We start from the raw sequence: 60,948 nt of genomic DNA, 5'->3' as shown, positions 1-60,948 counted from the left end.
ATTACGAAATGGCTATTTATTATTGGTGTGTATGTTACAGTCATAGTACTTTTTTTTAAGATCTCTTTTATGCTTGCTAGTTTCAATTGTCCGACATTTTTTTCCTTAGATTTTTGTTGAGCTGAAGGTGTTCCGTTTCGCACTTTGTACTTTACGAACCAGAAGTATATTAAAACTCGATGTTTTGTGTAGTCATAAAATGGATGAAATTTCTCTTCTTCCACATTAACACAAAAATTTTTTGTAGTTCAAATATATACTCTGTTTGTTTAACTTCCCAAATTTTCACTCAGAAATATATATTTATGGCGTAAATCATGCTTATTAATATCATCAAAGTAAGAAACTCTACTCAAAAGCCATTCTCAAAACATTATTCCACAACCATAACATTATTCCATTTTTATTACAGTTGCCATTCGGAACTTACAAAATATTAAAAAACAAAGATAATAATCAAGTAGAGCATCAACGTGACATCCTCCCACCTAAGTTAATTTTTATCTTAAAATTTAACTTACAACAAATTATAGTAACTATTACAATAACAAAATTATATAAAGAGTTCACAAGTCCAGTTTATGAGGCATTTTAATGATACGACCACTTCTCGTTTTCCTTTCCTCCTCCGAAGGTTCAATATTGCAGTCCACTGAATGACTAATTATTGGTTGCTCACTTAATTTTGCACTTGGCAATTTCTCTCGAATTAGAACTGACTCTGTTGCTGACACTTCCAAAGGGTATAGGCGTTGTACCGGTCGAAGCAATTTCCATCTTGAAGTTTTCAGTTTTACAAGTCTTGTAATACCATCTTTCCCTGGCATTACCTCTATTATTTTGCCAAGTGGCCAACTGATGCGTTTCGTATTGTCATTTCCAATTAATACAACATCACCCACTGCTACAGCAGAAGCTGTTTTACGTTCTGGTCTTTGAAGCAGAGCTCCCAAATATTCCGACCGAAATCTGTTTCTTAAGGTTTTCTGTAAATTTTGCCGATACTTGACACGTTGATTAAGACTCTGGTGATCAGCTTTATCACAATCAGCACAATCAGGAACGCCACTCACTTTGATATCCTGCAGGAACATTGACGGAGTCAATGGAACCAACTCTGCATCATTATCCGTGACATACGTCATCGGTCGTGAATTGATTATGGCTTCGCTATGACATAACACCGTCGTCATTTGTTCATATGTTAAAGAAGATCGACCTAAGACTCTTTTTAATAATCTTTTAAGAATACCGATCAGTCGCTCCCACCATCCACCCCACCAAGAGGCAGTCGGTGGGTTAAACTTTCACTTAATAGGATGAAGAGCAGTGTCACTTACAATAATGCTCCAATCCAGCTTACTCAGCAGATTAGAAGCACCCACAAAATTAGAGCCATTGTCACAATAGATAATGCTGCATCGTCCCCTACGGGCTATGAATCTGCGCAAAGCCAGTAAAAATGATTGCGTGGATAAAGAAGTCACTAATTCGATGTGTACAGCCCTATAGACAGCACAGGTGAAGAGACATGCCCAAGACTTCTTAGTATCTCTGAGAAATAGTGGCACAGCCAGGTAAATGCCACAGATCTCAAACACAGCAGCTTCTCGGATTCGGTCCTCCGGAAGAGTTGCAGTAAGAATATCAAGCTTCTTTGCAGAATGTCTCTTACAGACAACACATTTTGATAAGATGGATCTCACTGTCTTTCTACCATGTAGAATCCAAAATCGCTCTCTCAAAATGTTAAGCAACATTTGAGTACCGGCATGAGCGTTTTTTACGTGATAATATATCACTATACGTTTTACAAGCTCATTTTTTGATGGTAAAATTGCAGGCGTCTTAAAGTCCTCGCTATCTGGTAGATATAAAATCTTTGTTTTCAACCGGATGATGTCGTTTCCATCTTTGAAAGATCTCAGAGTTTTCAACTTTTCATCTTCTTCATTAACGAAGCTTTCCTTCTGTATTATTCTGATAACTGCATATTCAGCTACAGAAATTTCCTCGGAATCAAGGATTCCATATTTTCGATCATCCCTAGAAATACGACTGTTATTAATAAATCGAAGTATCCAGGCAACGATTCTTACAGTCTTGTGATAGTTCGAAAAAACTTGTAAATAAAGGAATTGTCAGTTTTTTGAAGGCTCACCATAGATGATACTATTTCCTTTCTCTTTTCCTTCAACACTTCTTCATTTACGGAGAATTCAGATCTAGGCCATTTATCAGATAGGTAATAGAGCCAAAGAGGACCATGCCACCACTCTGTCTCCGAGAGCTGTCGAACGGAACAACCTTTGGATGGTAGATCCGCCGGATTGATCGATCCAGGTACATAATGCCAATTTTCGGGTTTACTCGCCAATCTAATTTCTCGTATCCTGTTATATACAAATGGTGTCCAGTTTTCGCTACCTTTTATCCAACACAAGGAGGTACTGGAGTCAGTCCAAAAGAAAATTGGAATATTTTCTAATTTTAAATCTTCAATAACTCTTTGCACCAGTCTTATGCTAACAGCTCTAGCCTAGGAATTGTAATAGCTTTCAGTGGAGCTACCTTACTCCGTTCTTGAACCAACTGACATGAAGTCAAGTTCTTAATTTCACTTCTTAAATATATGCAGGTAGCATAAGCTGTTTTGCTTGCGTCACAAAACACGTGTATACTTAAACTGCCAGCATTATTAGGATCTTTTATTAAACATCTAGGGATATCAATTTTCCTAAGTAGACTCAACTGATTTCTCCACCTTTTGAACTTCTTAGAGATTTCTGTTGGCAATTCGGAATCCCAATTTGTTTTCATTTGCCACAGTTTTTGTAACAACAATTTCGGGTATAAGGTAACTGGACAAGTATACCCAATGGGGTCGAAAATTTTATGGACTTCTGATAGTATTTTCCTTTTAGTAACAGGTCCATTATCTTCACAATCTTCTTTTAAATTTACAGAAAGTGTATCCGAGTTTAAAGACCATTGCAGGCCTAATACTGGGACAATTTTATTTGTCACAAAGGAAACCTCTTCTGTTGAGGAGTGGGAATAATTATGCTCCCACCCTCTTAGGTCGAACTTCCTTTCTAGCATAACATCTTTAGCCACTTGAATGAACTCATGTAACTCAGTCTCAGTTTGTAAACTAGTTAGACAATTGTCCACATAGAAACTATTTTTCAGCTTCTCTACAACACCAGCAGGATATTTTGAGTTACCCATTTGTGCTTCCTCCAAAATCATTTCTAGATAGTACTGGATTACGGAATTAAGCAAGAACGGACTACTACAAATTCCGAAGACGACACGGCAGTGTCTAAAGTATTTCAGTTCATTTTTTTCGTTATACCAAAGAAATCTTAAAAAATCTTTATCATTTTCTTTAAGGCGAATTTGTAAAAAAGCTTTACGGATGTCTGCTGTGACTCCAAACTTGTTCATCCGAAACCGAGTTAATAGAGTAGGAATCAATTCTACATGATTTATTCCTTTCTCCAGACAATCATTTAAGCTGGGGGAGGCTTTCACTTTCGCCGAAGCATCGAACACAGGTCTTTTGAAGAAATCTGAGGTGTTCGTCCCATAATGGTCCATCCTAAATGTGTTTCCATTGCTGTTAAGCCACAAGATGAAGATTTGCAACCACCGGTAATGAGTTTTCCAGCTACCTCAGCTCCTATTAATATTTCGATAGGACCGTCATAATCATCGTTCACATGAATACCATAGTCATTAAGTTCCTTTAAATGAATTGCAGGAATTGTCCTTGGGACACTTTCACAGATAACAGGTTGACGCAGTACTTTGAAATGGCAGTTATAAGATTCATCACAACTTGTCAACAATACAATGTAAACGCATCGTGCTTGCACACTCCTGTATTTTCTTCACCAAACCGAGAATGTTGAAGATATTCCCAGCTTTCCTTTTTATATTTCATCTCTCTAGCAGTATTTTTTAAAACGTAAGAGCGCTGCGAAGCAGTGTCTATGATGGCTCTTGCCTTCCGTTTTCTCCCATCACCTCTGATGAAAACTGTTAAGGTGAGTAGCATAACACTAGGACTTTTGGATACATTTCCAAGCGCTTGATCACCATTCGGAAGACTATCTACTTCTGCAGTTTCTTTTCCAGTAGAGAAAGATGTTCGTTGGTTTACGTTGTGACAGAGTATAATGTGATGTCTTTTTCCATAGACTAAACAAGTTACTTTTGAATAACATTTACAAACTTGGTGACCCGGTTTTAAGCACAGGAAACAACAACCTGATTTCTCAACAAGATTCTCTCTGTCCTTCATCGGCATTTTCCGTACCTTCAAACAGTCAGTGGAATTATGTAAATTGTTGCAAAATATACACTGTCTTTGTTCTTTCGACGAAGTTAAAAGATCAGCTGCACTAGCTATTTGACGACTGTCCCCATATTTGTGTTTATTATTTGCAGCCTTTTTCTCCTTGAATGATTTAAAATTAGGCTTGGTATCAAATCCAAAGTTTTGTGAGGCTAAAATTATACGTTCCTCTGCTTGTACTTCATCTTGAAGAAACTCAAGAATTTAATCTAGATCAGTTTTTGTAGTAGTTTTACTAATTTGATTTTCCTCATCCTGTGATCTACGATTTGTAGATCTATACCGTTCCCAGGCTAGAAGTGTTTCCTCAGGTAAAGCAGACTCAACAAGTGGGAAAAGCATCGCCGCATATTTATCCCTTGTTACTCCTAATATCTCAAGTGCACGGAGCTTTGTTTCCAATAAATCATAAAGATTTCTCAGAGATTTTTTCGGCATATTCTGCTTTTGAAGAACCAATGATAAAAGATCTCTAACATACACTTGTATAAGTAATTCTTCTCGGCAGTAACGTAATTTCAATTGTTCTATAGCTTTCTCATAACTGTTTCCTCCTGGTGGAAAACTTTTAATTAATTCTTCAGCGACACTTCCTTTTTCCATACATTGGGATAGGTATGCAAATTTATCATGTAAATCTAAATTTTGGTCTTTATCGACTTCCTCAAATTGACCCTAAAAACTTACCCAGCTTCTTATATCTCCATTAAACGTAGGTAACTGAATTTTAGGGTAACGTAATAATGTATTCTGCTGAGAAACACCACAATTCGACGAAACTTCTTCCATTCCTGCAGTTGAAAGTTGTTGTAGTTTCAACTGTAACAACCGCCAACGGTCTATATAGCTTTCAGATTCATCTATCTCTTTATTTATAACATCATCTTCAACGTTTTCAGAAAAAAGAAACTCTTTAACATTGTCTTCAGAATTTATCATTAACATAGCTTTCTCCTCGATAATTTTTAATTTGATTATTTTATCAGAAGTTTCTAAATTTGTTTCTTCAGCATCGAACTCATTACATGCTTTAGTAAACAATCTCCTCTGCTGAGTTCTATTTTTCTTTGCGGTTTCCATTTCAGCTCATAAATATTCAAATACAAAAACCATAAATGCTCAGCTCAAAATAAGATAAACAAATAAAACTCACTCAGTAATGAGCAGACGAATCCTGTCGCGGACGCCAGATGTTCCGTTTCGCACTTTGTACTTTACGAACCAGAAGTATATTAAAACATCGAGTTTTAATATACTTCTGGTTCGTAAAGTACAAAGTACGAAAATGGAACAGAAGGGTGAGGGTGGGAATTTCAGAACAAGTTAGAGAAGTGAAAGGATTCTTTCGCGCTGGACGGCAGATGGAGCGAATTTATTTTCTTCTGGCCAGTCGATTCGATTCAGCTGGGTCCATGGTGTTGCTCTACGACTGAAAACTAGCTGACATTTTCTCACGCGAGCGAAATAGGCAAGTGTGAAGTAGTTGAGGAAGAGTGGGAAATTAACTCTCTATTCATCCGTCTGAAATTTCAATAATAAAATGTCCTTTCTCAATTACTCTGTTACTATGAAAAATATTTAATCGGTTTCTTTCTTATTTCAGGGAAAACCTCTAGAATTGTTAAAAATATTAACCGCTGATTGTAATTTTTTTTTTCTTTTTATATACCATAAAAATACGTATATGCTCCAAAATGAGCATTTTTATGATTATTAACTTGGTAACTAAAAATTATAAAATGGTATCTAAAGTATTGTTATGTCTTTGGCTGTCCGTACCGTCAGTAAATTTTTAAAGAATGTAGTTTTGAGTGAGAAAATTTGTTTATTTACAATTTTAAAGCTTTCAGCAAAGTATCGTTGAGATTTTAATGTCATTTTAAAAGTTTAGTTTTAGTTAATGCATGTTTTGTTAGATGAAAACATAGGACTCAGTCATAAGACAATTAACATATGGGGTTTAATTAAACAGTTGGCTTAAATTTTATATTAAATGAATCAATATTCATTTGACTCAATTAAATTATTATTCCTTTAGAATTATTGCTTTGTTGAATAATTCATATCACATGAAAAATTTATCAACTGGACATTTCAAATAAGGGTTCCGATCTAAATATATAGCATTTAACCCCCTCCCTTTTTATTGCATAAAATCATTTACTAAGTATCTTAAATATTTTTTCATTCATAGGTAAAAAGGATCCAATTTTAATGCAGTTTTGCTGTTCATAATGATAATAAATTAATTTAAATTCATTATTTTAAATAATTTTCTTTTCATTTCCAATGGCAAGGACAAAATGCCCGCTTACAACAAGATTTACATGGTAATAATTGCTGCCTTTTATTTTTGTTTGCAAAGGAATGGATAATTTAAAAAAACAAACAAACAAATGCTTTATTTAATTAATAGCACAAAAAAAAAATCGTACAAAAGGAAATTATTTTTTTGAGATTTACTACAATGGACATGTATTCAGTTATTGTTCGGTGAAATTTTTTATTCCACTCTTGATCCTTGATAGAGCTTGCTGTAAAATGTCTTCGTTTGCATAGCATTATGTATTTCGCAATAAGAATTCGACTTATTTTTTATTTACATTTAGAGCTATCGATTAACGGTGCGTAGATTGATTTTACTAATAATCGTGATGTGGGACATAATTATTTAGTAAATGATCATAAGTTAGCAATGTATTATTTAAAATTTTAAATGAAATTGAGCCAAAAATTGAATCTATGAAAGATGGTATGTCTTTGGTGCAATAAATATGTAGTAGCGATACTGGTATCACTGTTAACTTATTGATATTATTGAATTTATGGATCTACGAAATGTGAATTTGTGTATTTTCATCATAAAAATTCCTATTCTTGTGAATGCTTCATGACAGTAAGTAGAATAACAATTATACCATGGATTGTATGCCTTTGACGCAACGAACGTCCGGTACAGATATTGATTAATGAATTTCCGGATCCACGAGATAAGAATTTTAATGTATTCATTAAAGAAATTCGAATTCATGTGAATCTTGATGGCAAAAAGCAGAATAACTGTCAATGCAAAATCTTACGAGACTGAAATTTTATTTGCGCTTCAAATAATTTTTTAAAATTAATATTTGATAGCAATTACAAATATATGAATGAAAGTGTTGAGTTGGTCGAAATGCGTTAACTGATAACATTAAATATATATTTAATGTTATCAGTTGCATTGTTATTTTTTTAAAGCGCAATCGCCTCTTTTAGCATTAAATGTCTGTAATTGTAGACTATAAAATAATATATATATTTTTAAATCACATGTTTATTTTTATTAATCAGTTCTTATAGATTGTTTTTGTAATTTCATTCGATGTGAATATTAAAAAAATTTTTACATGCGAGAAATTGGTTTATGTCAACAAATGAGTGTCAAAAATGAGTGGCAGCTTTAAAAATCCTTTCTACAGATTTTATAAATGCCTCTTAGATATCGACCTCAAAATGAAATTGCAAGGAACTTGCACATAAGAATATTTAAAAAGTCGAGACTTTTATTTATTTATTTTTTTGAAATATCATAACAAAATAAAATGAATCAAATTAGATTCTGATTTATTTCATTTCTTCTTTACTAATAACGTTATCGATACAAATTTTCTTTTCATTTTATATGTTTGAAATGGAAAAAAATTATTAAAAAAATTTTGTTAACTTCAAATTTCCACAAAATGGCAGCTAGTCAATCCATGGTTACTATTCGAACTCAAAACATTACTTCTTTAAGCCCCAGTTGTTCAGAGTGTTTTCTTTTCACTTATATTTTTCCCATCTTGATTCATTACAGCGTTTGGGGACGCAGACAAACAAATAAAGAAAAAAAAAAAAGATCCTACTGCCCAATGCTGAAAGCCAGCAAGCGATATGCGATACCATCGTTTTCTCCCCACCCTGCGTTTTTTTCATCCTTTTTCCTGTGAGGGAGAAGGAAAAACAAAGTTACTCCAAACATAAAGAAAGCAGTAAAAAAAAGGGGGAGGGGATCGCAGATAGCCGCTGTAAAACTTGTGGTAGGAGGAGGTTGGACAGCGAACTTCTCTCTGTGAGTACTGGTTGGTCCCGACGCCGCGGGAAGAGTCCATAACACGAAAAGGGGTGGTCCCGAACTCTGTAAGAGTTTGTTGTCTTCCGGAACTCCTTCGAAACGAGAAGAAGATGGCATTGGCAGTATGTGGGCAGTGCGATCGCTTTTAACTCGAGACAGAAAGCAGCAGAAAGCGAGGGAGAGTCCTGAGGCTGAGATGAACAACGACAGGACCCTTGATATTCGAGAGATGACAGAAGTTCCGAGGGCAAGCGACACCGACCGGCCAGAGAAACACTTGTTGGAGCGGGAGGTTAGTAACGGGGTTTTCGCCTTTATTGTTTTGGTTTCGCTTGCTTTTTTTAGTTTTTGTGATTTGCGGTGAGACTTTTTTTTTTAAAGGGCAAGGTTAGACTTGGAATAGCATGTGGGTTTTGTTGTCGGCGTTGCTGCATTGCATGCAAGATATTAGCGTGCATTGAGTGTAGCAATCCTCAATTTAAATGTGCAATATTTAAGAAAATTAGAAGTTATTAGTAATGCGGAAATTTTGAGCATTGTTATTAATTTGTTATGCGTTCAACCGTTTCTTTTGAATGCTTGCAATTTTAATTTTAATGATCATTTCAAAAATTTGAATTCCGACGTTATGAAAAGTATAGAGGCTGAACACGATTTATTTTGCAATATTACTTAAGGAATCGTTTCTTTCATATTAAATTTTTTTGGGTGAAAATTAAATTTTTCATTTTTTTCTTCTTTTATCTGTTTGCACGTGTTGCATCTGACAGATGAAATGACAAATGTTCAGAAAAATTGACCTTAACGGAATTCTATAAAGTTTGTTTGTCGAATGAATGAATGAAATAAAATTTGTTAAAAAAAGATTGAAGAAGTGAAAGCTGAATTTAATTATAAGATTAATATGTTAGATTTTTTTTTTACTACTTCTTAATTTAGCATCTTAAAAGTGTAATATTTCATGTATTTGTAATATACTTCATTTGAGGCAGCCATCAGTTTATTTGATTATACACTTAATCATTGTTTATATTTAAAAAAAATGGTTGATTATTTAATACTATATTTAAAAACTTACACAGTCTTATTATCAGCCGTCTTTTAATTATAGAACACTATTTTCGCTTAAGTTTTCTGTCATTTTGTATCATCATTTTTCACTTTCTTTTTTATTCCATTTTCCTTGCTATTAAATGCTCAGCAGGCATTTGTAAGCTATATTTTGATACTTTTGTTTATTTAGCAGTATATTCATCACCTTGCTATAATAACAATTTGTTATTTTACGGTATTATAATTAAAAGGCGGCAAAGTTGTGAGAGATTTAGTTCTAGCTAAAGTTCATTGTTTTTGGTTTTCCCAAGGCAATTTGCAAGGAAGCGTGAGGGTTTCAAGGTAAACTTGAAGGAAATGTATTTCTATTCAGAACATTTTTTTGTTTGTTTGTGTGTGTGTGCTATGACTTCGCCACCACACATAGCATTTTGCTGGATTTAAATTTTCTGACCACATGTCAGGGTTAGGATATAACAAATTTTATGATTAATTTAGATTTGATGCTTCTGAAAATTGCATGTCCGATGACTTTCTTGTCTTACCAAAAAATATGTTTGACTCTTGTATTTTTTTGTTTATTAATAATAATATTCTTGGTCTTCCAAATGAATATCGTTAAATTGAAACTAAAAGCAAAATAAAATATTAAGTTTAAATTTTAAGGAGAAAGCATAAAATAGGGGACGAATACTTGAACTTTGTAAAAAATGTCAAAGTTTAATTTTGCATGTCTGCGTGCGGTTTCTTCTTCTGGTAATTACATTGATCATGCTGTTGAGAAAAAATTCTGACATGTTGATTGCAAGTTATCTTTCACGATTTTCTTAAAAAAAAATTTTTTTTTATAGAAATTATGAAATCAAGAAATGTTAGGAAATGAATAAGGAAATGAATACCAATTTGCATATGAAAGAGAATGAAATATTACTTCTTTTTTTCTCACCTTTGTGGTTTCCAATTAGATTTTTTCATGAGATTTGAGGTTGATTTCTACTGATTTCGCAAAATGAAAATTATTTTCCTTCCATATGTTTAACTCTTTCGTTAATGGATTATCCTGTAACTTCGGGTGGACCACCCAACGAGTATTTTTCATTCTTTATATAAAACAAGAGATAGTGCAATCAGCTGCTGACATCTGATCGATTACTGCGATTGCTTGACTTATCCTTACATTCATCCTTTGAGTTAAATAAGATATTTTCTTTTTTTTTTACGAAGAAATGCAAATGGGGGTTAATTTAAAAACTCTGTTTTAATTTCTTTACATTTAGTAATCTTAAAATAATCTTGGCATTAATTGACATCCAAATGATTTTAACGCATGAGATTTAGAATTAAAATGTTTCATGTTTTTCGTATTTGATCATATTACACTAATATAATCTGTGAAAAGATAAGGTAACAAGTACAGCGTGGTTTGTACCTTATACCGTTTGTAAGGTAACAAGTACAGCGGTACCTGTTTGTTTAGGTTCCAAATAGTGGCGCAACTGTTTTTTGGAATCTCTTCTATGTAAGAAAGACCTTTTCTTCTCAAAAACAGTTTTAATTATGAGAGATGTAATTACTAACAAGAAATTTATTTAGATAAGCGTAAGTGGTTGTAGAGAATACAAAATTGTGTTCAAAGCAGTTAATGTTTCTCGCAATGGCAGCTATGAAAGTACATTTATGTTTAAAAAAATCATCAGGGTAGTACCATACTTCATATTTTCAAATTTTTTTCTGTCATAATTTTTGGGGTTTTCACTATTTGTAATTTGTCATTTGATTTAAACTTCATGATTGATATGCTTTTATAAGTGAAGAATGCATGGGCAAAAAATGCAGCTGTCGTAACTTAAATTGAACTTAGAAATTTAATCAGTAATACCGTAATGATTAATTTTTTCAGTGATTGTTAATTTTATTTTCATGAAAAGAGAATTAAAGTTTCATTATTTAATATTTCATGCATTTAAACAACAACAAAAAAATTACAAAAAGAAATCACAAATTGCAGAAACGTTACGAAAAAAAAAGATGATTTATCTCAATCATTAGATAAAATTGTTTGCTCTTTAAATATAACAGTAGTGAACGCTTTATAAAAAAAATAAATGAAATAGTTACCCCATTCTGTTGCAAAGTTTTTGCAAAGTATACTCTTTTTATTTTATATGCATATTGTGTAAGTATGGGCTTATTTTTATTTCAGTGAATTATTAATACTTCAGTGAATTATTAATACCTACAAAGAATTAAATTATTTAAATTACTCAGTCTCAATTAATTTTAAAATTTAGGTAAGTGTTTCAGACTATTGAAGGTTAGTAAAAGGAAGAAAAGTAGAATGACAGATTAAATTAATAAAAAAGGAAAATGTAGGTTCAGACAGTTCTAATGGTTTCTTTCTTATTACAAAAATGAGGAAACTCAATATCACCAGTTTTCCAAAGAATTTTTGAATACTTAATTTATATTTTAAATCTGTACATTTATGTAATGGTAAATCAAAAATATAATATATCCCGTGAATTGCTGTTTTCTGAAACGTGGTAAGTTTATTTTACTATTTTTGCATGTGATGGCATTTTTAATGAAGATCCAGTTTTCACCTTTAAGAATCAAGCTTCAAATATCCAATAAATTGTTACATGCGCTTCTTAGATTGATACATGTTTAGTTAGTTTCTAAAAATCTAACGACGATGCGTAAGGTTTTCAGGTTTAAAACTAAGCTGCCTGTCAATAAAAACTCTTTAAATTTAAAAGCATATTTATTCTATTATAAAATAATGTAGTTTCTGAAAGAATGCATAAAAAATAATGTAGCTTTAGAAAGATAAGAATTTATGCTCCAAATTTTGATGATGAGATGCCAAGACAGGTGAATTTGTAGATTTAAGTGAGCAGCAATGAGAAAAATCACAAGAAGTGAGTTTGCTAAAATTAAAAACGAAGAGAATTCACCGCCAAAGTTTAGAAAGAAAATAACACAAATGTATGCATGGGTGTGTTGTGAACAGAATACAGTGAAAAATGCGAAGTAAAAAAATGTCTCCCTCCTCCAAACGATATTTCTCACGATGTCAAGGTCTGCACCGGAAAGAGGGGTAAGAGCCACCCTCCTTGGGGGAAAATGGGGGCAACGTGGGAGGATGGCGTCTTTGGAGATGTCTTTGTTTCCCAAGTGTATACTTCTGATATAACCTATACAATGAAGTTTTTCCTCAGAAAGCAAGCACCAAGAAAGTAAAGATAATATAAAGTAGAAATAGAAAGAGTTATCAGTCTAAAAATTATTTTTTTCCCATTGCCAAGTGCCAAGTCATTTTATACATAAATTTTTGAGAGAAAATTTGTGAATACATCACCCATTTTAAATGGAATACTTTCTCCGTCCCTATATGCAAATTAAAAAAAATCAACTGTAACGTTAATTAATAATAAAAAAGTTGATAATGAGATAAAAAATGGTTCATTCCAGAAGTTAAGTGGTGTATATGGACGAAATCGTTTTGAACTAATCGTAACTAATCGAACTAACTAGTTATAACACTAACAACGTAAATTCATCTAACACCAGATCGATGTTATGCCAATTTTTCCTCTAGCAAAATGCGCGGCAAATTTCAAAATTAAGTAGACGTGATATATCTGACGTGCATCATGTAAACATGAATAGATTCTGTTAAGAAGTTGCCTTAACTAAACACAAGCTCAAAGTCTTGCTGGAGTAAATCAAAACGTAGAATTTTTAACTTATCTCTTAACATGATATTTAAATATTTTCCAATGTACTTAGTGCATTAATGCCAGCCTATAAATGAATGTAAATTTATACTATCTGATAGTGAGCGAGAATCGGAAAGAAGAGTGTGAACATAAATGCATTGTAACTGAGTTTTAAATTTTACATCAAAAAATTTTGTGCTAATGATATCGAAAAATCTCTTGAGTTGGAAAATATTGATACTTTAAACTTCGACGCCATTTCCTGCAATGAATAGTCTTGAAAGTATTCAAATTGCATTGTTTTGTGGCGATTCAAAGATTTCATTTATTTTAAAAAGCTCAATTATGTTTTGATCTATCTTCCAGTTTTTTGGTGCCTTAACCTAATAGCCAAGATATCGTCTTCTTTTTAAACTGAAACTCCTAACACTAATTCTCGGCTGAAATAGAAGTAACAGAAGGGGAAAAAAAAAAGGAAAAGAAGAAAAGAAGTGTAAAAAAATAAAAGGAAGGAATAAATGGCAATCTTATCTTTCTGTGAATTACAGACTGGATAAATTCTGTTTATGTTACGCTTTCTTATTCTGGTTGTTCATAACTTTTCAGCTCTTCTACTAGTCTTACACTGTTGATAAAGATGATGAATGATTGTTCTATCATTATTCTAAGAGTAGCCTTAGCCTCCTGTTGAGAAGAAATTCTTCATTACCAAGATTTAATGTGGTGCAGTAAGACTACTCTTTGGGAGTGAAAATGGAATGATTACTAATTATGAATTTCAGGCATGGCTTACTGTATTACAGTCTGTGCTTTAATTTTTTTTTGTATTATCTTTCATTCATAATTCTTTTATAAAAAACTTTCTGCTATCAACTCAGTTAACTTTTTTGGCTCCAATTATATTGTTTTTTTTTTCTTTTAGTTTTTAATTTTGATTTACATTAAGGAGGTCTCTGATTTCGCTTGCATTAATGAACGTCGTTTTAGAAAAAGAGTGTCGAACTCAAATGTTCGTAGGAGCACAATGAAGCAGGGTCTAAATTTATGTGAGCTGCAATAAAAATTTCATTTTTTATAGAAACGTAAGTTCATTTCAAAAACACAATATAAAAATGAACTACGGTTTCTTTTTGACACTTGGTTTTTGCTGTCATTTTTTCTACTTTGGGAGATTTCTTAAAGGTTGTTAATAATTTCAAAACTGATACTAAACGAACTTTAGTAATTCTAGATCTGAATTAAATGTAAATCAAATAAATGAAAGTGATTTAATTAATGAAACTTTATAAGTTAATCGAAACTTATGTCATTTTATTTTCAAACTCGGTTGATAAATATGGGTAAAATACAAACATCAGATCTGTCACTGAATTTAAACATTATTAGATGGCAATTATATCCATTTGTAATTAGCTAAATATTGCTTCTATATCTATGGAGAATAGCGAAGGAAATAAACAAAACTTTTCTCTCAAGGATTTGAAATCTTCATAAATGCACTTATAGGAGTTAAAATTTTGTTCCATTCTATTATGTTTGCTGGTCCGCAAGGATAATCGTTGTGACACCCTTGTTAAAGAAAGATGAAATAGTATTTTCGAAAGAATGGGCATCTACTCATTTCAAAATTTAAATTAAAATTGCACTTTAGTTCCTCATCAAAAAGAATTAACCTGTTTTGTCATCTTCTACGGGAAATGTTTTCTTTTATGTTTGTCAACGATTATTGTTTATTTTGTAATAAATGGCTCTGTTTGGCTCATTTGGAATGACTGAAAGATAACTGCTTTTATGTAGTTTTATTTCCTGTTTAAAAGTTCATATAGTTTATGTTTATTCTCAGTTTTATTGACATCACTAATAATGAAAATTAAGTGGAAATTAAGCAAAAATTATTTATCAGAATCTTGATATTTGACACCACAGCAAGAATTATTAATATTGTAGGCAACGGATTGAGAACCCAAGTACTCCTTATAAAGTTCCAACGTCATTGAAATTTACATAATTAGCCGAGATTTCTTATACGCTCCACATAAAGGACACTCCAAAACACGTTCCTATCATCATGGTACGAATCTTTCTTCATTGTCGTAAATTAAACCTTTTTTTAGACTTTTCTTTTCTTATTAAAGAAATGTCCTTCGCCTTTGCATTTCACTGCCTCCGACTTTACATTCTGATATCCTGGGCCTTTTTAAATTCTCACCAGTGGAGCCTTCTTTAATTTGTGTATTTATAGAACGAGAAACTGTCCGTCACAGCAGTTAGCTTTCTTTTTCTGTTTGCATTATATAACCGTAAAAATTCTAATCAAAATTTAATATAATTATAGTGAGGAATTGTTAGGTTTCAAAAAGCAAGACACAAAAGCAATTTCCACATTTCCAAAAAAAAAAAAAAAAAAAAGAAAGCTATATTTTAGATTTATTATCAGTCTCTTAGCACGATAATTCAATAAACTGAACAAGTGAAATTTGATATATGTTCTTTAAAATGAAATTCTAGATTTCTATTAAATTTTGAATGAAATCAGTCTACATGAAATTAGTTTTTTCTCCATCCGTGTGCATGTGTCCATGATAACTCAAAAAGTAATTTATTTTTGTATATTTCGTTTATAAGAAAGTAAAACGAGCTACGAAAATCTTGAGCTGGATTTTACAATCCAAAATTTTTGATTGTACAAAATGAAGTTCTATACCCACATTGCACATCCGTAAGGCTGCGGAGTTTTGCCGACTAAACATTTTGGCTTTATGTCAAAAGTTTTGCTTATCGACAAAACTGTGAAAACTGCAATTCGGATTTTTTTTTCCTCTCACGGATTATTGTTATCAGTTTCAAAGAGTTAGGAGGGGGGAAAACTGCATGATTTGTATTAAAGATAAAAAAAAAAAAAACCTTTAACAAGATTGGCATGAATAATGTTCATATCTGGTTCATCATCTGTTCCTTGCAGTTCGTGATAATTGCTTATTTCGGATTACGAAAGAATCGTGAAGCACTTTCTTTTTCCGCGGGGTCCCCTAACCTACCCTCTTGCATTGCTTTGATCCCTCCTAACATCCTGTATTAGGGTGGGGAGAACTTTGTACAGAAGCCTTTGAAACGCTGCCTCGTTCCTTTAAGATTGACAAAGGGAACTTTGTGTAACAGAATTGAAACACTTTGAGGGAACGATCCATATTTACCCTGCAGCATTTATAGCTCCAATCTTATAATCAAGAATGAAATGGTCAATGTTTACTGAAAAACTGACGGAACAATAACTATTTTCAATTTTCTATTAATAACTGTGTTCTGTAGCTGAACAGTGGTTATCTAGAAAAAATAGTAAACTGTGTGGCAAAAGAGAATTTTCTATCGTATTTAGCAACATGAGATAAAAAAAAAATTAAAAATCCTTGCATGACATAAAAGAGTATTTCGGAGAATGAAACCGTCATTGTAAAATGTGGAATGCATGCATGTGGGAAAAAATGTGGCTAACTGACAGGCTTCGTTTTTTTAAAGCAGCAGACTTTTTTACTTCTAAAACTTAGAAATGAAAATAGAGAGAAATTCAGACAAAAGTAATATGCTTTTTTTTTTGAAGAAGAAATGGAGTGGAGATTTCGTGAGTGCTAGATATTAAGATCAGGACACATTTTTTCGACGATCAAAAAATCGCAGAAAATAATCTATTCTATTGTTGGTAGCATCAGTGCGTGGATTTTGAAATAGTGGAATCTCAAATAAATAATCAACTTTTAAATCTTATTTTTTTTCCATTCATTAGTTTATTTCGTATTCTTTGGAAGTAAAATGTTGATATTTTATATTTTGTACAAAGTTCTTTTTGTTGCAGCTACACTTAAATGCAGCATTCCCTTAATATTAATGATGCTTTAAATGAATCTATATTTTGTTTTCATATTTATGAAATTCTGTGTTTACTTTCAGGACATTGGAGCCAATAAGCTGGACAATTAAATCGTTTAGTGCTAAAAATTTTTAAAATCGACTGAGAAATGAGTTCTAAAACAAAATAAAAAAATTATCGACAGGCTCTACTTTTTGTATGTAGTTTTACAATTTAAAAAGCAGGAATCTTGCTTTTCTTATAGGTGTGATTCATTCGATTTTTTTTTTGGAGATTGATAATCTAACTACAACATTACTTGTATATTAATTCTAGATGGGACTCTTCCACAATGATATTTAAGAAGCCAACCTGTTGGAGAGTGTAGCATTTTCTTCTAACAATGGCTGTGCTACATTATCTCTGAATAATAATGTTCCTTATCACTCAGCTCATCTAGCTTAGGTTTCTCTGGAAGTAACCCAATAAGGAAAGGATTAGTTACCTGGAATGGATTTGGAAGGACATTCTATCTCAGTGGTTTTTTTGCTATATGAGTCCCATTTCCTAGACTTTTTGGAAGGAGAGTAAAATAAAACTGACCTTAAGTGAAAAAAAATCATTGGAGCTTTATCAACTTCTGTATTATATTGTATTTGCTCGTAGAAATTTAGTTTATTTTAGTTGGTATTTTGTTTCCAAGTGACATAAAGAACGTACTTAACGTCCACACCCTTTCTTTTGTCTATAATCGTTTGCTTAACATATTCCTAAAACAGGCACGCGTGTCTGTTAAGAATAAGGTCAAGCGAAGAGATTTTATTCTCAGTATATTCTCAAGCATCTCATTAAAATTTATTTGGATTATTTGAGATTATTCTTTTGTTCAACGAAACTTATTATTATTTTTTTTTACCTTTTACTTTTTAAATTATGAAAATGATATCAAAATATCATAATCACGTGAAAAACACTTATTGCGTTCTTATGTTTTGAGTTACCAAAGGTCAAATAATTTTTTTTATATATCTTTGAATCTGAATAATAATCCCAAATGCTTTTAACTGCAATTCGTTAGATTTTTTCACCTACCATGTAGAAACAATATTTGCACCTGTCATAGAAATCTGTAATTCAAATACTGTTAACTCCATACATCACGATTCTGTAATACATTTACACATTCGAGCAGATGTTGGTGTCAAATCGTAAATGTTGATAGTAAATGATAAACGATTTAATTTTTCATCCAAATGCATATCTGCCAATATTTGTTAAATAAAAAATTTTTAAAAGTAGCATAAATTTATCAAATATGTGTTTAATGCATTTTTTCTTTTTCTCTTTTCTCCACCATATAAAACGCAGACAAAATGCCAACTATCCTAATCCAGTTAAGAAAATTTTATACACTCCCTATCTGAGGAATTTCAGTTGAAAGGTCAAGCATCTATGTTCACGACCCAAATATTGTGAAAACTCCCTCTTCTATTAAACATATTTCCATCGGAAATACCCCACGTAGGGGAGAAAAGCCCGTATCCCAACGATTTCTTCCCCAGGGGAATATTGGTGATCGTAAACATTGCGATTTTTCAGACTGAACTTTCAGTTACTTCCATTAGAAATAAATAAAACCTATATTTTATTCTCTCCAATAAATAAAAATGAGATGTTTCATTAATTTTTGAAGTCCTTCATGTCATTACAATTGATTGATTTAAATTATTAGAGAGGCACAAACTAATTACATTTATGAAAAAACAAAAATAGGGAAAAACCTTTCATTCAGAATTTCACCAATTAATTTCATCGATGTTCGCTTTTGCGTGCATTACGTTCTGTTTCCTTTGATGTTCTTGTAAAAATTTTCGCAGAAGATTCTCGGTAAGCAGCTGGAAATTCCAACTGTGAAATTAGGGGAAGGGGGAATATTTACAAAAACATCTCGTTCAGGTTTTTAATAAGTGTGTAAAGGGTGCTTTTTTTTGCGGTTAATTGTTGGTCATAACTGTTGCAAAGTTATTTTAATTTCCAAAGAAGTCTGATATAACAAACTCCCAAACTATTCGCAGAATAGGCACAACCGTGTAATATGTGCAAAATTGCTACCGAAGGACACAAATTAAGGAAATGCTTTTGATCAGTTTTTATTAACAGCATAAAGGGATGTACTAATATAAATGAAGACTTTATAAAAAATTTTTTTCTTTACCTACTAGCTTGATGTTTTTTTTTTTTTTTTTTTTTTTACAAATAAATATATATATATATATATTTACGCTTAAGCAGACAGATGAAGAAGACCACGGGTAGTCACGAATTTACTGTAAGAAGTAAAATAATAGCATTAGAAGTATGTATATGTCTTATATATATCACAACATTATATTTTACTGTAAAAAACTTTTGTATACATACATAAATAAATAGTAATTACTCGAGAACATTATCTAATTTCCGAGCATAAATATGGAATAATTATTACTCACGTTTGCATTGTGTGTTTTTTAAAGAAGTTTGGGTGGAAATAATTTAAAGTGAGATATATAAATATATTTAAAGAACCGAAAAAATTCCATTATGACAAAAATTTACATTTTTATGACTAGTCGAAATAAAATGCATGAATTAAATAAAAAAGAAAGCTTCGGTGAATTTTGAAAAATAAATTTTATAACCGCAATAAATTTTAAATGTATTGTTTAGTTATTTGTGAATTGAATATCTCTAAAAAACATGTAGAATTTATTAAGTGCCTTTACTACTACTCTGGGAGATAAAATAAATGTACATAATTTTAAGACTATGTAAAACTTATTTTTACTCTAACTTAAAATTGAAAATTGTTATTTTTTTTTAATTTTAATTTTTTTCACTCGACTTGTCAGACTCACCTACTGAATGAGAAAGATTTTCATGAACAATGGTTAAGGGCACAAAAGAAAAGGGAGACATGTCCTTGTTTCTTTGAATCAACTAAACTGTGTCACAGTTTCTCAACAACGGAAAGACTCCTACACATTGTTTACGTTTTATGTAGATCTCGGGCAATGATAAGAAATTTCCTGCACTTTTATCCAAGCTTTAGTACAGGAATTCTACATTTAGCAATTAATTACTCTACTGTGTAGACTATAACAATACACTGACCGCCAGCAAGCATTCGAATTTGTCTATTATGCAAAGCACTTTCCTCAGAGAAAATGCATTGAAGCGTTTGAAAGACGCTAGCATTTCAACACATGAAACTGCAATATCAACAGATAGGAATCGGATGACTCGAACTTAAGAGACCTGTGTTTCAATGGCTATTTGAAAGCTAAACATTTAAAATAGGTTCTTCAGAATCTTTATACTGTAAATTCACTATATTGCATTTTTTTTTATATCTCATGGAACTAAACAACTGGATTTTTTAAAAAAAATTAAATGCTTGTGTTTAACTTGACTTGTTTCGCATTTGCTAAAATGGAATTTTGTCAACATCTTCTCGCTCTCTTCTATATATTAATTATTACAACTTAAATATATTAAAGATTTAGAATTTTATACACTTGCGCGTTTTCGATGACAGTATTCTATTTTAGTATTTCCACATATTGGTTATTCAATTAGATTTTGATTCTATTCTCGAGGCATCATCTGATAGTGAGTTTAAGTAGCTATAAATTTCAAGATTAAAATGTCGAAAACGTTTTAAATAAAAAAAGAATTCTGCTGATTAGTATCCTAGTGAAATTATGTTTTAAGAACATATTTAATTATTATTATTATTATACGAAAAAAATGCACGTTTCCTGTTGCATCATCTTTTTTCATTTGCCATCGATACTTGGGCATGACACATTTTAAGACCAAGACAGATGAAGCTATACTACTTTTGCATTATCAGTGCTTTCTATACTAGCTTCCTCTTCTTCCAAATTCGCTGAGTTGAGAACATTTTTAAAATATAAAAGAAACATTTGATGGAAAATATCGCATACTTGAGAATGAATACAATACACATACAATACAGTCTGACTCTAAGATATCTGATGATTTGAAAAAAAATATATAAGCAGTTAAGAAGCTGACAGTTAAAACCATGAAATGGCTGCATGAAGGTAGTTTTTTTATCAAGTAACACAACAAAACCAACAAATGTTTACGAAAGTATTGGTATTTTGCGGCATTTTACGAATAACAGAGAATAAAATTAAGAAATTTTTGACATAAATAAATTTGACAAAGAAATATTTTTTTTTTAAATGTGTGATTTTCTAATCGATTTTTTCACATCTGTGATTTTTTAATTTTAAATTCTTTTAAGTACAATTTCATGAAATTTTAAAAAGAAAATGAAGAAAAGAAAAAAAAAAAAAAGATCTGTTTTCTTATATGCTTCTAATGACATCTTTAAAAAAACCCGGATCAACATCATTTATATATTTTATGAAAACGAATATTCCATCTATTATTTCAGCATAGAGTTCAGGCTATCCCTTTTTTTATCAAAATTTTTTGAACCTGAATTCTTAAATTTCTGAACAATTAGTTTTTATTTGCATCTCATTCATTAGTATTTTACAGATTTATGTATGCGCTGTTTCAAACATATAATTTCTTTTTTTAAAAAATGTTGATTAATTCTGAACCTGGAAAATTCTTAAATAAAAAGTACAATTTTTTTAAGATCTGAAAAGCTCATTTATTATTAAAGTTTATGTATTTCGGTGTTTAAATGAAATATTACGATAATGCAATTACTAAATGACTTTTTTTTAGATTTAAATAAATTGCAAAGACAGATATATATCAAAATAAATGTTTGCTACTTTTTTTTTTTCTAAAAAAAACAAAAACAAAAAAAACAAAAACAAAAACAAAAACGAAATATGTATGTAAGATTAGGTAAAGAAGAACAGCATCTTTTATTGCTCTTGTTAGTAAATGGGTAGACTTTCTATGGTATACTGTTTATGTATGGTCATTAAACGTTGATGGACAAAAATATATTGTGAGAAACGCATCTGCAGCTTTTATGCATAAGGGGATTTCTCTTGTTTGCAAAGTGAAACTATAGCAAATAACATATTTTTACACCCCCCCCCCCGGTTTGCAAAGTGAAACTATAGAAAATAACAGATTTTACTTTCTGAAGCTATGCTAGCTTATTTTAATAACAAAAATTCCTTCAAATAACTTGACTTGTATCTTATGAAATTCTATCTTCTTTGTAAACAAAAAAAATATTTCAAAGGATCTTTATTCCATTTTCTCTTATTCTGTTTTCTGCTCATCCGAGACCTTGACTTCATCTACTTCCTTTCCGAAAGAAATACAAGACAGGCATATTCAGGACTAATTTCACTACAATAAACATTATTTTTTTATTATTTTCTTTTCTCATTGTGACTGTCATTTTCCAGTAACCTTTGTACCCTGTCGTTATGTGCTCAAAAGTATGTCGTTTTATGAGGTCACTGAGAGGTAAATGCTCGAAAACAGAAGGAAGCTGCGTACTTTGGCTTTGGTGCAGGTTATTTTGGTCTCGAAAGATGGATAATTATCTACTGTGAAGTTTTTCTCAAATATTTTGACTAGTAGTTATTGATAGTGAAGAAAGCTCGACAAAAGCCAAGGGACTATTCCAAAATTGGAACTACAAGACGCATAGTATGTTTTTGTAGCTGTAATAAACCGAAATTTATTTATCAATCTTATTAGTCCAGCGGTAAAATATTGCAGATTTGATTTCTTTAATATTATTCTTGATTTGTTTAATTTCATTTAATGGAAAAATCTTATTATGAGTATGGCTTTCTTGAGCAAATTTTAGAAAGAAATTGAATGGGCAGTCGTGTTTTCAATGCGTTTGGAATATAATTGCTTAAAAACCCCAATGCACTTTTGATGTTTTCTAATTCATTGTTTAAATTCTCAAACTATGTAATATCAAAGATATCACTGACTTCAAACAAAATTTGTTAATGAATATAAAATATTTTGAAATAAAAATTGTTCTAAAAGATAAAACAATTTATATATCCCTATATAACAATTCCAATATAACAATTTTTATATTGGAAAGCCGATATATCTGCATTTCCTTTTTTTCCCTAAAGAAAATTTAAACTAATTCAAATCGTAAATCATGTTATTCCAGGTTTTAGAAATGATAGCATATATACCTCATATATAGCTCACCATGATACCACTCTAAAGTAAACTAAAAATACCGGGGAAGAAATTACAGTTACTATAAAATTGCTTGTAAATTGCAGCAAGGGGAAAATAAATAAAAAATAAAACCTCTTCCATCTATAGAACAATGCATAATTTTATTGCTTTCCTTTCTCTATTTTTGTTTCTTTTGTCGCCTTGTAACTTCCTGTAAAATCATTCTTTCATTTTTCTTCCTGTGACGTGATTGCGTGTAAACGATCTTGTTTAGGTTGATTTAATGATGGAAAATGAAAGCTATTAAAGAAAATGAGAGGTTGCTTGTTTATTGAACTCTGCTATTTTGATCGTACTGTAAATGAGGATATTACTTTTTTTTTTTATCAAGTCTCTTCAGCCGTTTTGAGGTGTATTAATTGAAGTACCAGTCCCCCTCCCCCTTTATTTTTTATAGAGAATAATAATTTTGGAAATATTGGATTAATATCTTAGAAAGTTTCTATTGTATTAAGGGATTCAATTGGTTTTCTTAAAATATTCTTCTGAACAATTCTTTTTTTCATCATCGCTGTATTGCCAGTTCTTATTTAATATGCCTTGTCGTCCGCATAATATTTCGGTGCACCTGATAACGGGCATATAGTAATGTCTTTTAATGTATTAACTATTTAATCATTCAGTTTTATCTGTCTTCTGTCTAATTAGATGGCCTGTTCTGTTGAGAATATACTGTTGTTTAATATTTTCTATCTCTAAATACTTTATATATCTAATCATAAAATCTTCGAATGACCGCAAATAAAATTATAAATTTAAAAATACAAGAATTTGATCACGTATGGCCTATAAGTTGTTAAAAAGAGCGATATCAGAAAGATTACTATGTTGCATGGAGTTAAGGTTTTTTTTGTTTTTTTTTATAATTTGATTTAAGAAATTTGAAATTGATTTTAATGCATCAAGCAGATGAAGATACTCTACAATATTGTTACGATATCAAACAGTTTTTTGAATAATGAAAGAAATAGCAATAATATCGAATTACAACTTTTTACTATACTTGTCTTTGATATGCTTCAGACTTAAGTTTTTTTTTTTTTCAATTCCGTACTACATAAATGTACACAAAATGTATGTACTGAAGAAAACAAATAAATTAAGGCATGAAGTGTTTTAGAATGGAATTGTTTTCCATCCCCTCTTAATCATTTCTTAGGTCATTAGTGATCGCCTGCTGATAATGGCCTTTAACAAGCCTTCGCAAGATCAAAATCGGTTTCAATGCCAAATTTGGCACCCTTTCCTGAAAACTCATTGATTTTGTGAGAAAAAAAAATGACAAATCCAGTTCGATTTTCTGCAACCAGTTAGATCAATAAAGACTTCAGTTCATTAAGACTGGATAATCGAGATTCTACTATAACAGCAAATAACTAATATTTATGATTGCATGTTTTTCAAATCAGCGGTGAGGGGGGAAAAAAAGGGAAAGAAAAAGTGACATCATCTACATAGTATATTTTCAAGAAAAATGAAAGTTGTGTTTTCTGATACGGTCAAAAATACATGATATTCAAGTAGTTTGTACTTTTATATATAATAAGATCGAAAATATATGATGTACAAAAGAAACAAAATAAATAAATAAAACACTATGCAAGACCTCTTTTAATTTAATACCGTTCTTTGAAGAGAACTGTTAAATTAACAGAAGTTGTGAAAAACTTGCACTTGCCCGAAATTCTGAGGAAACCTGCATTTTTTTTAATGTAGTAAGATAGGATAAAAATGTGTTGATGTTAAAGAAACCATATGCTGTTTCAAGAATTATTTTTCAAAGAAAAGATTGATTGTCACTGTTTTATGGGCCCTATCTTATTCAAAAATGCTTCTTTCAATCATTCTGGTGAAAGTTACTCAAGGTTGGTTTTATCCTTTCATCACTTTCTCAGCTACCATCTGAAAGTATTCTTTCTTGTTTGTTTATCTTCGGAGCTGTATGAAAACCGTCTTTTTTTATAGATATATTGGGAGACGTTATTTTAGACTGTCTCAAAACTTTTTTCTTAGAACCCTAGCGTTTCTTAGTATAATTAGGGATTTTCATTCATGGTGAAAAGATGTTTTTCTTCCATCCATCCATCTGGAGGGCGAGGCTGTGTTCAAAAAGCACTTTATCTTTCTTTTAGTAATAATTATTTTTCCGTTGCAAAAAAGCTATTTTTGTTGAACAAATATTCGTCCGCTTCAATGGGAATTTCAGAAATTTAACATAAATGTTTTATAAATAAAATATTATGCATATTTTATGGTATCCACTGTAATTTTCTAATTTGTATATTTTCTTCCTCAAAAAAGTAATATGAAAAATTACATAATGTACTATTTTAGCATTTTGTGCTATGAAAGCAATGCCAAATTTTTGATACCTTCGAAAACTTTGAAATTTATTGATGTCGAAAGAATCGTTTATATTTTTTGCTTATTCATGTATGTAGATGTTTTGATATGTAATTGAGGTTAATAAACTTGAAAACGTATCATTCATAGAAATGAACTTCTGTAATTGACTTTAAAAAGGAAAAGAAGAAATGCAGTATTTTTCTTGTGAATGATATCATATGATAGCACTATTTTATGTTAAAAAAAAAATCTTGGATTAGATTAGAATATTGAATTTTTATAAAATTTAATTCTTGAGAGTAATCAACCATCTATTATTCTGAATACATTTTAATGTTTGAGAAACATAGTTTTGAATATAATTTTGAGTTTTTAGAAAATATTCGCTTTGATTGACTGGGTACTTTTTGTTATCTAAAAAAAAATATCAAATATCTAACAGTTTGAGAACTTTAATATTCTGAATAATAGCGTCAGTCGTTTAATTCTTATATGCTTCTTATTTATCTAATACGCATATTAATTAATCCTTGAGGAAAAGTTTGATTTTTCAATATTAACGTTTAAAAATAAGAATAAGAAGAGAAATATTAAATTTTTTTTCTTTCTAAAAAATCTAATTTATCAAGTAGTATTAATATTTTTCATGAGTAATGCTTATAAATTCGGCAATTTTTGTTACTGCAAAATTAAAAAAAAAAAAAAAAAAAAAAAAAAAATTCCACTTAAAACTGAAAAAATTAGGCCACACCTGATAAATTTATAAATTTTTATCAATTTAAATGCCATTATGCTTTACCATTCAGCAGCTGTTTAAAAACCTCATTTGTTTCATCCCTGTTATATCAAAACATTTTACCGATGCAAAACACTGAAATAGGCGAATTACATCTGCCGTAAAATTGTTGTATGTTATCTCAAAATATCATATGTTACTAATGATTCCAGCTGTTATATCAAGATTCGTTCAGTTTTATTATGTGCGGTTTTTGACAGACGAAAATTTTTAGGTGACAACATCAACAATGGTGGCAGATTAATTTTTAAAATAATTCATATAAAATTTGTGTTTCGTTCTAGAAGCCATCCGTTTTAGACAGCTTATGTTCTGAAATTTAGAGAAAAACATTACAAGAGATTGATGAATATTTTTAAACCGCATTTTAAACCAGACACTAAGTAGGTGGTAAAAATAATGTCAATTTCCGCCTGGAAATACTCAGTTACTCTGATGTTTCTACCAACAAGTAATCAATCAGTTGTGATTGATTACTTCAGTGCAATTAACGCCCTCGTGATTGCTGTCAAACTTCAGTTTTTATATCAATCCCAGTTCATTTTTTCAAGAATCGATTTTTTTTAACTTATGACTTTATTGAAACAGAAATTACAGCACCTTGAGCTCTTGAGAAAAAATAATTGCAAATGGAATAATTTAATCTCTTTCTGTTATTATAGAAATGCTGTAAATTAGATGCTCGATCAATTTCGAATTTTTTGATGCATTGAGTATACGAATTGATTCGATATCTCAATAAAAAAATAAAAGATGTAAAAGGAAGAAAATTAGTATTAATCATTTATATAAGAAGCTGTTATCAAAGTTCATCTCTTGTGCTGATGAAGAGATCCAACCTTCGCATGATGTACCTTTAATATAACAAATGACTTCTTTTGCTTCCGTAAGAAAATATTTTGATTTGAATTCTGTTGTAGTAGGATGTAAGGAAAGAAAAGCTATTATAATGACGTAGTTTTATTATATTTATCACGACCTAAATCTGACTACATTTTTTTTTTCAATTTCAAGTAGATTAAAATAGTGTTTATTAAATTCAAACGAATCAATACAATTGACGTCACCTTATTTGGTCTTGAATATTTGGTAAAAACAAACATTGGTGCTTAAAATTTCTTTTCCATGTCTAAGACGATTTAATTTAATATCATAAGAAGATGGCAAAAACAAGTTATAAGATTCGTTACTTTTTTATTCGATAACAGTACTATTGTATTTTTCTTCTTTTCTGCTTTTAACTATAAAGTTTCCCTTTAACATTTTTCCGGACTGTTTTAAACTTTCTTGTTTCTCATTTCCTGCTTATAGGTATTTCAAATAAGAATGTGTAGCTTTTTTTTAATGCCAGTGACACCTTTAATGTTTATTAATCAAAATATGCGCGATAGATGGGTTCTGATTTCAAATTGCATCTTGTTCATAGATATCGTTTAAGCATTCGTAGCTACTCATTCATATCATTTATCTTTGATAAATAAATAAATAATTTTAACACTTTCCATTAAAAACTTTCCAGAAAAATTAATAAAATCTATTATCTTATTAAATGTTTTTCTTTATAGTTAGATAATGCTTTATAGAATTATTTTTAATCTTCTTGGTAAGCATTCCCTTGAACTTACAGTTTTTCCTCTGTTTAAAAAAGAGCAGACAGTACAAATAAGTAATAGAAGCTCTGTTTAAATTATTTAAAGTAATAGTATCATTAATTATTATATTAATATGTATATAATGAAATGCTAATTAATCTATTAATTATGTTGGTTTCTACCGGCATTAAAAAATAATTTTTGGTTTACATTTTTTAGAGTAATATGAAAATTTAACAACTTATGTTGCAATATGGATGGGATAGCTTAACTCTATCCCACCTTCCACATAAAAAGGAAATATAATCTTAAAACTGATCCAGTTGGAATAAAAATATGCAAATGTTTAGAAATTATTTGCAAAAGAATGATGTGGATATTAGTATTGAGATCCTTATTGAAAAAAATTTCCAGCAGAAAATTCAAATTTTGACTGCATTTTTGTATTTGTACTTTGTTTTTGGAATTCCTGTTATTGCACGGATTGTATGAATGTTTGGTAATCATTTGAAGTTTTAAAGCTTGATCAAGCATAGTACTTGTAGTGGATGTTTTAAAATTGTTTCCAAGTGCAAAAAGAAATATGTAGTTCCGCTGATGGTTCTATGTCACTTGCGCTCGGTAAATTACCCCCTTTCCGCTCAAGTGTCAAGAAAGACTACCACATTATAAACTTTATCTTTGCATGTAAGATTTGGCGATTTTACAATGTACGCCAAACTGTACGGTCAACTGACCCATCAACCACCTCCAATAAAACGATTAACCAATAAAACTTTCCCTTACTCTACCTCTTTGTACATCACCAGAGGGGTTTGGTGGGGTTAATGAGTCACCCAAACTTGTTTGGAAAAAATACTCTTTGAGTTGGATATTTTAGATTTTCTCTGCTTGCACAGAAAATCATATTGAGGCCCGCGTGAATGTTAGAAGGGCTCTTAGAACATAGAACTCATCACTGATTAATTATTGAAGCACTTCGATTTTGGGACATTTACTTGTTCTCTATAATTCTGTTAATTAACATTACCGAATTCTGTAATTTAGATGGAGTAATTCAATGTTTATAGTATTTCGTTTGACACGATTTTATTTTTATCAATAATTGCTTTTATTAATTTTTCAATCCAGGAGAATCGGCCAACATCTATGTGCCTATGAAATTGTAAGACCTCGGATTCATCCCAAAAGAATGGCTCAATCCTTTCTCTCAATAGTTTTAGTACTAACAGCGAATTTTAATAAAATGTCCCTAATTTTTTTTTCGAATTTTATAAGTAAATTATTTATTCAAAATATATTAAATAGGTTTAATTGAGAAAGAAACGAACAAAATTAAATTGAATTTTTGTATATTTCGTTATTTCGTATTAAAGTTCTGGAATATTTCAGACTGAATATTCATCTAGGAATTGTTATAATTTTTACTTATACATAAAAAAATAATATGAAAATAATAAAAAGGTGAATTTAAAAAAAATGAATATAATTTCTAAATAATTCTTTTTTTAATATGCATTCACAATATGCATAGTATGGTCACTTACATTTAACAAAAATAAATAAAGAAATAAAAAAAATAAACTAACTGCAAACATTTATCTCTGACATTCAGCATAGTCAAGACTGCTCCGCATTTCTGAAAGCTTAACGGCATTTTTTGTTCATTTATGTGTAATCAAAATTAAAAAAAAAGTTTTGAGAGATTCCTGGAATAACTTGGTAGTAATGTTGCTTTTTTCAAAATATAAATTATGATTACTCCTATATAACCATGAATTGAAGAAAAATAGTTGCAAAATATATTGTTACACAAATGCTAATACACATTAAAAAGCATTTTTTTTAAAAGTTTTTATGAAAGCAATGGCCAACTTAGTTTTATAATTCAGATTTATGGTTGCTAAAGTTTACTTAACTTGTCATTGATCGCTTACTCACAAGAGCATATTTAACTTCAAATTCTATTGGACATGTAACATTTACTATTGTTCTTAAAACCGTATACTATTCCGCTTTTTGCGCAATGCATCTTTTTTAATTTTCAGTAATCTCAACAAAAAATGGGAACTTGAAAAACGAAAGTGTTTAAATTTCAACTAATACGAAAACTTTCTCAATCAGCATTGTTTATGAGCATTACAGATAATATACTTATCTAATATTAATTCATTTCACTGACATTGACCCTTATACATACAATAATTTGTTACATTAAGGAGTAACAAGATTTGAAAATGGATACACGTTCTAAAAATTACAACGCTATAACTTCCGAAAATATTAAAACACAAAATTGATTTTTGCATCAAGATAAAGCTTTAAAAATTATCTTTTTAATGATACCAATGCTTTAATCTACAAATTAAGTTTCGATTTTTAACGTGTTTTTAAAGAAACATTTTAACCATATTTTTCAAGAATGTACTTCGCACAAAATAAAAATAAAATTTAATCTGCATGAGCACGTCAATGGGAAAAAAATTAGCTGTTATCCACCTGTTGCCATCACATTGAAAGAAGTTCAAATTAAAAACATAAATCAAATATTATTGTAAATTAAATACATAAAAGTGTAAATTTCAGCTAGTGTCTGTATGAAGCGAACAAATTTGAAATATATTTTCTAAAAAGTAAAAGGAGGAAAAGATTTCTATGAACTTTTACAATATCTATATTATTAATTAAATCAAACAATTAAATTTAAGGTAAACATGGTTTAATATATCTATTGGATAGTCACTGCAATCAGCGCCCATCAGTCAATTTTAATCAGGGGCACGCATCTACTAACAAAATGGTCTAAATGAACTAAACAATTACAATTTATGTTACTGGAGTCAATAAAAGCTCCGATGAATTAAAAATTTTAAATTTTTTCATAGGTCCTTTCAATTACCCTTTGTAATCCGTTTACATGTTTATCCTTTTACATTAACCTTTGAATCTTATTTAACAAATTGTTTTGAGACATGAATATATTTACACTTAGCACTTAGATCTCTCCTCTCAGGAACCATTCAAAGCAGTGCATCATTTTGGCGTTTTATTTAATTATTTTTTTAAATTTTGAGTGATAAAAATATGTAGATTAATTTTCTGGGAAAATTCATATATATTAATTTTTCTGAGCAATGAACAAGGCTCTTATTAATAATAATAAGATAAATGATAAGATAAATGTATGTACAAGATCTCATAAATGAAAGATCAAATAAAATTTTTACAAAAATTATCGCCATTCCATTATTACCAATAAGTCCGACCGGAAATGCAGCTATGGAAAACTAAAAACCGTCACCCGCGCCAAGTTTTCTTGCCAAAGGTCCAAATCCCAGTAAACCTATGACAGCAACAGGGGTAGGGAATGATTTACCGAGCGCAAAAGTTCGGATTCCCCGCTGATAATAGTTGTCTCTCCCCCCCCCAAACAAAAGACCATCTAAAGCCATTGTAAATAACTATTGCTTTATCCTAGCATTAATTTTTAAAGAATTATCCTTTATTATATTCACCTTTTTATGTAATTATATATCTTGGTTTTTTTTTTTTTAAGTAAATGCTATGGTTTCAGCTTTATACTCTTTAATTAGTTTGCAAACCCCTTTTTAACAATTCAAATATTATTTTTTCAAGACATCATCAATTATAAAATTCCAAAAAATAACATAAGCTGCTATTTTTTTTTTTTTTTTTTAGCATTTACGTGCGGCTTTTTTTTCTTTTATTACCATGACAACTTTTGCAAAGACATTTTTAATAAGTATTTCAAGAAAACTAATATTTTCAATAACGCGTTCGAACTAAGCTGTATGAATTTTTTTAAGCTGTATAGGTTGTGATGCAAGTCTTTCTTGTAATCAAATTATAAGATTTAATATAAAACGTTTTGTTATTGGGAATAAAGACGGAAAGTCTATTTTTCAAAGTTTCTTTTGTGTTCTTTTTTATCTAAGACATTATAGTTTAAGCTGTAGCAATATGAGTGAAGATAAACAGCATCGGATAATTTTAAACCAACAAATTTAATATGAACTTTGTGTAATTCTATAGACATTTAAAGAGATCAGATCTGTCGAATATTCTAAATTCTACAGAGATTTTCTTATGACCAAAAATTTACAGTTTATACACTATAGTAGCTTCTTGGAGCTTTAAGCATCATACATAAACGAAAAAGGACAAATGAACGCTTTATTTTGCTGCAGATTTTAATCAGCTGTAAATGTTTCAGTTGCTGCTAAACAGATCCGCTGACCATAAGCATCTTAAGTTTTTCCCATGAGTTTAAATATAGCAATCATTCTTCAATATCTTCTTTGACCAGTTTCCGCAATATGATACTTTACATTTCTTTCAACAAACATGGTTGCCTGTCAGATGACAAGTATAAAGTATCACAACAGAATTCTAGTAAGGATGTATGTAAAAAAAGTTAGGGCATTAACACGTACAGTTCATTAGGAATGAATGAAGACATTATGCAAACACTGTTAATCCTTTTACATTTTTTTTTATTTTACCCAGAAATGAGAGATAATTGAGCAAAATACTTGTTAAAACATTTTATATGGTCAAATCTTCATGAGTTGTGCGCACTCAAGGATGTAAGGAGTAAAGTTTCTTAGGATTTATTTTACATTTGTTAAATAAGTAGGAGATTTCAAAAGTGAAAGTACTATTATTCCAGGAAGTATTTTATTCCAGAGACTACTCAAAGTACTTCCATGATTTGTACAATTTCTGTATTTTTTTATTATATATGTATTGGTCCTTATTTTTTGTTTCTATATAGATGTGTGTATTTGGTTTTATTTACTCTTATTTTATACTCGAAGATATTCTATTGTTTTTCAAAATTTCAAATCTTGCAATCACATTACTTTTCACAAATTATTAAGTTAAATATTTTTTTTTTTTGAATTATGGATAAAAAAAACACTCTAAGAATAATTTAACATATTTTGGGTATTCACACATTCTTATGAATCGAATTTCATAAATATAGAGTATCAATTTTTTCCCACTTCAGTTTTAGTAAATACCCGCCGCCTAGGGTTTTGTGTGCGTGTGTGTAAATTTTTAACAGAAATTAAGTAGGTGAAACGGAATTAACTTTAAGTTCAATAAATTGTTTATTTTTTGTTTAAAAATACCGTTTCTAAATTTAAGATCGCTCATTTCAAATAATATGTAATACAATTTATATCCTGCAATTATATATTTAATTCGGCTATAGTTCACTTAAATAATCTCCGTAACGGAAATTTTTAAGTTGGAGGTGTTATGCTGTTTTCCTTAAAATTGTAATCCGTCATTGCGCATCTTTTCAGAAATATGGCCGAAATGGATTTTTTTGACAGCACATAAATATCATTAAATTTGTATGCTTTTAATAAAATGAAATATTAAAAATTATTTTTTCTAATGGGAGTTGGCTGCTGTCTGAAAGAGTAACATAAAAACTATAACTTGAAAATACTTTATTTTTTAAAATATATTAATCTTTCATACGATGCATACATATTTAAAAATGTGAGTTGGGGGTATAGAAATTCAAGGTATCTTATGTGTTGGTTAACCCTTGCTTATTTTACTAGAAGTCAGATTTGATGCTGCTAAATAAATCATTGCTGTCAGTAATAATTCATGAGCAGATTTTTTTTTTTTTTTACTTCCTTCATTCGACATCATGTGTGCGCTATCCCTTGCATCATAAAAAAGCAGTGTCGTTCAAAGAGTACATATATTACTTTTTTGATCCATTAAGAAGTCTTCTATTGCATGAATGATTATATTAATACCATGAATGCCTATTCTTTGTTTGTGGGCATCAGTGATTCCATATTTAGTTTAGGTAGGTTAATGTTTCGTTCTGAGATTGCACAGGGTATTTTTGGGGACCTCGTTATCTTGAATAACTAGATTTTCTTGAGATAACGGGAATATACATTGAAGATTATGATAGGTTAATTATATATCTTGAAGATAAGATTACGTGAATATAACTTGAATATTACATGAACCACGTATTTTGAAGATGAAAACAAAGACTTTTATCTTCTAAATGATATTAGATGAACCTCATATCTTAAAGACAACATCATAGAAATATATCTCGAAGATGTTATCTGATGAGCCACATATCTTGGCGATACTATCAAATGGTAGTAAGGTACTTGGGCCTTTCATCAGCTGAAGGATGTTTAAGAATCAAAAGGAATCGTGGAAATAGGAAAGAAACTAGTCACTATATAATGATAGAGTATTAGAAAAGTTAAAGTGCATTTGACAGTTAATCCCATTTCAGTTTGAAATTCTGTAAAAAAAGCTGTTACACTTTTAAATTTTACTTAATTCTGCTATATGTCAGCTCGAGCCCCTTTCCGTTTCTTTCTCCTTTTATGATTAATCTTTTGTCAAATTAATAAAGTTGCAAATATAAAATAAATACAATACTTTATTTTTCGATTTAAACTCGATTTTTAGTTTGTTTGACGCAAGAGCCATCATGTTGACCATACTGCGGCAATCTATATATTAAAATTATTCAAATTAAGCAATTGAAATAAAGGAAAAAAAAAGCAAAAAATTTTAGTATATACTTATTAGTGAAATAAGAGTCAAAACCAAATTGTTCATAATAACATTTTAACCCAACTCAATCCTTAAAACTGCTTATTATTTATATTATATTTTTTTATGCAGTTTCTATTATTATATAACAAAAGTTAACTGTTTTTCAAATTAAATATTCATAGCCAGAATTTCATAGCGAAGATTTGTATGTCGAATATTTTGATTACATATCCGCCTACTAAGCTGTGTAAAATTTTCCCCCTCTTCCTCTATGTCCATATATCATAATTTATAACTTTAAAATTGTCTTTAGAGATTTCTGAACAAGAAAAATAATAATATAAATCTATGTTATTAAGAAATGTTTTAAATAACGGCTTTAATTTCTTTTTTCGTCCCTCTAAAAAAATCGCGTCTTTATTTTCATGTGAGATTTATCTTCACAATAGCTGATATGCGTAATGAAAATAAGAAATAAAAAACATTTATTATAGGTAAAATTTTAATTTGATATAGCTTAAGACAGCTTCTAGAAGTTACGTTTATTTGCTGAAAGCAAGGTTTTTAGAGAAGTATGGTCATTAATCTAAGATGCTGCAATTTGAAATACTCTTATTGACTAAATTTTAATATTTTGTGCAATAAACTTTAGATTTGGTACTAAAATGCATTTTAAAAAAAATATAAACCTCCCCTAATCCGGTATTTGTTTATTCTTATGACTATCGGATTATTATACTTTGATCCTTCTTATGCTGTGAAATATTTTATTCTCCAAACAATAATTACACGGTTTGAATTCTTTCAGATGAGTTTTATATCTTCATATCATTTTAAATATTTAAAAAATTATTAATAACAAATGTAATAAAAGTAACAAAGGAAACTGTTAGTCTGGTCGTACTTTATTAATAAAATGCAATGCTTCGATTGACATAAAAATTATCTATTTATATAGCCAGGAAATGCTAAATTCAATTCTGCTCTTTGTAAATAATAAAATAAATGGAAGTGAGTGATTCCGGAACTAATTGAGATGTCATATCTCTTTGAAGGATAGATTGTTATTATTTTTTTTTATCCTTCTTAGCGCCAAGTTAAAGGAAACACCCTCTTAATAATTTTGATTAGCATTGCTGTTTTTCTTTCTTCTTTTTTTCAAAACTGTATGCTTGTCAGAGTGAATTGGAAGTGGTTGAAATCAAGGTTGTATTTCAAACGCTTTGAAAATGAATAAACGTGCAAAAAATGATGAACTCAGGTGGCTGTCAGAAGTCGAGTTTCTTTTCTTTGGTGGTTTGCTGTTCAGAAAGAACGACCAAAAATGTAACTTCAGACGTTAAAAGTTTCTGGTAGGGAAAAACCATTACTGTATGTAGAAAAACAAGCACCATTTCATTCGTTGCGATTCGCTGAAAAATCTTCGGTTTGTTTCTGAATGGAAGACTTACACTGTGAAGATTGTTTTTTGAACATGGTATGTCTTACAATTTTCTTTTTTAAATTCATTTTCTTTAAATTATACAAATTTAATTGAATAATTAATCCAATGTATCCCCACCAAAAAAATTTATCTTAAGAATATTTACTTGAGATAGAGGATCAATGTATAAATGTATAGATGGTGCTGCTAAATCAGTGTAAGTTAAATAGTCAATGCTGATGAGAATATTTTATAAAATTTTAAATATTCATAAAGTTAATATATTCATAAAGTTAATAAAATTAAAAAAAAAAACTAACTTAGTAAGTAAGTTAAGTCATTAGCATGTTAATAAGTCAAAAATGTATTAAATTGTGAAAACATGTATTGAACAGTTTATTAAAAGAGGAGCCTCATGATTTGGATTGCCTAGAGCCAAAAAATGTCGCCGAAACTTCGGTAAAAATATATTGACTACCCAGGGTCTCAGTTTTGGAGCTTTGCTGCATGTTTAATTTTCTAAAAAGAATTCTATTTTTTGAAGAATCATTTAAAAGCTTAAACATTCAAAATTGCTGAAAAATGTCCTCTAAATGTGTTGTGTTATCTTTTTTTTTGACAAAATATGCTTAAATGTGAACGGATGTATTAATTTTTTTCCCCGTATGTACACCTGTAGCAATAACCGGAAAGCTTGCGAAAGTGTTTTTTCCTAAATAACTATTTGACAACTACCTTCAGTTTTGCAAAAAACATTCATTTTTTTATATGTATGAGTAGGCATATGTGCATATATATATATATTACATAAGCACCTTTTTATTTTACTCTCAAAAAATATAGGCCGGAAATAAATTTTTCAAATTGCAGATGAAAGTTAAAATATAATCAAGAATATCTTTGATTTGAAGCATTTCATTAAAGCTACTTGCATAACTCTTACTATTTCTTTTCATTCATAATTAATCAATGCTTAATTTTCGTATTTATTTCCTAAATTTTGGAATCGTTACGAAACTTTTCAAGCTTTTCACAGGAAGAAAAGCAACGAGAGAAAAAAAAAAAAAAACCACGTGTTAAAAATTTTATTCCATATAATTTTCGGAGGAGGATATGCATCAAATATTGTTTTTAAACTTGAATTCCGTAAACAAAGACATAAATAAAAACGTTGTCCAAGAGCAAAGCACTTAGTTAAATTATATTTAGGAAGAGTCATTTTCTTCCATTATTTGACTTCGAATCGCCGATAAACTGGTCTTCACTTCGAGGAAAGTGTCGGGACAAAATAATTAGACCATTTCTGTGATGCATCTTTATCTTTTGTTTATATTTGAGATGCCATAATAACAGTAGCTGACTGATAATACTCCACTTGAAAGCTCTTTTTTCGCTTGTTTAGCTCTTTTTTTCCATTTCGAAAGTGACAAAAGAAAGGGGGAGATAGAAACAGTGAGAGTGAAAACTTGACAGATGAAATGACACTTTTTTTCCCCTTTCTAAAACTTTTCTGAAATATGAGTCACTTTTTTTTTTTTTTTTTTTTTTTAATATCAACTCGGGCGATTTTTCTGAACTCCGAGTGCCCAAATGTTTTGTTTCGCTTGTAAAGAAAAGTCAGGGTCGGATTTTCAAATGCCTTAGGCTCTTGTTACTTTTAAGGGTTCCAAGACCTCGAATGTATTTTCTGATTAATTTAGATTAATCATTTTATTTAAGTTAAAAGATCTTAGTCTGGAATTTATTTAAAGTAATTCAGGTATCATTTAAATTTACCTTATTCCCACTAATAGCATTCCTTATTTATTACCTTTTGCAAGTTTTATTTTATGCTCTTGCTTTATAATTCAAAAGAAAATATTCAATCCTATAATTAAATAACATTTATATTGTGGTAAAAAAATTGTAATTTTTTTTTGTTTTATCAAAAATTACATTTGATTTTTTATATATACATAACGAGACACTCAAGTCTACTCTCTTGAAAATGACTCGCAATTAAATTTTTTGTTATTTCTGTTCGTCAAACTTAACTGCTTACATAGCGATTGAATTAAAATCAATAAAATATCAATTAAATATTGAAAACAGGTCCGGAAGCTTCCTCTGCCCGAGGGTCCCTAGAGGGCTTCATCCGACTGTGGAAATAACTAAGAAATTAAAAATTTTAAATGAAGCTACCGACTTTGCTTGTTAAAAAAAAGAATATAATAATAATTTTTGTTTATAAATAATAATATTTGTATCAGATGATAATTTCTCAACATATCATATATACATCGCACTCACTTGAACTAAAGTTACAATTTAAAAAAAATCTTTTTTGTATACTATAAGAATTATATAAATGTTGCTAAATAAAACATTTGAAAATGTTAGTAATTTTTTTAAATATTCGAAACATGACACTTTTGAAAATGTTTTCTAATATGATGATGAAAGCGTAATAATAATTATACTTGATATATTACATATCTGAGTTTTAACTTGAAGATAAATGCAAATGATAATGCTGCTCATAAATGTCAAATCGCATCTGATTATCTATATTCGTATTTCTTTAGGCCTTATCAGTTGGAAAAAACTAACAATTTATGCGACCGCAAAAAAAAAAAAAAAAAAAAAAAGTTTTTGAATTTTCTAATTTGTATTTTAATTAATTTAATTAATAATATTACAATATTTATACATTTTTTATATCAAGAATAATGTCTAGTTTTATAAAAGCAATTAAAATTAAAGATAAATTTATGGATCTCCAGTATAGTAGGATTCATATCATATCATAGACCATATAGGAGTGAAGCATTCATACTATGAAACAAACTTGGATTTTTTTTGTGCAATTTCATAAAATAATAATTCGATTCTAAAACTGAATGGTTGCAAGTCTATTCTTTCATTCATTAAATCGATATACATGAGAATGGGATCATCGGCACATGATCAATCAATTGGGTAATGCAGAACTTGTTTATCGCCCCCATTAAAATTTTGATTTCCAAGACTATTTTTTTTTTTTAAAAGTCTGCTTCTCACGAATTGACTGTTGGTGGACAGCAAACTTATTTTAATGTAGCATAAGATATGGAGTACTAAAAATTAATTTAGATGAATGTGATTGTTTAAGATTTTGGGACACGGGAAACTTAGTCTTATCTGTATAAATAATAAAACTTTGCCTTTACATCTTTGTAAACCGATAAGGATTATGTTTCCATAATATCTGTATTAAGAAGGGAAAAATAAATTAATTAATGCAAAGTGATGTGGTTTTTAATATTGGTGGTAAGTAAAAGATAAAAAAAAAAGATATGTACAGAAACACAATAAAAATTTTATATAAATATGTTTAATGATTTTAGTCGTTTCATATATAAACACAGTCATGTAAAGTATGAATGAGAGGGAAATTATCTAATTTTCAAAGAAATTCTTATCACTTTCGATGTTTAAAAAACAGTTTCTATCCTGGTATATTTAGCCTTGCACTATCCCAATGTTACTATGAACATTATATTCTTTATTATTCCTTATGATTTTGAATAATTTCAATAATTGCAAGATATATTTGGGTTGAAACATTAAAATGAATTATTTTCGTTGAGTTTTATTGCTTTTCAGTTTTTCCCCCTAATCCAATCGAAGTGGAACATGTTAAAATGAAGTCTCTCCTTTTATGCGAGATATTCTAAAAGCAGTCTCTTTAATATTTTTATACCTTATCTTGTTATCACAAGGCAACAGGAAGCGGAAAAGATCTTAGATCTATCTGCCTAATGGAGGCTTTCCACACATTATTACTGCTTGATGTGTCTTTGAAGATTCCAGCCATTCCTTTTTCTTTTCAAAACTAGCCTTGACATGCACATAAGTCTTGACCAGAACAATATCTGTCGAAATATTTTTTGATAATATTATAGAAGTCAGTGAAAGGAAAAATAAAATGAATTCAGTTCGAGATGGTTATCCACCATTAAGAAGTTGTCTGTAATTGCAGGAGATTTTATCAAAAAATAATCCCTAGAGTAAGAAAAACAATGAATATAAGGAAAATGCACGGTGCATTCATTGCGTACGAGAAATTGCACGCTTTTGCAAGAAACTTTTAAATTATGTTAAAGGGAAGTTAGGATTCGCAAGCTGATTTTTGTGTATGAAGATTCGAAGAAAACATCTATTACAGAAAATAAGTACATTTGTGGTTTCTTTAGTACTGATGGCCTTCCAGTCTTGGAGTTAGCCTTGAGCATATATTACAAGACAAAGAACTGAGTGTATTTTATTTATATTTGTAATTGGTTTCATTTTCAAGGGCTACATGACTCTACCTAGTTGTGGAATTTTGCTGTCGATTTCTCAACAGTCGTATGAATGAATATTGTCGTAAATTTTGATAATTTTTGCTTTCTGGACGTGTACATCTGGATCATTTCTGCTTCAGAAATTGAAGCATCATTCTGAAGTGTTAGATTTCAAATACGATGATGATAATCATTGCATCATTTTACCAGTTTCTTTCATTGTATGAATCTGTTTGTTTTATCACTGACTGATGCCACAACCAGGAATTTGACAGTTTTGGATTACTGTTTGTTGTATCCGTCTTTTCAGCATTCAAGAAATGGTAAGCACTGACCACAGATTTTAAGTATATCGTGATAAAAAGTTATTTTAAGTATATTATGATAAAATTGTTGAAAATTTCCCTCTTTTTATTTATTTTTCTACTGGACGGTTTAATTACAGTTTCGTAATAAATGTATAAAATTTTAAAAAAGTACCGTACAAAAAATGAGCTTCTGCAATGGCTTCTGTGTTAACCTGACTGAAATTCTATGACCACGATTCGTACATCCCCCCCCCCCAATAGATTTTTTCATTGAAATTTTATCTTTTGAAATTCCTTCCCAATTCATATTCATTTTAAATCCTCGTACCGAATCTGGTTGTACGAAATGTTGTGATTCAAATTATTTATATTTTATTCCATATAAGTTTTCTTCAACTAGAAATCACTAAAATATCGGTTGGCACTTTTTTGAAGAAAGAAAGGGGGAGAAGAAAGAGAAAGAAATATATTGCATTAATTTTTTTAAAAAAACTGAATTCCATTTTCTGAAGTTTTTTTATTATTTCTTTAAATGCAGTTATAAAAGTTAAGTTTCATTTAGATATATAAAAAAATGTTTTATCCTTTTCTTCAAAGCATTTTTCATGAAGTTTTATTAACTTTTTTTCTAGCTCATTTCTGGATTGTGAATTAATCTCTATTTAATATAAAACATAGAATAATTTTTAGCAATTAATTTCATTCCGGATTTTACTAATCTAAATATTTATTCAAAGAAACCATATGGCTTTGCTTTATTGTTTTAATTGAAATTTTGGCATTTGTTTCCTGGGGAAGGCATAGATTTGACCATTAAAGGTTTTATATAATAGAAAAATCTTAATAAAATTTGAAAATCTAATAAAAAATGCTAAATCTGTACACATATGAAGCAAATATTTTCAAAAGATAAAATTATTTTGTCCTGTGCTTACTTTACTTCTGAATAAAAATTTTGAGAAAACATGGATATAATATTTCTATTTGTGTGTTAAAATGTATCGGGTTTTGAGAATTTCAAATTTCATTTTTAAATTCCGGATAATAAAATCTACTTTAAATGCAGAAAATATTTCGTCACCCTGCAAGTCGCTTTTATAGCAATATTATAGTTGCACATTACAATATTATAGTTTTACAGTATACTACAAAAAATAAGGTAGTTTTCTTGTTATTTCATTTCAAATATACAGGGGAAAAAAATCCATTAAATTATTAAATTCTTTCATAATTTGATTTTCAGTACTTTTTTAGGCGAAAATGCTTTATTAATGTTTTTTTCAAATTTTTCAATAGTAAATTACATGTTAAGGTACTTTAAACAAATCCTATGAAGTATGCTAAATATGAATTTTTGGTGTTTATTCAAATTGTATCGACATAGATAATCTTTAAATATTTTTAAAGATGATGTAGTTATTTTATATTTTGGCCATATATGCATGGAACACTTTTTCGAAATTATAAATGAAATGCATGCAGCTCGACTTTTTGTTCCATTTCAAATTATAACATTTGGATTTTAATGTGAAACAAAAGGAGAGTCAAGAGTACGTTGAATGGATCTTTGTTTCTGTATTTAACTTACACCATTGTTTTTCTACGTTAAAATAATGAATCGGTATCATGGACAGTTTCGTGAGACAATTATATTTGTATATCATATCTATATAATAAAGAGTTTGATAAACGTTTTTCTGAATTAAACAAAAATAAGTGATATAACTTCTTAAAATAAGTGATGATCTCTCAAAGATGTGGCCTTCTAGAGTCTTTTTCAAAATCTGTTTTAGTTTTAGACACGCTTTTTTTAATCTATGATAAGTTTCACTATGATAAGAAACTGATTATATTAGAACCATAATTATCATATAGGCAGTAAGATATCGGAAGCAATAAAGAATGGGTATCAACAATGGTTTTTTTTTTCCACACTAAGCGCTCTGGAACTTAATGTAAATTGTTTCGTACCGTAACCAATCAAATGAACATTTCAAACGATTTATTTTATTATTGAATACATTTAATATTAGGTAAAATATTAAACAAAGTAATTTTAAAATAATAATTCGACAGTTTTTGATTTTTTAATAAAAAATTCAATAATTAGTAATTATAATTAAAAGGCTTTTTTTATCACTACCCTCTGCATTTTTTACTGATACAAGACAATGAGAAATAAATACACGAACTCCACCAAGCACTTTTAAATTTAGAATATATTTTTGTATCGTTATTGTTTTACCTTATTGCAATACCTTACCTGAGCATTTCATAGCAGTGTGTATCATTGAAAATACAATTTTCGTTGTACCCTTCATTTTATTACATTTTACAAATCTCGCTGATTCTGCTATATTCTGAAGTGCTACTCTTCCATGTTGTTTACATTGTTATCCGATTGCTTCCCACCTACGCTGTTACTTGAAAAGTTATCAATAAGTGAGTTAATCATTCAATGATTTTTTTCCATCTTTTGAATCCGAGAATTTTTTGCTCACCTCATCTTTTATTGAATTTTCCCAAAATTCTGCTCTTCAACTTCTTTTGTAAACTTGCATCTGGCCAGGGCACATTGCGGTCCTACGAAGTGAACATTATGTGGTCCCTCTTTTAATAAATTGGGCAATCTAGTTTCACATTTTTACTTTCATTTAGGATTCATTTTAGCTTATTTTTCAATTTTTTTGAATATATATATATATATATATATATATATATATATATATATATATATATATATATTTCTTCATTTATTTTGAAGTAGGTAAAATATAATGACTGCGTGGTATGTATATTTGTACGCAGTATTATCTAAGCGTATTCTTGATATTTTTAAATATCCATCATAATAAAATGAGTATAATGAAATGTATAGAAATTTTATTAATTATACTTGTGAAATTGTTTATAATTTCCTAATATTTTATAATTCATAGATTTTGTGTTTATTACAAATTTATTTATTTGGCAATTGAGCCAATAACATTTTTTAATCCGTCTGGCTGCATTTTTGACAGTGATAATTTATTAAAAATATTTTTTATTTGATAAAGATTATTTATTTTGAATCGAGATTTTAAAAACTGAGATTTCAACCGTGAAAGAGATTTACATCACAATTTTATATTAATTTCATTTTATTTAATTTACTGGTTCATTTTATAAAACTGGAATTAATAAATCCCAAATAATTGTTAAAGTAAAATTATCGACATCATTGAAAAAGTCGTGGTCTTTTTCACCCTATAACTTTCGAAAACTTTTCGTAAATATAGATCTACTGTCAATCACCTCTCATGCTGCCATCTATTAGGGGAATATGCAAATATATGAAATACGTTTTTATTTATTTTCACATTTAAAAGGAAATCTGGAAGAAAAAAGTTACCTAATTTATTTCGAAAATAAGTTTCGAGCTAATATACAGAGATATAAAAAAAATTATAGTTCTTCTGAAACAGAAATAATTTAAAAATTTTGAATATTGATTGATATTATAATAAAAAATCTTTTGTGATAAAAATTTGAAAAAAAAAAAAAAAAGAATACACAATATTGCAATTTTTTCATATTTTATGCCTTTGATAAAACAAAATTTGTTGAAATTAACTATGTTTTCTTAAATATAGCTATTAATTTTTATTTATGTTTAATGGTCGACTTCTAGTCTTCTTAGCAGATCATTTAACTTACATGGGATATAAAAATTCATTTTCTTTTAATTTTAGATCCGACATTTTTTATTATTCAAATTTTTCACCATTCTCGATTTTTCGTACAAAATTTCCAAAATGCGTCATTTCAAAATACGTTTTTTTAGTGCATTTTTCTCAATTTCTGATGCAATTCTTTAACGCATTTTCTGTCTTCAAAATTTCCATTACCAGCTGTAGAAAAATACATTTAATAAATCTAGTAAATATAGTTTTAAAAATATGCTTTTATTAATTCAATAAGCAACATAATTATTTTAAATATTTTCTGCTGTTTAAGCTCAAGATCTATTTGTTTTTCAAACATACTATCGAGTGTAACCGTTTGAACGAAATTAGATATTAGTTTAATTAATGAATAAGAAATATGAAATTTCAAAGATATTAAAATGATGTTTCTCATTGAGAATACACAAATGTACAAAGTTTCAAACCCCTATCATTCCAAGAAGTGAGTGAAAATCGATTGCAAAATTCCACCATCACAAAAGGGAACATATCAAGTTCAATTTGAAAGGGGACGGCGTATGAAAGTCGACACCAGTTTGAGCCACGATCCATAATTCAAGAAACCGTGGGATAGTTTATTTCTCAAAACGTGAATCATGAAATGCTTTTATTCCAATTTTTCAAATGTCAAATGTCTTCCTGATTTTTCTGGAAGATAGATATGTCATGCGTTTTAGATAGTATCATTTAAGCAATGTTTCAAAAACTCAGTGCTTCCTCCAATTAAATATCGCTTTAATGCTTTTATTTATTTATTTGCAATATTCTCGATGTGAATAATTCAATGAAATATGTTTACGATAATGAATAGGTTCATGTTTATCGCTGTATTTTTAGAGTTCTAGTGAATTTTCCATAAAAATGATCAAATAAAGGACTAAACTAGAATGTCCTTGTTGTACATCAACATATTTTTGAACAACTATTATTTTCTTTTAAAATAATCTGTTTGGTGTTTCTGCAGGAGCCTCGTTATTCAAGGCCTTATCGCCCTGGCATCGATGTGAACTTGTACGCCACGAAGAAGAGTGTCGCTCAGGGAATGATGGATATCGCTCTTCTGACAGCGAATGCATCGCAGCTTAAGTACATCCTCAAGGAAGGCGAAGAGAGCCGGTTTTACCTTGTCAACGTCATTTGCATCGGCATCTCCATCACACTGCAGGTAAAACAAAATTTTGCTCAAACATTTAAAAATTTATTTCTAAATTATTTGATTAAATATTTGTATAATTATATTTAACTTTCAGATTATCTCATAAAAAGTTCTCCAGGATAATAGCCTATTACTGTATATAGAGTTTAAAAGTCTACCTGAGGTGCTTTTGGGAAGTTCCAAAATAACTTCGACAAACAAAAGATGCCAACTTTATCTTTATCATGAGTCTTTGGTTATTGGGTAGATATGCTAGATTAAGTTGTATTAAAACCTCCTATGTTTTTAGATTATCGGCATGATAAACTTTTAAATATCCTTTTAAATAAGATTTTGAGAAAGAAAACTGAAATGTACTTTTTCTCTTATGAAATCATTCACAGATTAGATAAGACCTATCCTTGCCTTCATTATTAACAATAAAATTTTTTATTTCACACTCCATGCTCTAATGGGCAGATGAGTAAAACCATCTACAGGGTGATTAGAGTCATCACAAATTAGCACGAGATGAGTCGATGTTTACTAATTTTATCGTATAAATGTTGTATAAATATATGGTTAAGAAACTTCTTGATGTATCGATTAGGAAGAAGAAATTTTTAAGAATTCATTATAAGAGATGAATTCGATGAAAGCATATATGAAGATTTGGCTCTAGATTTTAAAAGGTTGAAAATCTTTGATTATGTAAGCATCTTTATAACATTTGCATTATATTGCATTGGACTATTAATATTTGGTAAATCATACAATGCATATCATTTGTTATCACAAGATGTTAGAAACACTTTACAATCTATTTTATAACAAAAAGTAAGGTCTAAAAAAACATAATTAACTTTTGTTCCATTAGATGTATTCTTCTAACCCCCCTCCCCTATTGTCATTTTGAATTGTACCATTTTATTTCATTATGAGACTTCAATATTTATTGTTCATGTGATTAGTAAAATTTTATGGATTATTCGCGGTTCTGCTAATTACATTAATAATCTGTGCTTAATGTATTGCTAAATAAAATATAAACTTGTCCTCTTTCAACTTTCAAGTCACCTCTATTTTGATGAAAATTACGCCTCTTGGTGCATGTACAAAAGCACAGAGGGTTTCCGTATCTGAGAATAGACAGGTGTTTTGTATCAATAAAATATTTTGGCAAATTTACATGAGACATTTTGATATAACAATAACTTTATTCACCATTAACGTTAACGTTATTATTACCGTCCCCGCTGTTAACTATCAGTGAAACAAGAAATAACAATAACGTTATCTGCTATTAACGTGAACGTTATTGTTAACGTCCCTGCTGTTAACAATCAATGAAACAAGAAATATGAAATGCTGTGAAGTTGAATTTAATGTTACATTTTATTCAATTTCACAACTTTTCATATTCTTTGCAAGTACATTCTTAAATAATTAAGAAAGTGCCTTCTGAATTCTTCAACAATTAAGAAAGACTTTCATGCATGAGAAACTCACATAAATATGGTAAATAGAAGGCTTTTTATTTAAAAGTAGCTCTGTGCAGAATATTTGAAATTCAAAGCAGGTTTTCCTTTGAAAGCATTAACCGATCATCAGTAAATACCATCAGAAATACTGAATTTGATTTTTAAAAACGTGAAAATATTTTTTTTATCTTCGAGCGATTTTTTATCTTCGAGCGATTTTTTATCTTCGAGCTGAAAAATGGAGCTCAAGGCTCTTGCCTTCTTCCTCCAATCATAATATCACCTACTGAATATATATATATATATATATATATATATATATATATATATATATATATATATATATATATATATATATATATATATATATATATATATTAATTTTAAAGCACCGATTTTTTATTATTATTACTATTTATTCAGTTCATTTTAAACTTGCACAGTTAATAGATATTCTTATACAAGATGTACAATCTTTAAACAGTAGCATTATGCTTTAACGATGAAAGCCAGAATTATCTAAGCAAATGTCTACCAATTGAAGTAGCTGGCTGTTATAATCTGAGAGGGACAACAGGGCTTTTTGAGGCATATCTAACTAAGTTAAGAATTTTATCTTGGACAATTATGGCAAACAATAAAAAAGTTAATTATAAAAGTATAGAGCTTCATTACTTTAGTATATAGTGATCCTCTTCATATTCTTACAGTTTAAATAAAAGAGTCTTGAAGCTACTCTCATCAATGGCCACTTTTAGCATGTATTGCTGTTATTAATGGCTTGAAATAATTTAGAATGAGTTGCTTTTTGTTGTTGTTTCTTTTTTCATAATGGTCTTGCATGTATTGTGCATTTTTTTGCTAAAATATTACTTTTATTAATGATTTTGCACTTTTCTTATTCATTAGTCTTTACTTGTTTAAGAACGTAGTTCTGTCTATGCCGGATACATTGGTACATGTATTACGGATCCTCTGTCTAAGTTACCAGCCTATATTAATGCCATTTTCTATTGAATCGGTAATGGTCAACTTTTTAGCAATTAACTGTTTCCGTTAATTGGAACTTCCGATATTCTTCTCTAGGGGCGTTGTGAATTTCAGATGATTGCACATTATCATTTCATAATAAGAAGACGATATTCCACAATAAAGCTTTATGAAGATGTAAATGTATTGTATATTGATGCGTTATTAAGTTAATCGGGAATTGAAAGGTGAAAATTGGTTTAAATAAAGTGCGGAAGCAATTATAGTCCAAAGTTGATTTTGTAATTCTTTATGACTGTTTTTATCATTATGTAAATGCTTATTATTTATATCTCTATTTAATTATTCAGTTTCCCTCTTTATTTTGCATTTTTAAATTTTGTTTTTTCTTTCATATTTAATTTAATGTGTTATATTTCAATAATGATTTATTTTATTTCCAGTTGGTTGTTGGCGTGTTGTTAATCTTGAACACTCGTTATAACATCAACCTGATCAGTCATCAATCCCGAGCCGAACTCGTGAATAACCTCACCATTATCGGCATATTTCTCATCACAGTGTCAAATGTGTTTGTTTCAGCATTTGGGACTTCGCCAAGATAAATCATTTTTGCTTTTTGTCTTTTTTATTATCCAGCAGTGACCTGTATTGTTTTTGTGTTTGTATTTTTTACGAATAATCTGTATGTCTTTTTAATACTTTTTTTAATCTTTAATAAACATTTGAAAAGTTGCATCCCGCATCTTCGTTTTTTGACATGTGTGTCCATTTTACATATAATTGCAGTCTGCATTAACCTTCTCAGTTTTGTATTAACTTTCATGTACGACATGCTCATAGGTGGAGACGTATCCTTTCTCACAATGATCAGTTTGTTCCGCATTCACTGAATGTATCGTTAAGTGCAGCATTCATTACATTTTCATTAAGTGCAGTTTATCTGGGAAATTAAAGTAGTGCGCTTCTCATTTGATGGAGTTAGTGATTTTTTCAAAACCTGGTTTATAAAATGTGGATAAAAGTGGGGGGAAATAATAATATATTAGAGTTGTTTTGCTTCTCCATTCTGTAGACTATCAGGCCGGCGTCTTGGCATAGGGATCGCGCGTCTTCCCCATGACCGAGACGTCCTGGGTTCGAGCCCCGGTTCGGGCGTGGCTGTTCTTCATCTTTTGAATGCGAAATGTGCGAATGTGCCCCCCCCCCCTCCCCTGTAAAAATGGTTTGCACAAGCGAATGTGATGCGTGAGTAGCTAAGACGTACTCTTGGCCCTAGTTGACGCTACTAAAACAAGAGACGCTCCCTTGGCTAAAAATCGCTGACTTCGTCAGCGAGCTTATCCATGGCACATGCCATTATAAACAACAACAATAGACTATCAGAATCATTATGAACTCTAAAACAAATGTGTGTCTATCTTTTGGCATTCTACCGGACAGAGCTGCGGACCAAATTTGGGTCAAACACATATTGGAAAAGAGTTTTGAATCTGCGTTTTGAAGCACATTTTGGCACTTTTGTGTCGTAATATCCGAAAATATTGTCACGTAGAACTATAGTATAAAACTCAATGACACACACACAAGAGGTAGAGCTAAACCGATTTATTAACTGAACACAGAACTGAGAGAATACAGTAACTGACAAATCTTCTGCTTTTATACAAGCAGAGAAAGTTCCAGAATACTCTTCTGGAGACAGTAAGAAAAGTCCAGAACACTTGTCTGGTAAATTAAAGAAATGTCCAGTATCTTCTGGAACATGAAATACAGGAAAACATAAAATCGAGGAATTAACTGTTTACATATTCTATTATTCGCATTGTCTCTAGCGGGATTTGAACCCAGGTCTCTTGATCATGAGACCAGTGCCATGACCATTCGGCCACGAGTATTCGACTGTCTTCCTTCAATGCGGCAATATCATGACACAGAATGATTCTCGCACTATTATAAATTCAATAAATTACTCATAGTAAGAACAAGTATAGAAAATACTTGTTGAAATTAAAAAAAAAAATTAAGATTGATTTTTATATTAATTTCATCGCCGATTCCAAATATAAAATGTATATATTTTTTTATTGTTTTACTTTTATGTCCCATATTTGTAGATATTTAAATCATGTTCACGTTTATGAAGGAGATTACAAACTCTTAATAGTGTTTTCTCTTTTCTGCAAAACTTTCCCCGCTTTTCTTCTGGGAACTTTGTCGAGAATCGTCTCTTTTCAACGTCCGGCTATAGTCGGATATCTTCCTGATCTATCACCTTTCTTATTACGTTTTTCTATTTCCTTTAAGTCTTGATCTTATTCCTCACTGACTGTTCTTATTTTTCAGAGATAGTTCAGGTGTGAATGAAGAAAATGAGATTTTAAGCTCATATTACATTCTGATATCTTGAAATTGGCTAACATCTCTTCTACAATATATTTATAGTTTGGTCTCTTCGTTTCCAAAAAAAACTATACACTACTAGTTTCAAAGATTTTCAATATTTGCTTTCCTTTATGCAGTAGTGTATTGTTTTTAGATTTCTTTTTGAGAAATCAATGAAAAGTTTGAAGTTTTCAAGTTTGTTTTGTACTTTGGAAGTTGCTATTGCAGTGATAAACAAGTTCATTTATCCTCATGAGCAAAAAGTGGAATATTTATTTTTCTGAAAATAAAATGATGTATCAAGAGACAAAGATTTATCCTTTTTCAATCTGGAACCGAAACCTAATACCCATTCCTTAGAAAAATCTAAATCTCTTTGTAAATAATTTTACTCAGATTTAGTGAAAAGTTTAGGTTCATCATTACGGGATCATATTAATTATAATCCTCATCTCTTCCACAAAGAAGTAAAATATATCTTCCAAAATATCTGTAACGGTGCCGATATACCTGGTTCATGAAGTACAAGGCTTATTGCAGCTGGGATTCTTAGATAAAATAGTTTCTTTTTCTAATTTAAATAGAATCATGTTTTCTTTTATATAAAAAACCCGTATCTGTATGGTTTTCAACGAATATATATTTTTCAAACCGTAACCACTGCGATTTTTTTTTTTTAACTTTGAAACCATTATCTTATTTCTGCTACACAAATGGAAAATGCTTTGTATTTGCCTCCGGCTTTTCTTTATTCCCCATTTTCTTCGCAAAATAAATAAAGTTCGCTTTACTTCTTAAATCTGAAGTACTTTTTTTTTAATTCTGTAATTTCCAAAAAATGTTTTAGAAACAAACAGGGAAATCTACTTATGCTCTGAAAGTCATTTCTCTCAACCACAACACGACTAAAAGTAAAAAATGCACTTCTACTCATACCTCGAAATTATATGCACTTGCACAGCTCAGAACTAAAAAATATTGATAAGGGAGTAAGAAAAATGACATTAATTGGAAACGGAAGGACAAAGGGGGAAACAAAAGACAGGCTTTACCCGCGGGATATTAAACTCGTTTTAAGTTCGTTTCGATGTTTTAACGATTGCGTGTAACATTTTATCTGCCAGAGGGAAAAAAATAAGTTTATTATTTTTTTTTTATCTAGAATTTACACAAAGAAAATTATTTATAAAACCTACACATACATAGTAAATTCATATAGCATTATTTTATGTGAAGCAGAATGCAGTTTCGAAGACAGTGAAGAGACTTTCGATTTCATGACATCGATTATGATTATTAACAAGAAGGCGCGGACAAGACACGTCCGCCACATCGCATCACAAAAGCAGAAGTCGGGAAGAGAGAGAAATAAATTATCCAGCTCTTATATAACATGAAATACTGATAGGGAAAATATTTTTTCAAAGTGCTAATGCATTATTAAGATTCTGATAGGGATTTCTGACGCATGTCAATCACAAGTAAGGGAAACACAGGGATCTTTTAAAAAGAATGTGCTTACTGGACATTTTTCTATCCCTTCACGCGGAGCGTGTGAATGTGTCGGCGTTTAGCCGATTCAGTAATTTTATAAAGCTTCTCTTGAATTAATTAAGTAGAGAAACTGGAATTGGATCAAGAAATGAGAGAATGAACTTACTATGGGCTAAATTAAGATAAAACTTTGGAATTGAATGAATAATAGGAATGAATAATTGGAATTAAAATCAGAGTTTAAAATATATATATATATATGTATGCATGCATTCGTGTATGTATTTTGTATGTTACTTAAATATATAAAATTCGGGCACATTATACCTACGAATTGTAATGAAACAACAGGATGAAATATTTTAATTTCTTTTTCTGTAATCAACATGCAAAAAACTAAAAAAAGCACTAATTATTTTTAATTAAATCTCTGTCTCAGACTTGTGTTATTTTTAACTGATGCAGATTTGATCGTTGAGCAATTTTCCAAAAAATGCAACAATTAAAAAAATTAAATAATATTTGCTACATAATTTTAATGTCTGTGATGCAAGTAAGTCCATTTCATTGTTTCATCTAATATTTCGATTGCATAGTTTCCCTTTGTAAAAATTCATATAAAAAATTTCCTCCGGTTTTTGTATGCTAACTTAAAAGCATTATTTTTTTCTTGTCTTTTAATTATGATTTTTTTCATCGCTAATAATAATGAATTTCAGAAATTACTTTTTAAATATAATTTTTTACATTACCTTCTTTTGTTGTATTAAATTGCAGTTCAGTTTCATTGCTTCACCATTTTTTTTTAGTCCAATGTATTTTTAAAGCGATTGTTACCATTGCATAAAGCAACGTGTTATTTGGGGATTCTTTTTTTTTTTTTTTTTCATTCAATGGAAAGTAATTTTTTTAGAATCCCTTTTTCCGTTAATTTTGATTTATTCGTTTTTTAATTATGTGTTTAAGTTCATTCTTTCATCTTTTGTAAGATAACCTTCTATAGGAACCATATTACTCTTTTACGTAATTTAATTAACTTAAATATGATTTTTCTAATTAATTAAATAGCGTAAATTCTAATTTCTAATTAACTAAATAATCTGTAATAAGAATGATATTTGATAGAAATAAACAATAATGTTCATTAAATCTCACTTTTTTTAGATAGCCATTTTGCGTTACATTTTTTAAAGAAATTAATGTAAAGGTTTGAATCATTAGTTTCATTAAGCGCAATTTTTTTAATGCATTTTCATTACATTCATATTCCAAAATTCAGTTCAAATTCTGATACATTTCTTGTTGATTCTTATTATTGTCATGTTTTATTCGTTTCTTGGTTATTTGTTGCATCTAATAATTTCAATTTAACAAAATTAAATAAGTTACAAATTTTAAATTTAATAATGATAAAAGGATTACTTTTAATAAGTGAAGTTGTTCATTGAAAGAGACTCGTTAAGTAATAAATTCCATTACAGGGAAGTTTCCTTCTGAACAAGGAAAATGTTTACTTTGATTTATAGAATAGTAACTCCATTAACTTGGCTTATGGTAATTATGAAGAATTTTCCTCTTAACTGCCATCTTCTCTACTAGCTAATTAGATGATGCAGTCTGTCTCGGGAATGTGTTGTGATTCAACTTAGAATCCATCGAATACTTGGAATATTTAAGTATTAAACGTTATTTTTGTATCGGATTATAATGTCAAAATTACCAATGTACAATATTAATTTCTAAGTTTTTAGCATGAGCACTTTGTATTACATGTATATTAACCTTCTGACTGCGTAACTTTTTAAAATCACTATTTAGATGCTTTCTTTGAAAATAAGTTCAAATATTTTTGAAACAAAGTGAATTGATACTATATGTTACACGGTAATAATATGATATAATAAAAATATGTAATCATAAAAATAAGCACTCTAAACTGAGCAAAACGTGGGATGCAATAGAAAATGAGCTGATTGCCAACCCGCGGCTATCTCGGGATAAGCAGCTGAAGGGTTAACTTAGAATTATGATTATTCAATACATGTATGATGCACATGAAATTAAAATAATTTGTTACATAGTGTTCATTTGCAAATTTTATGAAATTATGAATACTGATTTATTGAGCTCATTAGTTACAATGAGTATAAGAATAAAAATCCAAAATAAAATGTTGAATTATAATAAATAATAAAAAGAATTGTTAAAATTAAATAAAAATTAAGCATTTATTTTAATTATTAATTTAGATTTAAATGCTGGGATAATTAATGGAAGTGGCTGTAATTTTTATTATTACTTCAATTCTCCAATTCAAGAACAGTTCGCACATTGTTGCAAGAATATCAGGGCCTCTGCAATATATTCAAAGGAGAAATATCAGCTATGAAAGACAAAAGAATAGTGCACATTATTAATTAATAGTTAAGATTTAAAAAAATAATAAATGAATCTAGCCTGAAGATTTTATTAAGAATCGCCTTCAGGCAGAAATTCAAATCAGGATTTTTTTTTTTTTTTTTTTTTTTTTTTTGTGGGGAGGGGGGACTGATTTCCATTCCAAACTCGACTCCTCACAACCCGAAAATTCCTTGAAACTGAGAGGTTCCAAGATCAAATTTAGTTTGCAAGAATTATAAATACAGTAAAATACTACAAATAACAAACTCAAATACAGTAGCATAATTAGCATATCTATAAATCTTAAGCAAGCGTTAAAATTCCGAATAAAAAAAATTGGCACAGAATACCGAAGGAACACTAAAGAAAAAGGCATTGTGTACTTCCTATGATATGAACCGAAAGGTTAACCCTTAACTGGGGACGTGCTGTCTGTGAGACCGCTAGCGATGAATTTTCTATCACCCCTATTCTATTTTTAGCTCAATTGAATGGATTGAACCTGTAGCTTCCTGTTTTGTGACCTTCAATACACGTGCACTTTTTCAACCGATTTCAGGAAATGCTTTTTAAAATAATTCAGTTTTTTCTTCGAGCGCGGTCTCTAAGACCGCATCTCCCTGTTAGTGTCCCAGTGATAAACAAGGCTTAGCAGATAGCGCTAAAACTTGGGGCCCGAAATATCATCCATTTTACTGATCCTATTATGAAGCAGTGCTCCAGACATTTTTAAATGAAGCAGAAAGTGATGTTAGTGATAAGGATAATTGTACAGAAGAGTTTTTCGATGAAAGTTCGCATTGAACTGATTTTGATATGTATGTTCAAACTTAATCAATTTTTCTAGTGATAATGTATTTTGAAAAATTTATAAAATATATTAATATACCGAGAGATATATATACAGAATTTATAGGTTGATTTTTATACTAGTTCTTAACCTGTATGTTTAAAATGCCCTAGAAAACCGTGCTATGAAAGTCACACAAGCCATTAAAAAAGGGCTAATTTTACCCATTGTCATTTTTTTTTTTCATATAATTGTTGAATTTTACATTATATTGTCTTCTATATACCTTCATATACTGTAAAAATAAGTATGATTTAAAAAGTAAAGAGTAATATGCTCTTTCAAAAATACTATTTATTGTAAAATGTAATTTGAGACGAAAATGTATGTTCCAACGCATTTACTTTTTTCAATGACAATATATTTTGAAAATTTTTTTAAACATATCTATATATCAAGAAAAATATCTGCAAAATATATTGGCAGTTTTTCATTCTAATACATTCATTAGAAAATTTAATTTGAGTGTAAATGAAATGCGGTCTCGTAGACCGCACCTCCGCAGTTAAGTCCTAAAATTTCACCTCCCCAGTTAAGGGTTAAATACTGTTACGAATTTATTATATCACTTCTCTACCAAGTGAGTCTCGTGGTTGAAAAAAGACAATTCTAGAAACTTGTGATGAATACTGAATTGATGATTTAAATGACTCCCGATATCGCCAGACGATTTTGGTGATTTTGATAACAAAAGGAAAGTTCGAAAAAATGAAAGAATTGTATTCCTATTTCTGTTAGAAACCGACATTTGTAGATTCTTCTGGAAAGGAAATGTGACGTCATGCTCTATCGAGAGGCTTTATAAGACGAGGCGCTTACACAAGAATTATCTCTGTAGCTGTGCATTCTGAGTGTTATTACTGTTTTTTAATTGTGATTTGCTTTCTATGATGTTTGTGTTGTTATTTATGTTAGCCATGGCTGTGCTTTTTTGTTACCTATGCTTCGTGTTTTCTGAATAATTAATGGAATAAAGCGTCGGTTTTCATTATCCAGCTTGTTGGACTTCTTTCATCGACTTTGGGACAAAAGTCAAGCCCATCACAGAAAAAATTCGTGGCTTGAATAATCCCTGTGTGAAGATGAATTTTAGGACTGTTTTCGTACCAGATTTCTTTTTGTTCCGCTTTATCTCAACTATTTTTTAAAATGCACTAATCTTTCATAATTCATATTACTTTTTTGGTTAGGGTCTTGAGTATTTAAGATATGGCAGCATTTTGCACATATGAATATAATATTTTTTTTAATAAGTGTGTGTCTCATAAATATTAATTTTTAGCATTAATTATTTTTGGATATTGTGCAATATATATTAATTAAAAAAAGAGAAAAATCTGCTTCATTTGTATCTTGTCATGTTCTTCTGAGAGGCTTTTTACAATTCTATTTAATATTACCCTTTGGACACAAAGTGGCAACAAATTATAATAATGGCAATAAACGTGTCTATACTGAATCTATTATGTCCTCGAAAGATGGCTGAACTTAATATATTGAACATTCGTCCATCAAATTTTCTTTATTTATGGTAATACTAATCGTCTTTGGCGACCAGCTGGTTAGCCGGGTATATTGATTATATTTAATCTATGTCAATTAAATCATTTAGATATAACTTCATGTCCACAAATCCCTCAAATTGTCAGATATTAAAGCCGTGTTATTTTATCTGTTTTTCATATGTTGTGTTAATTATGTGCATGGATCTTTCCAATGGAGATCATGCCATAATACCATAGGCTATTGAAAACGCGAATGTGCATTTTATCTATCTTTTAAAATTTTCCACTTTTTTATCTGCACATACATTAAACAGAATCCTTCTTCTTTAGGTTCAAACAATGGAAGGAAGGCGAGCGATTGAATTTTTGATGAAGAAATGAAAATGGCGTGAATTTCAGGGCAGCAAAGTATAACCTATTGTTGGGGGACTAGGCAAAAAATATTTTTAAAATTTAGGAAAATTTTACACGATTATTTAATTGTATCATTAAAAAGATATTTTAAAAATTTTAAAACGTATGAAATTCGTTTTTGAGCCGTAATATTTTTAAAAATTATTTCAGTAAAAGCAAAAGCAAAAAAAAAAAAAAAAAAAAAAAAAATCGCTTACTTTTTAATTAATTCAAATTTAAAAAAATCGCTCCTTGGTACATATTCTTATCTTTCAAGATATTAGTTCTTGGTCAAACGGTTTGATCTGTGCTGGCCGACACACGGACGCACACACAAGCTTCCGTGCGCACACAGATCTTTATTATTAGAAGAGATTGTGAAAATGAATTTTTAAAAATCCGGTTAAGAAAATATAAAGATTTAGAAGTAAATAGATAAATGGTTAGAGAATTTACTTTTTACTATCTTTTAATTTTGAGTAGTGTACTTTGAAGCACAATTTTAAAAATATCAAAAATTGGGATTGTCTATCCAGGTATTAATTTCTGCAAAATTAAAAGAAAATGAGTGGCTGGGTTGCTAGAAAAAAGAATTCAGTGTAAAATTATCTGGAATTAGTCCATTTGTTATGAAAATTTGTAACGCTTTTATTTTGGATTTTTAATATAATATCAATTCAAAGACAAAACAAGTTTCTATTTTTTAAAACCTATTCTTTACTGTGTAATTTTGTTTTCTTTTAAAATATTATAGTTAAAGTGATTGCTGAAAGTTCTTTTTTGATTCTGTTTACAGCAGTTTTCCAATTTTTTGTTAAAAAAATATTGGAAAGTATTAATTTTTTTATATTTTTTTGATTTTGTTGTTTTATATATCTATTTTAGTTTTATATTTTGTTGATGTAATTTTATCGTTGACGTTCGGAATAATTATTAGAGCTTACCCTATTTAGGCATGTTGATTGAGAGAATGATTTTTATAAGATTTTTTCATAAGGGGTATTGTTAAGAATCTGTAATATAATAGTTAGTCTCATAGTAAAAAAAACAGGTTAGAGAACATTTTTAGTGGATGCTCAAATGGTACCGGAAAAGTGATCTCCAACTTATATGACAGAGTTCGCGACTTTGGCGATAAAAACGAAGGTTCTGGAAAATATAAAAATTTTAACGTTATCTCTATTTTGAATCGAGATTCAGAATTTCTTCTAGAAAATTCTATGCCCTATTGAAAAACCTATATAAAAGCCAGGATCTGAAGTGAGTCAATCAAGTGAATTTTTTCCTTGGAATACTGATTATGTAAACCTCTCTAGCTCTATACTCTGAGAGCTGTTGTTCTTTTCTAATTAGAGAATATCTCCCTATTTGTGTTGTCAGTTACTACTAATGTTGTTCTCTGCCTGTTTTAGCTACCTGAGCTTCTTCTGGAATAAAGCGTAGTTTCCCATTATTCAACGTGTTGATTTTTTTTTTCCTTCGTACACCATTGGACGATTTCCCTAGCAATATGTTGCATAGCTAAAATCTTACAGTTCATTCATTAAGCCGACTAATGCTTGCAATAATTATTAGAAACTTCAGGCATGTGAATAGATTTTTCATGAGGGGTATATTGCATTACAAAAACATGACGCACGTTTATCATCAATAGTCAAATATCCTTGGCGTGGAAATTCGGTGAGTTGAATGTCTCGGGAGCCATTTTCATTATCTGTATCTGATTTCAGTTCAAAAATACGAGATCAGTCGCAATAAAGCACTTATTTAGCTTTAAATCTAGACTTTAATGTAACAGATATTTACTAGAAAAATTATAAATCTAGCTCTCTTTATTTTACATTTTGGAAAAGAAAATGATTAAAAATAAATAAATAAAATAAATTAATAGGATAAACAAAAAGGCTCTGACATTTTTTCGGAAAATTTGCTCTATTTTGCACTTTTATCGAAGGAATTTTAATCGAGTATTTTTACGATGGATCTTACATTCCCAAGAGACACTTCTTTGTATTATTTGAACAATTATTTTTATTTTTTTTTAAAGTATTTCATCATTCCTTAAAAACAATACTTCTGGATTATGCTATAGTTCTCTACGGTTTCGAAAAAAAAAAAAAATGGGTATTTTTAAAGCGTAATCAATCTTTTTAATTTTGTATCAAACATTTCAAAAGAAAAATGAAAAGAAAGAAACTCTTCTGAGGATTGCTGGCTGAAAAGATATCTTTGTCTAATCATTCGTGAAATCGTACAGTATTCGTTAATTTACATACAATTTCTGAAAAGAAAAAAAAATAATTACACTTTGTATTGTTTAGTAAAATAAATAATAATAATAAAAAAAAAGGCTGAGAGTGTGAAAAACATGGAAATCTGAGTAATCCGTTTCGAATTCATTAATATGACATTTTTTTTAGCTGTATTGTCTCATCATAGCTACTAAACAAAAAGATTTAGCAAAGTAATTAATACCTTGTTTATAAAAATAATATTTATTTTGTCACTTTTATTTATTAAAAAATTATCACTGGCGATATCATTCAAATGTCATCCTTGTGATATGACAAATGTAAGCAACGATGGTATGCATACTAATGTTATGAATTCTGTGGTAATACAAATTCAAAGAAGAGAGAGACGTACTTAAAGACTTACGTAGAGAAGTAGCATTTTTACAAGATGACGTGTCGTGGTCACATGACATTTCCAACATGACTATATCTTTAATCAATTAACATTAAAATTTCTTTTTAACTTTAAAGTGCTAAGTTTTATCTAGAATGGAAATTCTAAACTTTACTCATCTTGCAACTCCTTAAACTAATTTCAGAATGTTAAGTTTTTAAAAGTGTCTTTTTTTTAATGCTCACTCTCTTTTTTTTCTCATTTGGTAACATATTTGAAAAAAAAATGATAGTAAATTTCTCTAATAATCGTAATAAGGAATTATGAGATGCAGGATGGTCATCAGGATGGTGGTTATCTTCCTCTGATTTTAAAAATTATTACAAAAGAGCCACCTAATAAAATTTGTAATTTGTAATTTAATTGTAAAATTTTTGCTATGGAAGAATCGCTTAAAAATTTTTTTTAGTCCTACAGATAATGTATCTAACGCAAAAATAGTAATTTTACATTAGATTGGTGACACCGAAGGAAAAAATTCAATGTTTTCTATGGTTCCGTGAATTTAAAAGAGCATAACTTCTCCATGTCTACTTTGAGGATACATAAAAAATTAAGTGTTTACAACGCCATTGGAAATATCGATACCTTCGAAGTTAGGATCACAGATGTTGTGGTTAGTGTGACAGTCGAAATGGGTGAAAACTGGAATATCGCCTTCACATTCTTCGAGATACCAAGGGTGCTTACATCGAAATTTACTGATGAAAGTGGTTTCATTAAAAATTTCATAAACTTCCTTACAGTACATAGAAACAACTATATGCCAAATTATAATAGCTGATTTTTTTTGTTTGTTTTTTGCAAAGTGAGTAAGGCATTGAAAACAATATTATAAGGAAAATAAGCAACAATAATCATCGTAATAGATTCATTAAAAATAAAAAAAATATATAATATATGCATTAAAAGTTTAAATTTATTTTAAGCATTTACATCAGCTACCTATGTTTTTACAGCTTTATTCTAACAAGTAAATTTTCAGCAAATATTATTTCCTAATTTTTGCGGAATAAAAAAGAAGCATGTTTTAGAATTTTTAAAAATATCATTTTCTATAGATTTCTATTCTAAAATAGATAATCAGTTTGACTTAAAAAGTCACTAAACTTTTTCCAATAAATAAGATATGTTTTATTGAGCATTCTTCTTTTTTTTATTCTTCATCTTTATATAATAAAAATCTAAAGCAGTTTTGAATCTTGGTAAATAAAGTCGTCTACAATGAATTACTCACGAAAATATGTGATT

The 60,948-nt window shown here is 29.5% G+C and overlaps 3 protein-coding genes across 3 annotated transcripts; 1 reads left to right on the top strand and 2 right to left on the bottom strand.

Moving 5' to 3' along the window:
* Positions 1–1,307: 1,307 nt before the first annotated feature.
* On the bottom strand, positions 1,308–2,349 carry LOC129959856 (uncharacterized). Its single transcript, XM_056072750.1, has 2 exons — positions 2,213–2,349; positions 1,308–2,046 (listed from the first exon to the last, which is right to left on the bottom strand). Exons 1-2 carry the CDS (start codon positions 2,347–2,349, stop codon positions 1,308–1,310), a joined length of 876 nt encoding a protein of 291 aa, XP_055928725.1.
* A 171-nt stretch (positions 2,350–2,520) lies between these two features.
* On the bottom strand, positions 2,521–3,252 carry LOC129959855 (uncharacterized). The gene has a single exon (XM_056072749.1). The coding sequence runs from the start codon at positions 3,250–3,252 to the stop codon at positions 2,521–2,523; it is 732 nt and encodes a 243-aa protein (XP_055928724.1).
* Positions 3,253–8,450: 5,198 nt separating this feature from the next.
* Positions 8,451–48,720, top strand: LOC129960374 (ninjurin-2-like). The gene is made up of 3 exons (XM_056073784.1): positions 8,451–8,751; positions 45,341–45,541; positions 48,426–48,720. Exons 1-3 carry the CDS (start codon positions 8,584–8,586, stop codon positions 48,585–48,587), a joined length of 531 nt encoding a protein of 176 aa, XP_055929759.1. The 5' UTR covers positions 8,451–8,583; the 3' UTR covers positions 48,588–48,720.
* Positions 48,721–60,948: the final 12,228 nt, after the last annotated feature.

Source organism: Argiope bruennichi, chromosome X2 (assembly GCF_947563725.1).
Source record: "Argiope bruennichi chromosome X2, qqArgBrue1.1, whole genome shotgun sequence".
Classification (NCBI taxonomy): Eukaryota; Metazoa; Arthropoda; class Arachnida; order Araneae; family Araneidae; genus Argiope; species Argiope bruennichi.
The sequence above is the reverse complement of the archived record's forward strand: the minus strand, read 5'-3'. Positions and strand labels throughout refer to the sequence as shown.

Coding starts and splice junctions, on each gene's coding strand:
- LOC129960374 (XM_056073784.1), top strand. CDS start 8,584: ATGTGGGCAGTGCGATCGCTTTTAACTCGAGACAGAAAGCAGCAGAAA. Junction 8,752..45,340: donor AACACTTGTTGGAGCGGGAG/GTTAGTAACGGG, acceptor GTGTTTCTGCAG/GAGCCTCGTTATTCAAGGCC. Junction 45,542..48,425: donor GCATCTCCATCACACTGCAG/GTAAAACAAAAT, acceptor TTTTATTTCCAG/TTGGTTGTTGGCGTGTTGTT.
- LOC129959855 (XM_056072749.1), bottom strand. CDS start 3,252: ATGATTTTGGAGGAAGCACAAATGGGTAACTCAAAATATCCTGCTGGT.
- LOC129959856 (XM_056072750.1), bottom strand. CDS start 2,349: ATGTACCTGGATCGATCAATCCGGCGGATCTACCATCCAAAGGTTGTT. Junction 2,047..2,212: donor GGCCTAGATCTGAATTCTCC/GTAAATGAAGAA, acceptor TCGTATTTCTAG/GGATGATCGAAAATATGGAA.